General features: G+C 41.1%; 1 protein-coding gene and 1 long non-coding RNA gene across 2 annotated transcripts; both read right to left on the reverse strand.

Moving 5' to 3' along the window:
- Positions 1 to 45,744: 45,744 nt before the first annotated feature.
- On the reverse strand, positions 45,745 to 51,160 carry LOC132874649 (uncharacterized). The gene is made up of 3 exons (XR_009651690.1): positions 51,095 to 51,160; positions 50,696 to 50,844; positions 45,745 to 45,962 (listed from the first exon to the last, which is right to left on the reverse strand). It is a non-coding gene; the product is annotated as an uncharacterized LOC132874649 (long non-coding RNA).
- Positions 51,161 to 54,063: 2,903 nt separating this feature from the next.
- On the reverse strand, positions 54,064 to 58,566 carry LOC132874402 (acidic mammalian chitinase-like). The gene is made up of 11 exons (XM_060910561.1): positions 58,542 to 58,566; positions 58,414 to 58,443; positions 56,396 to 56,600; positions 56,170 to 56,226; positions 55,652 to 55,817; positions 55,396 to 55,520; positions 55,180 to 55,303; positions 54,908 to 55,090; positions 54,658 to 54,774; positions 54,432 to 54,558; positions 54,064 to 54,272 (listed from the first exon to the last, which is right to left on the reverse strand). The coding sequence occupies exons 1-11, from the start codon at positions 58,564 to 58,566 to the stop codon at positions 54,064 to 54,066; spliced, it is 1,368 nt and encodes a 455-aa protein (XP_060766544.1).
- Positions 58,567 to 72,089: the final 13,523 nt, after the last annotated feature.

Here is a 72,089-nt window from a genome sequence, read left to right on the forward strand (position 1 = left end):
GTTGGATTGCCATTTTTATTTTCTGAGCAAGCTGCATTTACAGCTATTCCACTGTCTTCCTGATTAACATACACATGCAGAGCTGGGTCAGAACCCTACCATGCTGCTTTGTGGGGGTGGGGAGGAGTGTTACAATAAAAAAAAGAAAGTGACAATGGTTCTTTTTCAGTTCAAATGTTTCATTTTGTAGCATTCTACTAGGCATTTATTCTACAGGTTCTGCAAGTTAGTCAGTAAATCCAGTCAGTTGCTTCAGAGGCATTAGGTTTTGTAAGCGTTGTGGCAATAATACAACAATGCATTGACAGAAAATTTAGTTTTACAACCCCGATTCCAAAAAAGTTGGGACAAAGTACAAATTGTAAATAAAAACGGAATGCAATGATGTGGAAGTTTCAAAATTCAATATTTTATTCAGAATAGAACATAGATGACATATCAAATGTTTAAACTGAGAAAATGTATCATTTAAAGAGAAAAATTAGGTGATTTTAAATTTAATGACAACAACACATCTCCAAAAAGTTGGGACAAGGCCATGTTTACCACTGTGAGACATCCCCTTTTCTCTTTACAACAGTCTGTAAACATCAGGGGACTGAGGAGACAAGTTGCTCAAGTTTAGGGATAGGAATATTAATCCATTCTTGTCTAATGTAGGATTCTAGTTGCTCAACTGTCTTAGGTCTTTTTTGTCGTATCTTCTGTTTTATGATGCACCAAATGTTTTCTATGGGTGAAAGATCTGGACTGCAGACTGGCCAGTTCAGTACGGACCCTTCTTCTACGTAGCCATGATGCTGTAATTGATGCAGTATGTGGTTTGGCATTGTCATGTTGGAAAATGCAAGGTCTTCCCTGAAAGAAACGTCATCTGGATGGGAGCATATGTTGCTCTAGAACCTGGATATACCTTTCAGCATTGATGGTGTCTTTCCAGATGTGTAAGCTACCCATGCCATATGCACTAATGCAACCCTATACCATCAGAGATGCAGGCTTCTGAACCGAGTGCTGATAACAACTTGGGTTGTCCTTCTTCTCTTTAGTCCAAATGACACGGCATCCCTGATTTCCATAAAGAACTTCAAATTTTGATTCGTCTGACCACAGAACAGTTTTCCACTTTGCCACAGTCCATTTTAAATGAGCCTTGGCCCAGAGAAGACGTCTGCGCTTCTGGATCATGCTTAGATATGGCTTCTTCTTTCAACTATAGAGTTTTAGCTGGCAACGGCGGATGGCACGGTGAATTGTGTTCACAGATAATGTTCTCTGGAAATATTCCTGAGCCCATTTTATGATTTCCAATACAGAAGCATGCCTGTATGTGATGCACTGCCATCTAAGGGCCCAAAGATCATGGGCACCCAGTATGGTTTTCCGGCCTTGACCCTTACGCACAGAGATTCTTCCAGATTCTCTGAAACTTTTGATGATATTATGCACTGTAGATGATATGTTCAAACTCTTTGCAATTTTACACTGTCGAACTCCTTTCTGATATTCTCATTCTCATTATCTCTAGCCGCTTTATCCTGTTCTACACGGTCGCAGGCAAGCTGGAGCCTATCCCAGCTGACTACGGGTGAAAGGCGGGGTACACCCTAGACAAGTCGCCAGGTCATCACAGGGCTGACACATAGACACAGACAACCATTCGCATTCACATTCCTTTCTGATATTGCTCCACTATTTGTCGGGGCAGAATTAGGGGGATTGGTGATCCTCTTCCCATCTTTACTTCTGATAGCTGCTGCCACTCCAAGATGCTCTTTTTATACCCAGTCATGTTAATGACCTATTGCCAATTGACCTAATGAGTTGCAATTTGGTCCTCCAGCTGTTCCTTTTTTGTACCTTTAACTTTTCCAGCCTCTTATTGCCCCGTCCCAACTTTTTTGAGATGTGTTGCTGTCATGAAATTTCAAATGAGCCAATATTTGGCATGAAATTTCAAAATGTCTCACTTTTGACATTTGATATGTTGTCTATGTTCTATTGATTCAGATTCAGATTCAGAAAACTTTATTTGTCCCATCAATGGGCAATTTAGTTTGTCAGTCCTAGTCTCCATCAATCAACAAAACAATAAATAGCATGAATAAAAAGTAAAGAAATAAGAATACAATAAATAGGAAAAAGGTAAGACATACATCCAATACACACACATTCAGCCAAACATCACATCCTGTCCTGTCAGTGCTAAACAACCCTTAGTAGAACCAGTGGTGTGCTCTCTGGTGTACTCTACACCTACCATCTTATTTAATAATCTAATGGTTGCAGGGATAAAAGAATTAGAGTACCTCTTTGTTTTTGTCATGACAGAATAATAGCGCCTCCCTGAGGGCATTAAGGAAAACTCTCCACCTAAGCCATGATCAGGCTGACTGATAATACTTCTGGCTTTATGGACCGCCTGTTTGTTAAACAGACCACTCAGACTGTTTAGTTGGATTCCAGTAATCTTTGAGCAAGTGTTAACAATGCTACTGAGACTGTTCTTGTCTTTGACTGATAGACTGTTGAACCAACATAAAAAAGAAAAAGTTAAAAGACTTTCAATAAAAGACTGATAAAAGTTACGCAAAATAGTTTTAGAAACACTGAAAGAGTTTAGCATTCTCAGTAGATGAATTCCCTGTTGTCCCTTTTTAACAATTGTCTCTGTGTTTATGTGAAATTTCAGCTCACTGTCAAATATTGTACCTAGGTATTTGTATGTGTCGACGATTTCCACATCCTCCCCATGTATGACACTTGCCTTTGGCTCTGCCTTAGCCCTCCTAAAATCTATTATGAGCTCTTTTGTTTTATCAACATTTAGATCTAAAAAGTTGTTGTCACACCACTCTACAAATGATGTCAATGCTAGCCCATGACTGGAATGCGGACCTTGGAACAATGATAGCAGCGCAGTGTCATCTGAAAACTTAACCAAGTAGCTTCCTTGTTGGAAAGACCTGCAGCTGTCTGTATACAAAATAAATAACAAAGGAGAGAGTACACATCCTTGTGGCGAGCCAGTATTTGAAGTAATAGCTTGGGACAGGTGACCATTTACTAAGACTCTCTGTGTTCTATCTGTTAAAAAATTTAAAAGCAGCAACAGTAGTTGATTTGGTAATTGAAAAACATGAGCTAGTCTTTCAATCAAGATATGCAGCTGCATTTTGTTAAAAGCAGAAGAAAAATCTGCAAATAAAAGTCTAACATGGGAGCCAGGCTTCTCCAGGTGTTTATGTATTGTATCTAAAATAAAAAGTTTCGCATCATCTACACTTCTACCAGTTTGATAAGCAAACTGTAATGGATCCAGCCTACCAGTGACCAAAGACATAATTTCAGCCTTAAGGATTTTTTTCAAAATTCTTCATCACTAGAGATGTAAGAGCTACCAGTCTAAAATCTTTTAGCTCCTTGGGCTTATTTAATTTAGCTAATGGTATTATGGTGGAGCTCATCCATATTTGGGGAACCTGGCCTTGTTTTGCACACATATTGAAGAGGGAGGTGAATACTCCACTTAGCTGGTCTGCACAATAGCGTAGTGTGCGGCCACAAACAGCATCAGGGCCAGCGGCTTTCCTAATATTGACCTTCTTAAACAGAGATGTTACTTGCTCCTGAGATATCATTAGGTCATTATTAGGAACCAGAGTGTTTCTCCACATAGAAATATTGTTAAGAAGGTCAGAGGATTCAAAACGTGAATAAAATAAATTAAAAGCATTTGGAAGATCACATGACTCAACACCATTAACAGTAATAGGCATTCTACGTTCAGTATGTTGATTTAAAGATGCCATTGATTTTATTCCCCGCCAGGCTGCTCTAAGATCCCCTCCACTGTATTGTTCTTCCACTTTCCTTCTATATTTCATTTTAGCCTTCCTAATCTCATTTTTTACTTCTTTGGACACAGCTGTAATCTCCCAAATATCCCCAGTGTAAAAAGTCCTCTTTTTCTTGTTAATCACAGACTTAAGTTCCTTCGCCACCCATGGTTTATTGTTTGGAAAAGTGACAATCTTCTTAGTTGGGATGACCATGTCCACACAGAATGTGATATATGATGATACAGTGTCTGCTAGTTCATCAATGTTCTCAGACCTCTCCTGAAAGCACTCCCAGTCAGTACACTCGAAAAATGCTTGCAGAGAAGAGATACTATCCTCTGACCACAGTTTCACAATTCTCTCCTCATATTCTCAGCGTCTGAAAGAGGGTTTATACACTGGCATAAGGTAAACACTGTTGTGGTAGGAAGCTCCCAAGGAAGGCATGGGTATGGATCTGTAAGCTCCACCTACTGACCCATAGCAAAGATCAATAGAGGTCTTTTTCTGTGTTGTAGTGCAAGTTACATATTGTTCATAAGTTCTCATAGTCCTCCTCACGTTACAGTGATTAAAATCTCCCATGATGAATTTAGGTGCATCGGGGCAAATTTCGTCCAGTTTGTGTGTAGTGTCTGCAATCAGCTGAGCAGCAGCTGCCGCATTTGCTCGTGGGTGAATATATACCAGTGTATAAAAAAGTTGTTGGAACTCACGCGGAAGGTAGACGGGACGGAGTGAGATGGAAAGTAGTTCTATGTCGGCGGTACAGATTTTTTCTCTGACCGTTACGATGTTGTAATACCGCTCATTGATATAGAAACACACCCCTCCTCCTCTGTTCTTCCCCGTCGCCTCCGGTGACCTGTCAAGCCGAATTGGGCTTCCGAACCCAGTTATTGACAGATCCTCGTCTCGATCTAGGTCGGTGAGCCATGATTCTGGTCTTAGTCCATAGTTCCAGTTCGTCAGTCTTGTTACGGATGGATTGCACATTTGATAGCAGTATTGTGGGGAGCGGTGGTAACTTGTAGCGATTATCCAACCAAATGTTTTTAAGTCTCCGGCGTAGGCCACCTCTCCTTCCCCTTTTCCGAGGCTTCCAGGCCGGTTTGTACAGCGTCCTCGGGATGGTAGCAGGGATAACCCCGGCTGTTGAAGTCCGTAGCGAGAGGAGAAACTCTCTGCTGTATATAGCTCTCCCGGTAACTCCGTGTCCACCTGCTTCCCAACAGGTAGGAGAGCCCAGTAACAACGTTACCAAGAGAAAGATCACTAAAAGTTCCAAGAGAGCTCCCATAATTTGCATGGCTGAAAATCACTGACAGTACACATTCACACACGAGGTAAGGTTTAAAATAGTCCTTTTTAAAAGGTAGAAAGTTACAAAGATAGAGACGCTAGGCTGCTGGGTCGCACGCTATGGAGCGCCCCGGAAGTACTCGGTGTGACATATGATATTGTGAATACAATATCAGTTTTTGAGATTTGTAAATTATTGCATTCCATTTTTATTTACAATTTGTACTTTGTCCCAACTTTTTTGGAATCGGGGTTGTAATACTTAAGTATTTTTAAAAGCAAGTACTTCAGTACTTAAGTAAAAATTTGACTGTACAACTTTCATTTGTATCAGAGTAACATTTGATCAGTGGGATCTGTACTTTGACTTAAAGGAGATACGCAGAACATTTATTTTTCAATAAATTTCTGAGTGGATAGTATCTCTATTCTTGACTCTTGTATGTGTGATGCCACAATTGTGGAGTCACAATTATAATAATATATTTTGTCGTGATAAGTAGCATCGCCATGATTTTAATGTGTCTACAGTAGGCATAGTATTTATTTTGGTGTGGGAAATTACCATGTTATTCCTGTTTTTAGCCAGCAGAAAGCAGCAAGGCACTTTATTGTCTGTGTTTACAACCATAGACATCCTATTATTACGTAGACGGAGCATCCAACGTAAATTCTAAAAGCGCTGACGAGACGCGGGGCCGCCATCTTGGAGTGGTGTGTAGGTATCATGCCGCCATTTTGCCTCTTTAAGAAACTACATTTCCCATCAGCCTACTTCCGCATTGACCTACGTCATGCCGGGGCGGGATCATCTACGTCATCATACAGGGAAGCATAAAACAATGGGACAACGCTTCAATCTTTGTCTCTCGCGTCCGGACTTCAATGAGTCTAGATGCACAAAAGGGATGCTCTCCATCAAAAAGACGTCTTCTTTCTTGCAAGATCCATCACTCAGCGCGATTTTCTTTCTTACCCTTGGCAAAGGTAAACTCTAGAGTCGCGCGATCTTTAAACTCAACCTGAGTTACAACCGGTTTACTTGTATTAGAAGTGACGTCACAACTGCAGCCCAGGCAGTTAAAAGTTAAGAAGCGATTGAATCCTTTTTAACTCAAAAGCGCTGTGCATCTTATTCTGATCAGAGACTTTTCCTCACGAACGCTGAGGTTCAGACCAAGAATCCTCTGCTTTCCACGGGAACCACCCAGGTGCTCCGCTGGACCCGAAAGTTTTCTACGCCTCCATCACGAGCGGCTCACGTGCTCCCACGGCGAGGCCCGAAACTACACCGGCAAATAGTTCTTCATATCTTGCTAAAGGCAGGATTAAGTAAGATTTTGGCATTTGGGCATAATTAGGATAGTCTTAGGAATTTGCTTTTATTGAAATAGTGTGAATTTAAACCCAGGTTTATTGTTACACTGTTAAAACACGCAGCGTGTTGATTTATTTTGGTTCTATGTTCTCTCAATTGTTTAATAGATAGGCTGGCATGCTCCTTCTCCCTCTCTTATTCTGACTAACACCAATTTCCTTATCATACATTTTGACCTTATCAAGGTTTCAGTGAGTTTGGTAATGTTATGAGTGTGGAATCTTTTTGTTACTGAGAAAACACGTGCTCAACAGGCCTGACCAGGCCTGATACACTTTAGATAGCTTCCCTTTGTCTTTAGCAACACGTGCTCAGTAGGCCTCACCAGGCCTAACAAACACACTTTAGCTAGGCCATAGGGCCTTTCACAAACACACTAGCAACACAAGGCTAATCTAGGCCTCCACCACGTGTAGTTAGCTACACGAGGCTAAACACATGGTCAAGTCCTACACACACACACAAGCACACATTAGCCATAGAGCTAATCATTTGTTCTATTTAGATAACATTCCTTTGTTTTAGCTAGCAACAAGCTAGGCCATACACACACACCACACATGTATATACACACCTCACTGCTTGTATATATTGATTATCCATTTTTGTCTTTGTTATAATAAATCCATTTATTATCAAAGCTGTGTGTATTCATCTTGTTGGTGAGCGATATATGAAGTCCCCAATCTTCTCAAAGAATTCAAAAGGTGCATATAAGTTATGTAACATGGTAAGTGATCGTAATAATTTGGAAATATACCATAATTTAGCTGTTTGGTAATTTATTATTAAGCACCAGGATTAATGGTATGATTCACTAAATGATTCATTGAACAATTCACTAAATGATTCACTAAACGATTCATTGAACGATTCACTGAATGAGACTGATTCTATGGTATGATTCAATTCAAACGAGTCAAAGTAAATGATTCAATGGGATTGATTCATTTTAATTATTAACCTTCAAATTTAATGAGACTGATTTAATGAGATTGATCACTTAATTTCAATAATTAACTGATTGCACCCACAGGTGATATGCTGCACTCAGTGTAATTCGCTGGCTCGCATTTTTTTGTCATACATGTAGCTATGATAAAGGATAGCGGCGGGGTTATTATTCATAGTTGGCTTCATGTTAATAGAATATCCTGATATTAAGTGAACAGACGTCGGAAATTGTTGAAGTTGAGGAAACGGTGATTAATATCCTACAAAAAATGTGTGAATACTAAATACATTAGATACAAACAGCTTAACGTTTTTCTATCGGCTACAACCACCAATCTGTTGCAATGGATAGGGTAAATTCAGTTAAAGTGGGACACTTTTTTAAATAAAATGCGGTTTTAACAATCTAAATCCATTATAATGATTCAAATGTGTGTATGTTTTCTTTAAATAGATTGTTAAGAACATATCAAAGGGGAAATTAATCTAGTCAGTGAATTTATAAGAGCCTTTTACATCCTTCAACACAATCTTTGTATCTTTTTAACTGTCAAACAATAACCGTTTATTGCAACACGCCTCATCTGTTATAAATAGTTGTGTATGAGGAACAATTTGTTCGCTCACTTCTCTCAAAAAGATCATGGAATGAGATGGCGAAGTGTAATCTTGTAGCATTTCCTCTACTGTTATTTACAGGTTACTTTAACCGACAAACTTTTTTTTTGAAACCAAGAAAAATTTGACAGGTTAATGTAGGTTAACAGCCCTACCCCTAACACAATCTAGACTGTACATTTATACCCGTTGGCGTTCACAATCATCATAATTTCTTCATCATTTATTTTGACTTTATCATATTTAATTTCATTCATGTCTATTATTGTCATACTCTTATGTATTAGACTAGTGCTACCTGATGACGATTTAAGTCTCTTAGCTCCTTCTCAGCTCTGGTAATATACTATTTAAAAAAAACAACAAATAGTACGGTAATGTTAAATCTTACTTGTGAAAAGTAATCCCCCTGCTTCTGTTTGAAATGGTTCGCTCGTTTGAGCAGGAGTACGCTGAGCACCAGCCTGGGATCTTGTCTCTTGTCTTCTTCAGTCGTGTAGTATGGTGCAGTAATAGACGTTACCTTGATATATATGAGTATCTTGTGCTTATCTCACCACTCCAAGATGGCGACCGTATTTCTCGAGTCAGAACAGCTAACGCTCCGTCTACGTAATAATAGAATGTCTATGTTTACAACAGTCGCTTTATGGCTTTTTTGGCAACACGTCTGTTTCCCTCTTTCGGCTGAGTGAGACTGAATGGAGCAGAAGCAAAGTTGCCCTGTCTCATTCATTTCTTCTGTTCACAGGTTTGTGGAGTTGTGATCTACTGGTGTTTACTTTATGAACATCAGACCTGCCGACCCTTACGATTTCTGCGTAAAAATTGCGTTTTCACCATCTGAAATACGCCAATATGAGTTGACCTAAATATATACACAAACACGGAATATATGATGTAACCAACCTGAAAATATTTTGAGTCAATGAGAAAAAAATTCTGATACGTAAATAATCATTATCATCAACTGCCACCAATTGTCTGCAGAAAACATCCAAATAATTTTTTTTAAGATACTTGTTCACGTCTTCTTTTCATTTGGATATCGGGAAGTGACGAGTTTATCAGAATGTCAACTTCCGGTAAAAGCGAAGCAAACTTGAATGCGCATGAACCCGGATGTTTTAGAAAAAAAATGGCGCCGAAACGAAAGCCACATCGTGCCAGTTCAGAATCTGAAGTATGTAGTGAAAAGAAAGTCAAGCATTGTCAGAAATATCGTAAAGAATATAGCAACGTGCCTGGAATTCAACCTTCGATACGTGGGGAAGGGTATACCTTTTGCTGATACTGTAAGAAAGATTTTATGATCTCAGCAGTGAGACACAGGCACATGCTAAGCATTATACACCTGATCAGCTCAGAAGGCTCAAGAGTGCCTATTATCAATCTCTGAAGAAGTATGACTAAATAAGGAACTGTGGTGATGTAAATATGTTGACAGTTTGCTTTTTATTTAGACAGTTTGTTGTTTGTTTGTGGTTAAACAAGAGACAGAATGAGAAGAAAACATTGAATATATCAAATACAAGATGTGCTACATTTTCCAAAACTACTGTGGTGTTAACATTGACAGTAAAGTATGTGTGAAGTATATGAAAGAATGTATACCTATGGGATACACACATTGCAAGAAGACTGAATTGACTTCATTAAAGGTAAGAGTTATTGTTTTTTATGTAAAATAATCAAAATTAGAAATATTCATAGTATAAACATTAAGTAGTTATTGCTATGATCACATACACTTGTATACTATGTATTGTATTATGTAGTGACTGCAACACTTGGTCATAATAATGAGTTCTGATTACACACAAACAGTTGGAAATTACACAAAGTGATTGAGTTAGACCCACAATGGTGCATTTAGGGGTAGGCAGGTCTGGAACATGTTGAACAATATTTGAGTTGTTTGTAAAAAGAGTGGTGACAGAATGTGAATATATAAAGTGATAAATAGGGTTGCTGGCGTGCCGTGGTTATCACAACACGGCGCCGAGGTAAACTTTCAGCCTGCATCGCGACATTCAAGTCTCCAGTACATTTGATTTGGTGTATAATAAATATTCTTAAAACATTTCATGGTACTGTTTAAATATGTAAAAAGTGTTAAAAACTGTTTAAAAAGTTTTTGTATTTCAAAGTATTAAAACCGTAAGATCCTGTACCGCGAGGCCATATGACTACTAGTAGTAGCCAATCAAGAGCTGTTGAATGCTTATAAAGAGACCTGTGACTGGAACAGAAATTGTCATTTTTTTTAAGGTTAGAATACAACCTGCAAGGGTACAAACAGTGTTATTGTTTTATGAAGGTTTAGTGATCTAAAGCACAAATTGTAACTCCGTAGGAGTGCTGAAGACAATATGTGATTGAGTTTTAGTTGTGATGGCTGATTTGTGGATGGACATTTTTGAGTCATTTTGAGTTATTGAGAAAGGGAATGCTTTTATTGTTTTAATTTGTGAATTTTCACAATTTGTGAATAAATGCATTCAGCTGAGCGAGACTGAATGGAGCGGAAGCAAAGTTGCCCTGTCTCATTAATTTCTTCTGTTTACAGAACATATATCTGTTTACTTGGTGTCAGCCGGTACCTGTAACATATGCTGCATAAATGGGAATAAAAAATATATATTTTTGAGAGTTAAAATTGACCGCAAATTTGGCATTCGAGCTGCCCCGCTGAGCCAGCCAGCCCTGGGTGCGTGACGTCACAGTAATAACCAGTTTTAAGGCCAAGGCCTTTGACAGCTATAGACCAAAGTCATATAAATAAAAATTTATGGTGAAAATAAGAAATACCGTTACAGACTTGCTCAACTTAGACTGATTTGACTTCATTGATTGTGGGTTGACTGTAATTAAAGCAGGATAGATGTTATAACTTATGCAACATACATGTACATGCATGCATTTTCTCTGATAAAACGTAAAAGGCTAATCAAATGATCAGATGAACTGAGATGATCACATTCTGAAGCAAATTAAATAATCATATACTGGTAACTTAAATACACAATACAAGTTCTACGTTTTTGTTGCTGTTATTGTACTGTATTGTGGTGTTTATAGTTGGTGTCTTGTACTCCTGTTGTTTTATGTGCTGCAGAACAGGAACCTGCTGAAAACCAGCTGAAGCTGAGCCAGGCCCTTTAAACTGTAACTGTCTGTTACTTTTAAAAATTCCTGTATAATAAATGAAATGAATGAATGAATGAAAAGTTACAATGTCACGCTCCGCCCCGGACATCTGCTCCTGAGCTTGCGAATCTTCCACGTCAGCTCCAATCTGGATCCGGGACAGGAATTCCATCCTGCCCACTTCCCCTTTTAGCGAGCACTCAACTGCATTCACTTCCTGATCATCACCGCTGCCTTTTTAAATGCTGTTCTCAGCCACAGACAGTGCTAGATTGTCTAGTATGTAGACTCTAGCCGTTTTTTGCCTCGAGAGTGGTTTTTCATGTGTTTTTCCTCTCAAGTGTTTATGTCCTTGCCTGCCTCGTTTTTTAAGTCAAGTTTCACGTTTTCTTTTTATACCTGGACTATTTTCATTATTGTTTCTTAATCAAGTTTTGTTTTACATTTTTGCCATGCCCTTTTCTGGATTAAACCCACTACACTTCTTGGATTACTGTCTGTGTGTGTTCTGCTTTTGGGTCCTAATTCACCACACCTCCAGCAACCCTAACAGTATGTTCAGGCCAGCATGGATCCAGCAGAATTCACCCATCTGAGAACGGCCATCCAACAACAAGGGACTCTCCTCGGGACCCATCAACAAGACCTACGACAAGTCAATCAGAACCTCGCCACCTTGTCTGACTCATTCAACCTCCTCACTACACAGATGCAGCATTACCAAGCTGTGCCTACCCCTGCCCAGCCGTCTCCGACTCCAGCTCCTGCCACCGCCTTTCTCCGCGAGCCAAGACTCCCAGTGCCTCAACCCTATGATGGAGAACCAGGTACTTACAGATCTTTCTTGTCTCAATGCTCATTAATCCTAGAGCAGCAGCCTCTGGCCTTCCACATAGAACGCTCCCGGGTAGCATATACCATCACGCTCCTCACCGGCAAGGCCAGGGAGTGGGGAACAGCAGTCTGGGATGCCGATGCACATTTCTGCTCCAACTTCAAAGATTTCTCCAAGGAGATGAGGCGAACTTTCGACTGCTCTTTGTCCGGCTGGGAGGCGGCTAGAGAACTCATGGAGCTGCTAGACGTTGGCGGCATTGTGCGGTTGGAACGAGACTGCCCAGATCGACATGTTCCTGCACGGCTTGTCCGATGCCATTAAGGACGAGTTGGTATTGTGGGAACTGCCGTTGGACCTCTCCAGCCTCATGGACCTTGCCAACCATATCAATGCCCATATCCAGCAACGGAGGAGAGAGAAGATTCACCCCAGCTTCACCTCCTTTCCATCTCCTGCCTCATCCGTCAAACCCATGCAGGTAGACCGGGTTCGGATGTCAGCTGAAGAACAACAGTGCCGGCGGAGCACAGGGGCCTGCTTCTACTGCGGTCAGCTGGGACACATCTACTGAGCCTGCCTGTTAAAAGGATGAGCCCACCAGTGAATAGAGGGGCCCTGGTGGGCAACGCTCGAAACCAGCCCCCTGCTGATCGACCGTTACTTCCTGTCATCATCATCCTTGACAACCAGCATCTCCACTTCCAGGCCCTCATCGACTCAGGGGCAGACAGGAACCTGATCTGCTACGCCACTGCCAAGCATCTGGGAATCCTGCTACTTGCTCTCGACGTTCCTCTCACCATCCTGACACTCAGTGGCACTGGCTTGACCACCATCACCCACCTCATCACCCACCTCACCACCCCGCTTACCCTGAGGATTTCCGGTAATCATTCTGAAACCATTCAACTTCACGTCATGAACGACCCCCACATACCCATCATTCTAGGATTACCTTGGTTAATGCAGCATAACCCCCACCTAAACTGGGCTGACAACTCCATCTTAGGCTGGAGCTAGTCCTGCCTAGCTTCCTGCCTGAACTCCACTCTGCCTCCTGCCAAGCCACTGCAGCCTTCAGCCAGCGAGTTTCCCAACCTCTCTCACGTGCCTCCAGAATACTTGGACCTAAAGCTTGTCTTCAGTCAGACCCGAGCAGTGTCCCTCCCTCCTCACAGACCCTATGACTGTGGAATCGACCTCCTGCCCGGGATGGCACCACCCAAAGGACGACTCTACTCTCTCTCTCCCATCAAAAGGCAAGTCATGGAGAAGTACATTTCTGAATCCTTGGCAACTGGGATCATCCACCCTTCCTTGTCCCCAGCAGAGGCAGGATTCTTCTTCATGGAGAAAAAAGACAAGTCGCTCTGCCCCTGCAATGATTATCGAGGTCTCAATGCCATCACGGTCAAGAACCGCTACTCACTACCGCTCATGACCATGGCCTTTGAACTACTTCAGGGAGCCAAGGTATTTACCAAGCTGGATCTACATAATCTGACAATGCTTACCATCTTGTCAGGATCAGGGAGGGAGATGAGTGGAAGATGGCCTTTAACATCACCACAGGTACCTGTAGTACTACAAGTACCTCATAGTCCCCTTCGGCCTGACCAATGCTCGCGCAGTCTTCCAGGCACTTGTGAATGACGTCTTCAGGTACTATCTCAGCATCTTCATTTTCGTGTACCTGGATGACATCCTGATCTTCTCCCGTTCCCTGGAAGAACATCGGGGTCACGTCCGGCAGGTCCTCCAGCACCCGTTAGAGAATAAGCTGTTTGTCAAGGCAGAAAAAAGTGAGTTCCACCAGATGTCTGTCTCCTTTCTGGGGTTCATCATCTCCCCAGCGAAGATCCAGATGGACCCCCTCAAGCTTGAGGCAGTCGCTGACTGGCCCACCCCATCCTTGCGGTGAGAGCTCCAGCATTTCCTGGGATTCGCTAATTTCTACAGGCACTTCATCCGCGACTTCAGCATGGTGGCCGGACCTCTCACGGTGTTGACCTCGATCAAGAGCCCATTCAAGTGGGGGGAGGAAGCAGAGAAAGTCTTCTCCATGTTCAAATGCAAGTTCACCACAGCACCCATCCTCACCATACCCGACCCGGCCAAGCAGTTCATTGTGGAGGTCGACGCTTCTGAGTCCTGGGTTGGAGCCTTTCTCTCCCAGAGGGCCAATGACAACAAGGCCCACCCCTGCTCCTTCTCTTGCCAGCTGTCCCCTGCCGAGTGGAACTACGACATTGGCGACAGAGAGCTGTTGGCCATCAAGCTGGCCTTGTAGGAGTGGAGACACTGGCTCGAGGGGTCAGATCTCCCCTTCATTGTCTGGACCAACCACAAAAATCTAGAATACCTTAAGTCCGCCAAACATCTCAACTCTCATCAAGCCCGATGGTCTCTCTTCTTCTCCTGATTCCGGTTCATGCTCTCCTACTGCCCAGGCTCCAAGAACGGCAAACTGGACACCCTGTCCAGGATATTCTCTTCCCGCCAGGAGGAGTCTAGAATGCCTGAAACCATCCTCCCTCCATGCTGTCTGGTGGGGGCCATCCTACTTGAGGTTGAGAAGTTAGTGCAGAAGGCTCTGGAGCAGGACCCTGGGGCTGGTAACTCTAGCAATATATCATGTAACTATCTGTTTGTTCCCTGTTCTGTGCAAACCCAGGTGCTGCAGTGGGGTCATGGCTCCAAATTGGCTTGTCACCTGGGAGCTGCTCGAACCCTGGCACTCATTCAACAATGCTTTTGGTGGCCACCAATCAAGGAAGATGTCCAGAAGTTCGTGGCAGCCTGCGACACGTGTGCCCGGAACAAGACAGCCAATCAACCCCCGCCGGCTTGCTGAGACCCCTCCCAACTCCTCATCGACCCTGGTAACACATCGCCCTGGACTTCGTCACAGGACTCCCCAACTCAGGTGGCAACACATGCATTCTCACAATCATTGACCGATTCTCTAAGTCAGTCCACTTCATCCCTCTGCCCAAGCTTCCCACAGCTAAAGAAACTGCCAAACCACTCATCCTCCACAACTTCTGCATACACGGACTCTCCTCTGACATTGTCTCCGACTGGGGTCCTCAATTCACTGCGCAGTTTGGAGGGCCTTCTACAAACTCATTGGGGTCACCTGTAGTCTCTCGTCAGGATTCCACCCTCAAACCAATGGCCAGGTGGAACGGGCAAATCAAGACTTGGAAGTGGCACTCAGGTGCATGGCGTCCAAGGATGCCGGCTCTTGGAGTAAGTACCTACCTTGGGTTGAATATGCTCACAACACTGTCTTCATCTGCCACAGGTCTCTCACCCTTCCAGTGCTACCAACCACCACTCTTCCCCAACCAAGAGGAGGTCACTGTACCCTCATCCCAGACCTTCATACGCAGCTGCAGGAGGACGTGATTGATTGATTTGCTTTATTCTGAACAGTAAAGAAGATATAAAACAAACAAAAAATAAAAATAAAAAATGTAATCATCAAAACATCGTCATAAACAGAATAGCATAGCCACAAGGCAGTAACACATACCTGTCAACTTTGAGGTTTGAAAAAAAGGGATGTTTCCCAGATTTTTAACTCAAAATAAGGGAAAATTTCGGAAAGTCATACCCTTCACCAAAAGTGGGTGTGTAGTTGAATGGGGAGCAATTTTCTATCTAGTATTTGTGATTTCCTGTACTCTGGTGCATGTTGGTGATAGCCAAGACCCAAACTCAATATGCTTATGGTTTATAGAGTGCATTTGTGAATAAACTATACATTTATTTTTATTTGCTTTCAGTGGTACCAGTTATTTCCCAAATTAAGGGCTAAAATACATATCTTATGTTAAAATAAGAAAGGTCATTATATAACCAGTCAATAAATTCAATTCCATTGCAATTTATTATGGTTTTAGCATAGTCATGGCCTTGGAACACTAGATAGATAGATAGATAGATAGATAGATAGATAGATAGATAGATAGATAGATAGATAGATAGATAGATAGATAGATAGATAGAGCAATAAAGAGATAAAGAGTAATACAAGATATTAAACCAAGAGTGATTTAAAATGGGTAAGTTTCAGATAGAAAATAAAATAGACAATGAGTGGATAAAACAGTTAATACACCAATTAGTTTACACTAGGCTATTTATGAGGTCTTAGCCAGGACATACTTAATGTAAACATGTGTAGCTTACCTTTGATTATTTGGGAGGCTTTCGTTTTCCCCATGGAAAATTTCTTTGCGATGGAAGAGTCTGGGAACATTCCAGCCATGCACTTGTTGAAATCATCAAAGAAAGAGAGGCTAATGTTTTTCTTAGCTATTAGCATCACCATCTTCACCTCAGACCTAATCAGTGTTGCCAGATACTGCTGACGTTTTCCAGCCCAAAATATGTTCAAAACCCACAAAAATGCACTTGAAACCGCCCAACTTGGGCGGGAAACCGCCCAATCTGGCAACACTGGACCTAATCACTTGTTCAGCCTCGCCTCCGGACGGAGTTCTGTAATTACTGATGCCTGAGAGGGCGGGGACGTGAATTCATGGCCCAACTTCCTTCTGTAAACTCCTGTCAGAGGCGCGTCATGAATTCTGGACCTACCGACTTTTTTATATTGTAAAAATACGGGACTTTTATAGAATGTGAAAATACGGGATATCTCATCTCATCTCATCTCATTATCTCTAGCCGCTTTATCCTTCTACAGGGTCGCAGGCAAGCTGGAGCCTATCCCAGCTGACTACGGGCGAAAGGCGGGGTACACCCTGGACAAGTCGCCAGGTCATCACAGGGCAAAATACGGGATATTTTCGGGAAAATAAAAAAATGGGAAGACAGCGGGAAATAAGTCAAAATAAGGGATTTCCCGGGAAAAACGGGAGGGCTGACAGGTATGCAGTAAAATAATAATGTTCGGAAAGGATTAGGAAGAAGTAAATAACTTATCAAATCCTAACCCTCTATACCACCGTTAATCAAACGTCATTTTCCACCATAATAAACTATATATACAAAAGAAAGCAAAATCAACAACAACACAAACAACAAAAAACATACCAAGACATACCAACATGGTATAATATCGCCCAAATCAAATCATATATATATATATATATATATATATATTATACACACACACATACACACAAATACTTATGCTAGGCATATATACACACATACAATACATATATACAGTACATACATATACACATACCTATAACTATACACATCCATATGTCCACAGACACCCATATCATATATAAGCATAATTATTATTTACAGTTATGCACTATACACACACACACACACACACACACACATATATATACACAGTGGTGCTTGAAAGTTTGTGAACCCTTTAGAATTTTCGATATTTCTGCATAAGTATGACCTAAAACATCAGATTTTCACACAAGTTCTAAAAGTAGGTGAAGAGAACCCAGTTAAACAAATGAGACAAAAATATTATAATTGGTCATTTACTTAGTGAGGAAAATGATCCGATGTTACTTATCTGTGAGTGGCAAAAGTATGTGAACCTCTCGGATTAGCAGTTAATTTGAAGGTGAAATTAGAGTCAGGTGTTTTCAATCAATAGGATGACAGTCAGGTGTGAGTGGGCACCCTGTTTTATTTAAAGAACAGGGATCTATCAAAGTCTGATCTTCACAACACATGTTTGTGGAAGTGTATCATGGCATGAACAAAGGAGATTTCTGAGGACCTCAGAAAAAGCATTGTTGATGCTCATCAGGCTGGAAAAGGTTACAAAACCATCTCTAAAGAGTTTGGACTCCACCAATCCACAGTCAGTCAGATTGTGTACAAATGGAGGAAATTCAAGACCATTGTTACCCTCCCCAGGAGTGGTCGACCAACAAAGACCACTCCAAGAGCAAGGTTTGTAATAGTCAGCAAGGTTGCAAAGGACCCCAGGGTAACTTGTAAGCAACCGAAGGCCTCTCTCACATTGGCTAATGTTAATGTTCATGAGTCTACCATAAGAACACTGAACAACAATGGTGTGCATGGCAGGGTTGCAAGGAGAAAGCCACTGCTGTCCAAAAAGAACATTGCTGTTCATCTGTAGTTTGCTAAAGATCGCGTGGACAAGCCAGAAGGCTATTGGAAAAATGTTTTGTGGATGAATGAGACCAAAATAGAACTTTTTGGTTTAAATGAGAAGCGTTATGTTTGGAGAAAGGAACACACTGCATTCCAGCATAAGAACCTTATCCCATCTGTGAAACATGGTGGTGGTAGTATCATGGTTTGGGCCTGTTTTGCTGCATCTGGGCCAGGACAGCTTGCCATCATTGATGGAACAATGAATTCTGAATTATACCTGCAAATTCTAAAGGAAAATGTCAGGACATCTGTCCATGAACTGAATCTCAAGAGAAGATGGGTAATGCAGCAAGACAACGACCCTAAGCACACAAGTCGTTCTACCAAAGAATGGTTAAAGAAGAATAAAGTTAATGTTTTGGAATGAGAAAAAGTCAAAGCCGTGACCTTAATTCAATCGAAATGTTGTGGAAGGACCTGAAGTGAGCAGTTCATGTGAGGAAACCCACCAACATCCCAGAGTTTAAGCTGTTCTGTACAGAGGAATGGGCTAAAATTCCTCCACACCAGTGTGCAGGACTGATCAACAGTTACTAGAAATGTTTAGTTGCAGTTATTGCTGCACAAGGGGGTCACACCAGATACTGAAAGCAAAGGTTCACATACTTTTGCCACTCACAGATATGAAATATTGGATCATTTTCCTCAATAAATAAATGACCAAGTACAATATTTTTGTTTCATTTGTTTAACTGGGTTCTCTTTATCTACTTTTAGGACTTGTGTGAAAATCTGATGATGTTTTAGGTCATATTTATGCAGAAATATAGAAAATTCTAAAGGCTTCACAAACTTTCAAGCACCACTGTATGTATGTATGTGTGTGTGTATATATATATATATATATATATATATATATATATATATATATATATATATACACACACACACACACAAATACTCCCTTTTTACATAATATATCCATATGTACTCATACCCACATATATACACTTATTATCAATAGCATGTTATTGTAATTCCTCCTCCCTATACCTCGTAAAGATCTGTTCCTTATACCTTTTTTTGAACTGGTTTATAGTTGTACATTTCATGAGCTCCACATTCAAACTGTTCCATAGCTTTACTCCACAAATAGAGATACTGAACATTTTTAACGTTGTCCTAGCACTGCGAATTTTAAATTTCAATTTCCCCCTAAAATTATAGCTCCCCTCTCTATCCGAGAACATTATTTGGATATTCCTTGGTACTTTATAATTCCTTACTTTGTACATTACTAAGGCAGTTTTATATTCTATAATATCCCTGAATTTTAAACATTTTGAATTTAAGAATAGTGAATTAGTATGATCTCGGTAACCAGCACTATGAATTATTCTTATAGCTCTTTTTTGAAATATAGTTATTGCATGAAGTGAACATTTATACATATTTCCCCACACCACTGAGCAGTAATTTAAGTACGGTAAAACCAGGGAACAGTAAAGAATGCGGAGTGAATTATAGTCCAGGACATGCTTAGCTTTACTCAACACAGATATGCTTCTTGATAGTTTCATTAGTATGTATTTTATATGTGATTTCCAATTAATTCTATCATCTATTATTACCCCAAGAAATTTATTATTAGAAACTCTTTCAATATCAACCCCATCTACCTGTACATTTATTGCCCTATTTATTTTATAATTATTAAATAACATGATTTTTGTTTTAGACAGATTTAATGATAATTTATTTCGATCAAACCAACTTTTTAACCTGCACAATTCTGAAGAGATTGTTTTCTAACTCATGTAAATTTGTTCCAGAACAAAACATATGTGTCATCTGCAAATAATACCATCTTAAATAGCTTTGATACATTGCACATATCATTTATATAAAGAATAAACAGTTTAGGACCCAATACTGACCCCTGAGGGACATTACAATCAATATTCAAACAAGTTGAGACAGAGTCACCCAACTTCACAAATTGAATCCTGTTGCTCAAATAACTTTTTACCCAATTTAATACAACTCCCCTTATCCCATATTGTTCCATCTTATTAATATATCATGGTTAATAGTATCAAAAGCTTTTTAAAGATCAATAAATATCCCAGCGACATGTTTCTTATCATCTATAGAGTTACTGATTTCTTCAATTGAGTCCATTAGTGCCATCTCTGTTGATCTATTTGCTCTAAATCCATATTCACTATCACTGAGTAATTTGTATTTCTCATCTCATTATCTCTAGCCGCTTTATCCTTCTACAGGGTCACAGGCAAGCTGGAGCCTATCCCAGCTGACTACAGGCGAAAGGCGGGGTACACCCTGGACAAGTCGCCAGGTCATCACAGGGCTGACACATAGACACAGACAACCATTCACACTCACATTCACACCTACGGTCAATTTAGAGAGTTACCAGTTAACCTAACCTGCATGTCTTTGGACTGTGGGGGAAACCGGAGCACCCGGAGGAAACCCACGCGGACACGGGGAGAACATGCAAACTCCACACAGAAAGGCCCTCGTCGGCCACTGAGCTCGAACCTGGACCTTCTTGCTGTGAGGCGACAGCACTAACCACTACACCACCGTACCGCCCTAATTTGTATTTTTCAATGAATTTATCTAATCTGTTATTGAATAGTTTTTCAAGAATTTTGGAGAATTGAAGAAGTAAAGAAACGGGTCTGTAATTTGTGAAGTTGTGTTTGTCCCCAGATTTATACAATGGAGTTACTTTTGCTATTTTCATATTGCTTGGAAATGTACCGGTTTGAAATGACAAGTTACAGACGTATGTTAATGGTTTAGAAATCCCCTCAATAATAGATTTTACTAGTTTCATATCAATATCATTACAATCTGTGGATATTTTATTACTACATTTATTAACTATATCAGTAATTTCTTTCTCATCTACTGGTGTAAGAAACCTAGAACAAGAATTCTTCTTTATAATATTATCTATACAAATCATCATTTGTTACTGGATCAGAGATATTTTGAGCTAATCTTGGTCCAACATTAACAAAAAAATTATTAAAACTATTAGCAACTACATCCATGTTATAATTTTCGATACCTTTGTCATTAAAGTATTTAGAATAATGTATTTGTCCAGAACCATCTTTAATAATACTATTTAATATATTCCATATTCCTTTAATATTATTTTTGTTATTATATATTAATTTACCATAATAATCCAGTGTTTTCCACAGACCAGGTAGCAATTTGTGGTGCTCCACTGTGCTGATGAGGGAATCGTGTGCGGTGGTGTTGTGGCGGTCGGTGGAGTTGGTCACTGGGGTGTATGCAAAGTGTTTACAGCGGGCGGTGTTCAAACACACAGTATTTTTCTTCAGAGTCACCTGCTGGGACTATTTTAAAGCTACAAGAAGCATTTGAGATTATTCAGTTCAATCTAAATTCTTTTAAGTTCTTTAAGAGAAGACAGCTAAAACAATTTTTCCCAGAACCCTGCCTGGTTTCATTCCTTGACCCAACTTTACATTACAGGGCAGGCCATTAGTTTGCTGGGCTTGATGTTGGTGGAAAACCTGTCTTTTAAATTTATGAAAATTACTCACCAAAATTGAAGTTAAAGTTTAGTTTTTACTAGAGATGCACCGATTGCAATTTTTTGGGCTGATGCCGATTTCCCATGGAGTGTGACCTGCCGATACCGATTTTGGCTAATTCCGATTTCATTTTTTCAAACCACTTCACAGCACACACAAAGACTTTTCTTTTTATCTTTTCTTTAATAGAACATTCTGCCAGATTTTCAGTAATACATTTTCAACACCTCAAAGGTTGAAAACAAACAAGACATTGTTCTTTGTAAAATCTTTCTTCATGTTAGGTATTAACATATTAATTCCTGAAATAGGAAATTCACACAAACATTTTTTCTTTTCTCATCCAATATCTGGCACAAAAACAACTTCCCCCTCATATATTATTTGCCTACTGCTATGGAACACACTTTCATAAGCCTATTTAGATCTGAAAACTTATGCCTTATAGAACAACCCATTTCTTCATTCAGTATCAAAATACAAAAATAATTTCCAGTCATACTTATACCATAGCCATTCTATCATCTTTGTCAAATGTGTATTTGTAGAGTAATTGCCAATGGAATCAAGTGCAACCAAGGTTGTAAAACAAAAAGATATTTTTTCTCTCTCTCTCTCTCTCTCTTTGTACAAATCTCACTAGATGTTTGGTAATAGGCTAACATATTAATTCCTGTAATGGGAAATTCACACAACCACAAATATTTTCTTCTTTTCACATCCAATATCTGGCACAAAAAAATTTTTCACTATATTTGCATATCCAAATATCGTGAATTTTTTTTTTTGTTAACGGCGCGCGTGCCGGAGCTCGTTAGGCACGCAGGACTGACACTGTTCTGCGCAAGCGCAACACAATCGCACTAGAAAGCATGTTCAAGCTGCCAGTGTAGCTGCAGTCTTTTTAGTTGCGAATTACGAGTATTTCCACTTTCATCTCTGTGATACACAAGTTTTGATCGGCATAAAATCGGCATATTTTAATTTTGACCGGCCAGTCGCCGGTCATGGCCAATCTCGTGAAAATCGGCCAATTCCGATCGGCAGCCAGTCAATCGGTGCATCTCTGGTTTTTACCTTAGTTTTTTGCCTTTTTGGTGGCAATCTTTCAATCATTCTTTAGTTGACATTCAAGGAATAAATTGCAAAAAACAAGCTGGAGGTTTTTATTTTAAATATTGAACTCAACACTTACCTCAACCAATATTAAAATGAAATTAATAGTATAGTGTAACAACAAAATAATAAAATATCATAATTAGATGTAAGAAACCACTTAAGGTAACACCAAGGCAACTAACAATAATGAAAAAGCATTACCCTAATTGGTGCAAAGCCTGCATGCCCTATCAGAACATTTAATTCTGCATGGCTTCCTGAAAAAAAAACTCAAGTGCCCTATCGTAAGGGAAGTGATTGCTGAAGTGGGATAAACGGGATAATGCAATAAGGCCGGTTCCTTGAGTCAAGTTGCTACTGTATGCATCAAGATTGGTTTATAGCCTGACTCAGGGATGTCCGTTTCCTGTAAGCCAAGAAGGCTATGATAAAGCTCATCGCGAACACGACATAGGCTACCTTTTAAAATAAGGGGTCGGAGGCGAATCGGGAAGGCTGCGTTATTTTTAATTAGCCTAACAGGCCTACTTGCAGTCCGGGTATATGCGCAACGGCAGGCCTGTGGACATGCCTCTCCATCTCTCTCTCTTTGTGTGTGTGTGCGCGCGCAAATGAGAAGAAAGAGCACTATGAATGAATGGAACGATACGCAACGGATTTTTTTTTTTTCAAAAATCACGAGTCTGATTGTGTGGCGATAGGAATCCATTGTGTGGCGCTGCGCCACACAACGGTCTATGTATGGGAAACCCTGATAATCCTTCCTACCTCTCCTTATGGTACTTGTTAACTTGTTTTTATATTTTTTATATTTATTTTCTGCCTCTTTGGTTCTTAATTTAATAAATTCTCTATATAGAGTGTTTTTCTTCTTACAGGCATTTTGTAATCCCTTAGTAATCCAAGGTTGGTCATTTATAGTTTTGTTTTGTACTATATTGCTTCAATGGGCAATTTTTATCATATAATAATTTGAATATACTTAAAGTTATCATATGCTCCATCAATGCTATTCTCTATATAAACTGATTCCCAGTCTTGTATTAATAAATCATTATTTAATGCAAACATGGCTTCCTCAGTCTGAACTCTTCTATACTTAAGTTTATGGTCTGTCACATTTCTCTTATGATTACAGTCATAAATTGTAAAAACTGGTAGATGATCACTAATATCATTGATTAATATTCCACTTATGTTATTATCTATATCATTGGTAAATATTATCTATTAAGGTAGCACTATGGTCAGTAATTCTGGTGGGTCTGGTAATTTTTGGGTGGAGACTCATACTGTACATGGTATTAATAAATTCCTCAGTCATACTGTGCTTATTAGGGTTCAACAGATCAATATTTGTATCCCCACAAATGAAGATAACTTTATTATCTACTATAAATGTCTTTTCTACCCAGTCCTTAAACGCCTCTATACTAGTTTCTGGCGCTCTATAAATACAGCTAATTAATACATTTCTACTTTTTTCAATATTAATTTCGATTGTTAAACATTCTAATAAGTTATCGATCACTGTTGTCATGCCATCTATTAACTTATAATTCAAATTACAATCCACATACACCGCCACTCCTCCACCACCTTTATTTTTCCTGTTTATATAATTAAATTCATATCCAGCCAGTTCGAAATCCACTCCTTTCTCCAGGTCAATCCACGTCTCCGTTATGGCAATTTTGTTGAATGGATGAGTAAACTAACTTAAGTATTTCTTGATGTGTTTGAAGTTAGCGTACATGCTTCTGATGTTGAAGTGTATTATTGATAATTTTCCCACAGCCTGAGTGGACGGATTGTACTGTTCCTCTGTGTAATAGTGGCAATTGTCATTAATGGTTGAAAAAAAGTTATTGTCTGGGTCTATGTCATTTTCTGTATCCAATAGTTTATGATCTGTGAATTCATGTGATTTCAGTTCCAGGTTTTCATAATCAACAAGCATTTGCGTGAGCCGAGTAGTGTTCCGAGTAATGGATGAAGGAGTTATTTCGGTGTGTGTCATGGCTGGGTTTGGTGTAGTGTCCTGTCGGTATTGATTACTGTACAGTCTCGATAGCATCACTGGTATTTGTCCAAGTCCTCGATGTTCTGTATGACCAGAACTCTTGCCTCCTCTGGTGTCCCATTCAGCTTAATGAAAACTTTGCAGTTGGTGAGCCATGTGGACTGAATTTTGTTTTCCTTCTTCAGATGTCGTGCTTTTCTGGCGATGTCAGCATCGTGTTTTGTCAGGTGCTCGTTGATGTAGACGTTTGTCCCTTTCAGTTTCCTTCCTTGTTTCAGTAATGTACACTACCGTTCAAAAGTTTGGGGTCACTTTGAAATTTCCTTATTTTTGAAAGAAAAGCACTGTTCTTTTCAATGAAGATCACTTTAAACTAATCAGAAATACACTCTATACATTGCTAATGTGGTAAATGACTATTCTAGCTAAATTCTACTAAATGTCTGGTTTTTGGTGCAATATCGACATAGGTGTATAGAAGCCCATTTCCAGCAACTATCAGTCCAGTGTTCTAATGGTACAATGTGTTTGCTCATTGCCTCAGAAGGCTAATGGATGATTAGAAAACCCTTGTACAATCATGTTAGCACAGCTGAAAACAGTATAGCTCTTTAGAGAAGCTATAAAACTGACCTTCCTTTGAGCAGATTGAGTTTCTGGAGCATCACATTTGTGAGGTCGATTAAATGCTCAAAATGGCCAGAAAATGTCTGGACTATATTTTCTATTCATTTTACAACTTATGGTGGTAAATAAGTGTGACCTTTTCATGGAAAACACAAAATTGTCTGGGTGACCCCAAACTTTTGAACGGTAGTGTAGCTTTATGCTTCCGGCTGATGAATCTCATGATGATGGTCTGTTTGTCTCTGGTGTTCCTCCTTGGTAGCAGGTGGCAAGCCTCGATGTTATTGCAAGTCCAGATGAATTCCCCTGGACTGCAGGAAAGCAGCTACCTGCTGCTCCGTGGAGCTCTCATCCAGCTCCCCGGGCTCCTCCCCGCTGATGGCGGTCACCGCCCGAGCGTATGACCGAGGTTTTACCTGGAGCCCGGTGACGACAACGTCATTCGTTCTGGAGTATTGCTCCAGGGCGACCACTTGGCTTTCCAGGTCGGCGAGCCGCTTATCCTTCTCCACATTCTGGATCCGCAGCATTTTCACCTCTTCCACCAAGTCCAATATGCTCTTCTGCTGCAGCCTGACAACAGAAACTTCTTCCGTTATGAAGTCGAGTGACTTTTTTGTCATCGACTTCCTCAGCAGTGGGGATCTTCTTTGGGCCCATATAGCCCGGTAGCAAGTTGCTGGGACAACCGGCTTTCGCCGTCAGCTGTTAGCACAGCCAGCTGTTCACCTCACTGCCTTTCTGAATTTTCCTGCCAAAGGAAGAGGAAGACGGAAGTGACGCTCTGTGGACTTTGGCCCGGAGAAGACTCCTACACTCCATCTTAGCATCCAAGAGGCAGGCTGACAAACGCTGCTCTAAGGCACCCACCTACCAGGTGGGGCAGCGAGCCATGCTCTCCACGCACCATCTGCCACTCAGAACCGTCTCCCGCAAGCTGGCTCCCAGATACGTCGGACCCTTCCTCATCAGTAAGGTAATCAATCCATGTTCCATCAAACTGGCATTACCACTGACCATGCGACGCATTCACCCACATTTCACGTATCACAGTTGAAACCTCTGGTCTCCAGTTCTTCTTATTATTATTCCTGTCTACCTGTTTTTTTGAGCTGCTACTCCTCCTATAGCTTTTGAGATAGCAACACCATTCCAACATCCATCCTGAACCAGTGTAGTGTGCTTGCATACAGCTTTTGGATCGATGCAGCTGTTCTCTCGTTCTTGTTGTTTTTCTGTTGTTTTTTTTCCCTTAGAGCAGGGGTGTCCAAACTGATCCATAAAGGGCCGTATGGCTGCAGGTTTTCATTCCAGCCATGCAGCAGCACACCTGATTTGGCTTATTCAATCAACTGACACACCCACCCTTTAATCAAGGGTGGGTGTGGCTGCAAGTATTTGACTGTGTGAAGACAGTTCAGTTGATTGAATGAGCCAAGTCAGGTGTGCTGCTGCATGGCTGGAATGAAAACCTGCAGCCACATGGCCCTTTATGGATCAGTTTGGACACCCCTGCCTTAGAGAATGAATGGGGCTCATGAATCAAATCGCCCTGCTTGGACATGCTTCATCAGAGATGCACCAAATCTCATGTGGTACCTCAGGCCAACTCCCCCGACACATACATGCAATCGGTTCTGACCCGCACTCATCTTTTCCTTTCTTTTCGCTCATCCATTTTCCCCCATTTGCTTCCATTCATTTTTGGCCCCATTGAAAATTAATTGAGTTTCAGGATTAAAACTTTCATTCTCTGTCAATTTTTTGAACTGAGTGATCCCCTCATCTGAGACCTGTACTTGTCTTTTCCTTGGTTTTCATGCATCCCTTTTCCCCTCCATATGCTTCCATTAATTTTTGGCCCCATTCAAATGAATGGGTCTTGCTCAGTAACACTTCACCACACATCCACCAAACTTCATATGGCACCTCAGGCCAACTCACCCATCACACACATGATTTCAGGTCTGACCCACACTCGTCTTTGTCTTGCCTTTCATCTATCCATTTTTTCTCCCCATTGTTGCCAATTATTTGAGGCTTGCCTGAGTCATTCCCCCTCAGGTGATGATGCATTTGGCAAGGATCTGCTCATTTGAGACTCTGACAACAAATCAACTTCAACTCAGTGGCCACTTTATTAGGAATACTTGCATGCACACAAACACCACATGCTATCCATTAACATGTTAGCATGTTTGCTGTTAGCATGTTAGCATTTTAGCTCTAAACAGGCTAACTGTTATGTTAGCTGTTAGCATATTAGCATGTTATCAGTTAGCATGTTAGCTTTTGACATGTTCACAGTTCAGGGGCGCAGATAGGATTTTTGAACTGGGGGGACTGAGCTGTCAGCAAATGATTCCATTTTGTGTGTGTGTGTGTGTGTGTGTGTATATATATATATAAATATATTTATTACACACACACACACACACACACTACCGTTCAAAAGTTTGGGGTCACTTTGAAATGTCCTTATTTTTGAAAGAAAAGCACTGTTCTTTTCAATGAAGATCATTTTAAACTAATCAGAAATACATTCTATACATTGCTAATATGGTAAATGACTATTCTAACTGCAAATGTCTGGTTTTTGGTGCAATATCTACATAGGTGTATAGAGGCCCATTTCCAGCAACCATCACTCCAGTGTTCTAATGGTACAATGTGTTTGCTCATTGCCTCAGAAGGCTAATGGATGATTAGAAAACCCTTGTACAATCATGTTAGCACAGCTGAAAACAGTTTAGCTCTTTAGAGAAGCTATAAAACTGACCTTCCTTTGAGCAGATTGAGTTTCTGGAGCATCACATTTGTGGGGTCGATTAAATGCTCAAAATGGCCAGAAAAATGTCTTGACTATATTTTCTATTCATTTTACAACTTATGGTGGTAAATAAAAGTGTGACTTTTCATGGAAAGCACAAAATTGTCTGGGTGACCCCAAACTTTTGAACGGTAGTGTGTATACATGTTATTTCACCTCCCTCACTGCCATCACCAGGAACTACCTGCAGGCCAGGACAATGATAACATTTTAACATAGCCTATGGAAATCCAAAGTTTACACATTATCATCACGCACAGAAATTGCAAAACTGCAAAGCTAGTTTTAAAACCACTAAGTTCCAACTGTTAAACATAGCGAGAGGCTGGGCTACGTGTGTGTGTGTGTGTGTGTGTGTGTGTGTAAAGTGTAAACCAGTGCATCCTGACTTTCTAACTATGCCTGTGTGTTGCGTGAGCGGCAGTCAGTCAACAACTCTTCGCAAAGTTTCCTTATGAAACAATATGCTCGCTGAAATTATGGCAGGGAACGCCAGATTAAACATTAAAACTGCCTTCTGAGGACTGTATCTACAGGCTATCACCGAAAGAAGGCGGCTACCAGAAAGGCATCTCTACTCCATACGATTTTACTTTCACTACGACATTACTTTGAACAGACTATCAAAAAATTGCAAGGTGATATGATAAAGTAAGGCACAGTTTACTTACAGTCTTTTTTTTTTTTGAAAAAATGCAATCGTTTTCTGCCTTTTGGCACCCTTCATCATGCCGTGTTGGGGTCCTGAACTAGGAGGAGCTGTCCCCGATACGCCTGTCAAACTTGTTGTGGGTAACCATAGCAACCGAGCTCGCAACCTGTGCAGTCTGCGCAGTTGCAACTATGTATGTACTGCTGTGCACCTCAATAAACTGTATGGTAATTAGTCTTTTGATTTTTCCGTGAGGTTTGCCTTATGCAAAGAAAGACAGCATAGACGTTTTTTCCTCCCTATAAGTGGGGGGGGACCGAACGAGGTGAATTTAAATCTGGGTGGGACGAATCCCCCGCGTCCCCCCCTCTATCTGCGCCCGTGTCACAGTTAACATGCTAGGCTTAGCATGTTAGCTTTAAAAAAAAGAGAAGAGAAAGCAAGAAAGAAAGCACAACTTTATTCATCACACACTTATGAAATTCCTCTCTGCATTTAACCCATCTGAAGCAGTGAACGCACACATACCCAGAGCAATGGGCAGCCATGCTAACAGCACCCGGGGAGCAGTTGGGCATTAGGTGCCTCGCTCAAGGGCACCTCAGCCCAAGGCCGTCCCATATTAACCTAACCGCATGTATTTGAACTGTGGGGGAAACCGGAGCACCCGGAGGAAACCCACACAGACACGGGGAAAAAATGCAAACTCCACACAGAAAGGCCCTCGCCAGCCGCTGGGTTCAAACCCAGAACATTCTTGCTGTGAGGCGACCGTGCTAACCACTACACCACCGTGCCGCCCATAGTTTAGCATGCTTGCTGTTAATATGCTAGCAGTTAGCATGTTCATCTTAATGAGGTTAGCATTTAGTTTATTAGCATGCTTTCAGTTTGCATGCTAGCCTTAGTGTGTTGGCATGCTTGCTGTTAGCATATTAGTATGTTAGCAGTTAGAATATTAGCATGCTAGCTTTTGACATGCTTGCAGTTGGCATGTTCGCCTTAGCATGTTCGGTTGAATATGTTAACATGCTTGCTGTTAGCATATTAGCCTTTGCCTTTTATCATGCTAACAATTAGCCTGTTAAGTTTTAGCATATTAGCATGCTAACAGTTCAAATGTTAGCATGTTAGCTTTTGGCATGCTTGCAGTTAGCACGTTATCCTTAGCATGTTAGGATGTTATATTTAGCATGTTAGCATGTGAGCCATTCATATCTTAGCATACTAGCTGTCAGCATATTTGCCTTAGCATGGTAGCATGCTAACTGATATGCTAGCTGTTAGCATGCTATCTGTTAACATGCTAGTACATTGGTTGTCTGAGTGCTTAGTGAAAGTGCAGCACCCATAACTCCAGAGCTCCCAGGCATTTGCTGAGGAACTCAAGTCTTGGTTCCAGACCTTCAAGAAGGAAGATCCCCATAATTTTTTTTTTTGGGGGGGGGCTAAGACTCCAGAGGCCAGTGCAGTGGAAGATGAGGAGGCCTTCACTCCAGAGCTTACTCTTGAGGTCGAAGCAGTAGCAGACAAGGAGGTCATCACAACAGAGCTCTCTCCAGAGGCCAACACAGTGGCAGATGAGGAGACCATTGCTCCAGAGTACATGGGACAAGGTCCAAGGTACATGGGACAGAGGAAACTAGCACTAGACAGCATAGCATAAAGACTCTGTGACTAGGGAACAAACAGAGGAGTATTTATACACAAAATAAATTGAACACAGGTGACGATAATGAAGACAAACAGGTAATCAACACAAACACAAAACACAGGAACAGTGGCGGCCTCTAGAGACGAAAACAAACATGACAAGAAAAGGAAATAACAGCGGCCTCTAGAGGCCAAAACAGTCCCAGTCCTAACAGGACCCCCCCCCTCTAGGAGCGTCTCCTGATGTTCCCAGGGCTATCCGGATGGGCCGAATGGAAGTCCCGACAAAGTTCCTTATCTAAAATGTCCCGGGCAGGGACCCAACAGCGTTCCTCAGGGCCATAGCCCTTCCAGTCCACCAGATATTGAAGCCCACCACGGACCCGGCGGGAGTCCAGTAGACGGCGCACAGTGAACACAGTCTGACCCTGGAAGATGCGGGGGGGCGGGGGATTTCTAGGGGCAGGGGCATACGTGGATGACAGTATGGGCCACAACAGGGGAACATGGAATGTAGGGTTGATCCTAAGAGTTCGTGGTAACTGGAGCCGGTAGGAGACAGGGTTCACCCTGTGCACAACTTTGAAGGGGCCAATGAAGCGAGGAGCAAGCTTGCGGTTCTCCACCCGCAGTGGAAGGTCCTTGGTGGACAGCCAAACCCGCTGCCCTGGGCGGAAAACGTGGGCAGGCCTTCTATGGCGGGTGGCCTGAATCTGGTTGGACCTGGAAGTCTGGATGAGGGTCCTCCTGACCTTGTTCCAGGTCTTGCGACACTGTCTCATGTACTGATTGACCGAGGGCACCCCAGCATCCTCCTCCTGGTCTGGAAACAGAGGTGGCTGGAACCCGAACTGGCACTGGATCAGTGATAACCTGGTGGCCGATGACTGCAGTGTGTTGTGAGCGTACTCTGCCCATGGCAGCCAGGTGATCCATGTAGTTGGGTTATCCATCGCCAGGCCTCGCAGGGTGGTTTCCAGGTCCTGGTTGAGCCTCTCTGTCTGGCCATTGGACTGGGGGTGGAACCCAGAGGAAAGGCTGGCAGTGGCTCCGATAAGCTTGCAGAACCCACGCCACACTTGGGAGGAGAACTGGGGCCCCCGGTCTGAGACGATGTCCTGCGGGAGACCAAAGACTCGGAAGACATGAGTGAAAATGAGTTTGGCTGTTTCAAGAACAGAAGGGAGTTTGTACAGTGGTATGAAGCGGCAGGCCTTAGAGAATCTGTCGACTATTACCAAAATGACAGTGTTACCTTGTGAGTCTGGAAGGCCCGTGATAAAAGTCGACCGCCACATGAGACCAGGGATGCCGGTGAATAGGCAGAGGGTGCAGGAGGCCCTGGGGATGCTGTCGTGGATTCTTGCTTCTGGTTCACACTTCGCAGGACAGGACGAATGACCTCACCTCCTTCTCCATGCTTGGCCACCAGAAGCATCTTTTCAAGAAGTCCAGGGTCCTCTGAGCTCCCGGGTGGGCGGTGAGAGGGGACGAATGACCCCACTGGAGAACCTTGGCCCAGGCTTGACGAGGGACATACAAGAGGCCCGGTGGCCCCGGCCCAGGGTCCTGGCGTTGAGCTCGTCGGACGATCTCCTCGACACCCCAGCGGACAGGGGCCACAATCCGGGACACAGGGATAATAGGCCCAACTTCACTCTCCCTGTTAGTGGCAGAGAACAGCCTGGACAGTGCGTCAGGTTTGGTGTTCTTGGAGCCGGGGCGGTACGATAGGGTGAAGTCAAAACGACTGAAAAACAGGGCCCACCTAGCCTGTCGTGGGTTCAGTCTCTTGGCTTGCTGGAGGTACTCCAGGTTCTTGTGGTCCGTCCAAACCAGGAATGGATGTTGCGCTCCCTCCAGCCAGTGCCTCCACTCCTCAAGGGCCAGTTTGACCGCTAGCAGTTCTCGATCCCCCACATCGTACTGGGACTCCGCAGGGCTCTGGCGGTGGGAGAAGTGTGCAACTTTCCTTCCGAATGCTGAGAGAGCACCGCGCCGACACCACTGTCCGAGGCGTCCACCTCCACGATGAATGGTTGGGAGGTGTCCGGGAGGACCAGAATGGGTGCCGTGCAGAAGTGGTGCTTGAGGTCTTTAAATGCCTTTTCTGCCTGAGGAGACCAGACATAAGATCCACCAGTCCCTTTGGTGAGATCTGACATGGGTGCTGCTACGGAACTGAAGTTCCTGACGAACTTGCGGTAAAAGTTAGTGAATCCTAAGAACCACTGCACCTCCTTGACGGACTTGGGAGTGGGCCAGTCCCGGATGGCCAGGGTCTTGGCTGGGTCCATTTAGAGTTGTCCCGTCCGAACAATAAATCCCAGGAAGGAGACCTCGGGGACATGAAACTCGCATTTCTGGGCCTTCACAAACAGATTGTTCCATAGCAGCCTCTGGAGAACCTGGCGGACATGGTGGCGGTGCTCCTGCAAGGTCTTGGAAAATACCAAGATGTCATTGAGGTAGACAAAAACGTACTGGTTAATCATGTCCCTCAAGACATCGTTGATTAGGGCCTGAAAAACAGCTGGTGCGTTGGTGAGTCAAAAGGGCATCATCTGGTATTCGTAGTGCCCTGACGGGGTGTTAAAGGCAGTCTTCCACTCGTCTCCCTGTCGGATACGGATGAGGTGGTATGCGTTCCGTAGGTCCAACTTGGTGAAGACGGTGGCGCCTTGGAGCAGGTCGAATGCTGTGGACATCAGCGGAAGGGGATAGCGGTTGCGCACAGTGATCTTGTTCAGGCCCCTGTAGTCAATACATGGTCGGAGCCCCCCATCCTTCTTGCCGACAAAGAAGCAGCCGGCACCAGCAGGTGAGGTGGAGGGTCGAATGAACCCAGAGACCAGGGCGTCCTTGAAGTATTCCTCCATGGCCTTGCGTTCTGGCTGAGAGAGGGAGAACAGTCTGCCCCGAGGAGGGGTAGTCCCAGGGAGCAAGTCGATGGCACAGTCGTAGGCACAGTGCGGAGGAAGAATGGTGGCCCTGCTTTTGCTAAAGTCTTCTTTGAGGTCCCAGTACTCTGTGGGAACTTGAGATAACTCGGTGAGATCAGGAGGCTTGGCAGGAGACACAGGAGAGCTAGAGAGCAGACAAGAGGCATGGCATGCAGGACCCCATTCCACAACCTGGCTTGTTACCCAGTCTATACGAGGGTTGTGGCGGGTAAGCCAAGGAAGGCCTAGAATCACCGGGAACTCTGGTGAGTGAATAAGGTGAGGGATATTTCTTCTTTGTGAGCTTGAGACTGGAGAAGTAACTTGGGTGACTCTTCCATTACCTAAAGCTTGGCCATCAAGGGCAGACACAGACAGCGGGATTTCAAGAGGAGCAGTCGGGACATTGATACTTTGGGCGAAGTGAACATCCATAAAGTTTCCAGCTGCCCCGGAGTCTAACAAGGCTTGACAAGAGTGGACGGACTCACCCCAGGAGATGGAGACCGGAATGTAGACTCCTTGGCCAGGGAGTTCGGGAGAGAGGGTAGGCCCCGTCACAACCCTCCCTCGGCTGGATGGGGCGGTCCTTTTCCCGAGAGCTCGGGACATGATGCTCGGAAATGACCAGGCTTGCCACAGTAGATGCAGCACTTGTCCCTCCTTCTGCGCTCCCTCTCAGATGCGGAGAGACGAGTACGACCCACTTGCATGGGCTCTGGACAGTCACTGGAGGGGGTAGACGGGCTCCATGTTGAGGCAGTGAGGCCGGGGAGGCTCAGGACTTGGCAGCATTCTCTAATCCTGTTGTCAAGACAAATAGCATGTGAGATCAGAGTTTCGAGGTCACTTGGGCATCCGATAGAGGCCAGGCCATCTTTGATGGGATCAGACAAACCATGGTGAAAGGCTGAAACCAGGGCAGCCTCGTTCCATCCGCTGACTGCTGCGAGCATCCGGAACGATATGGCGTAGTCTGCGACGCTTCCTCCTTGCCAGATGGACATGAGCTTTCTGGCTGCGTCTGTACTGATGTCCGCCTGATCGAAGACCTGAAGATCTCTTCTGTAAACAGTTCGAAATCAGAGCACTCGGGTCCCCGTCTCTGCCAGATAGCTGTTGCCCAAGCTCGTGCCTTACCAGCTAACAAGGTTATCACAAAGGCAATCTTGCGGCGATCTGTAGTGTAGGTGGTAGGCTGGAGCTCAAAGGTGAGTTGGCACTGGGTAAGGAACTCCCGGCACTCACGTGCTTGCTGTCATACCTCTGTGGTGCAGGAAGGCTGGGTTCGCGAGGTGAAGGAGACAGCGTGGCAGGAGGCACTGGAGCGGGAGCAGGAGCCGGATCAGGATGAGGAGATGTGGGCAGAGGAGTCAGCTGTGCCAGGGTTTTCCCAATTTGCTGAAGCAGTACCTCGTGGCGAGCAAGGGCCTCACGTTGGCTTGCGAGCATTCGTCCATGAGTGTCCATGGTCGCTCCGAAGCGTGTCAAAGCTGCCATAATTCCCTGAAGGTTGGCCAGGTAGACAGTTGAAGCAGCCTCTGCTGAGTCGGTCATGACGGAGTCTTTTTGTTAGGGTTTTGCTGGGAATCGAACCCGGGTCGCTCATGTAGTGATCCAGCAAACCCCCACTAGGCCATCAAGTGCAGAGGCGTGAGGCAAAAGTAGAGTATCAAAAAAAAAAGTTTATTTACACTATATACACTATATACAATCCAGGGCAAAAAAACAAAAAAAGTATAATCCAACGCTGAGAAGACAAAGGGAAAAATAAAAAATCCAACAATTCAAAGTCCAAAAAAAACCGAAAAGGCAAAAATGCAAAACGCTCAGAAGATCCAAAAGTACAAAGTTCAAAGAAAGCAAAAAATATCAAAAACACAAGGGCACAGGCAAGGTACATGGGACAGAGGAAACTAGCACTAGACAGCATAGCATAAAGACTCCGTGACTAGGGAACAAACAGAGGAGTATTTATACACACAATAAATTGAACACAGGTGATGATAATGAAGACAAACACGTAATCAACACAAACACAAAACACAGGAACAGTGGCGGCCTCTAGAGGCCAAAACAAACATGACAAGAAAAGGAAATAACAGCGGCCTCTAGAGGCCAAAACAGTCCCAGTCCTAACAGTCTGTTTCTGCCTCACTTGACCTTTACCTGTCCACTGTTGATGATTCTGCCTGCTGATTTGGATTATATGTCTGATTGTTGTTTTCATAATAAACTCTTCTGTGCTTATATCTATCTCCACCACCATACCTGAAAAAAATATTTGTCCTTTGTGGAATTAATTGTTTAGGGAAAGCTGGCCTCCACAAAATACATAAAGAACATGCTTGAATAATGTGTTTTAATGAAAAAATGTAAATAGCAAATTATGGAAATACTACCATTGAAATTACTGCATCCTCAGTTTATTATGTGAATTTCTTAAGTGTTTTGCATTTATTGATTTTTACATATTTAATGCGTTATGTTGTGCAATTTGAAGTTCAAATTTGCCTTAAAAAGCCTATCTTTAATGTCATCAACATTTTGTTCTGTGCTTTAAAAATATTAAGTATTGGTTCAGGCACTGTTTAGGCACTGGGACCTTTTTTAAAAGGATCATTTTAGCACCAGTATTGGAAAAAATCCAAATGATACCCAATGCTACTCACAAGCTATGAAGTGGCATTGATGTAATTCATTCATTGGTGCATGGTATCTATTGATCATTAACTATTTAATTGAAGAAAGGTAACTGATTTACTTTGGAAAGGAAGGAAATCTTTTGTGTACATTTAAGTAATCTGACATTTGGAGGAACATTTTCTATTCATGGTTCAATATTTTTCTCTGCAAGTTCATTGAAGTGTTGCCTTAGAGACCTTAGTCCTAAGGTATCATATGTATTGTCTTGTGTATTAACTACCTTGTACTAGCTGGTCAAGGGCAATTTTGCCCTCATACCTACACAAAATATCGAAACATACTGTACATCAGGGGTCTCCAAACTGATCCATAAAGGGCCGTGTGGCTGCAGGTTTTCATTCCAGCCATGCAGCAGCACACCTGATTTGGCTTATTCAATCAACTGAACTGTCTTCACACAGTCAAATACTTGCAGCCACACCCACCCTTGATTAAAGGGTGGGTGTGTCAGTTGATTGAATAAGCCAAATCAGGTGTGCTGCTGCATGGCTGGAATGAAAACCTGCAGCCACATGGCCCTTTATGGATCAGTTTGGACACCCCTGCTGTACATACACCTTTATTGATTAACAAATATCAGTTGTGCTTTGGAGCCAAAAAGGGTTCACATTTATTTGATATGTGTACACCCCTGTCCTTGCAGAATAGGGATCATAAGATTCACTGATTCACGTTGGTACCCCAATTTAAAAGTTCACAATGTGATTGCCCCGCTTAAAAAAAGTTTGCACCAGATCCAAATGGGGATGAAATCAAGATGCCTCATCTGTAACATCTTTGCATTGGTAAATAATAAACAATAATAGTAAATGAACAATTACAAATAAATAATAGACATCTAACAATATATCATGGCATACAATATACAAAAACAACAATATATCATAGCAGCCTAGGAGTCCACTGGAGCTGCACTGACCTCAGAGAGACCCTCTTGGCCAAATCAGTCCCAGAAAATCCTTGCTCAGCTGAACCAGATCAGGAAATGCCCTGCTTGGCGGAGAAAGATACAGTGGATCCTGGCGCAGTGCTGGAGCTACCTGCGCTGGCAGAGGCAGGTACAGAGGTGCAGAGCCATCACTCGGAAGCACCCATCACTACGCAAGTCGGGGGGGGGGATTTGGAGATGGAGTTTGAGCACATATTTAAAGTATCAAACAAAAGGAAAAAATGAGGTAAGGGACATGGGAACAAATCAGCTAAAAAGACATGAAGGTGAATGAAAGAGAGTCAGACAGCGATGAAATGTCAGATGCTGTTCTTAACTATGGCTCCCAAGATGAATGTTTACCAGTTGTTTACTCTGCTGAAGATACTAAAAAGTTTTTAAGGACCACTAAATGGCAGAAAAATGTTGTAGAGGAATATTTCCCTGACCTTAACCAGTTTATCCATGACATTAAGCATTTTAGAAGAGAAGAGGCTTTTATTGAGGTGGAAGTTTATTGTCTGAGGAAACTGATTACAAAAGTGAATAGAGAAATTTCTAATGATGTGTAAAGTGGTTGGTGTTTTTTTTTTTAATTCTAGAACAGTTTTCATTATCTGGTTGTTTTATCTACACATTTTTTAAATGAGTAGAATTCATATGGTACATTTAAATATCAATATGAGAAGGGACTTAAACTATATGAGCTAATAAAGTGGAAGCATTTGGATGTTATGATGTTACAAGATACACACAGTCTTGCTAGTAATGCTAGGACGAGTTGGTGATTTTAAGTCATAATACATCACTTAGTGGTGGGGTTGCTTTGCTGTTTGCTTGCAATTTTATCCCCAGCTCTTATACAGTAAAAGAGTATTTAAATGGGAGGCTTTTAAAAATAAAAGTTTATGAGAATGAGGTTTTTGTTTTTATCTGTGTGTACACCCACCAATGCAGAGGAGAGAATGTTGTTTTTAGACAAGCTCAGTAAGGTAACTGCTAACTGCAGCACCACTGACGTTTTAATTCTGGTTGGAGATTTTAACTGTGCAATTGACAATTTAGATATAAACCATACAGAACCTCACATGGCCTCCTGTAAGCGATTACTGGAAATGATACAGACCCATGGAGAAATTTAAATAAAAAACAGAGACAAGGGCCTATGCTATAGACAACACACTCTCCCTGGCAAGACTGGATCAGTTTTGTTTTCAAGATCAACTGACTTATTTTACAAAGTGTTTTACTGCTCCAATAGGCATCTCTGACCACAGCATTATTCACTTTTTCATTCATGAAAAGAATGTCAAACCTAGGAGTGCGTACTGGGAGGGTTCAGCCTCATTACTATGGGTCAGCAGCAAGGCTTCGAAGCATTGTTCTTGCTCCTTTTGGAGGGTGATCAGCGCTTGGTCCTGGCTCTGTTGGGTGGCAGCGAGGGCATGAATAAGTTCCTTGAGCAGGAAGGACTCCATGGGTGGTTTGCTTCAGTATCCCGGCTTTCAGCACCACTGTTGTGGTGCCTTGCCACCAAGGAACTTCTTGACTGCTTCAGTGCCCTCTGCCAGCGATATGGGTGAAGGTTCCCCTGAGTCCTCAGACTCCACCTCCTCCATGGAGGATGTGTAAGATGGGTTCAGGACTTCCTCAAAGTGCTCCTTCCACCACCCGTCAATATCCCCAGTTCAGGTCAGCAGTTTTCCTCCCTGGCTGTGCCCTGACTTTTGCGGTGTGTCTCCCTCATATGAATTGAATCTGCCAGAGATTTTTCTAGCATAAATTACTGTGTTGCAGACATCAAAAGCAAGTTTACATGTTTAGTTTTGTGTATGTGCAAGTTCAAATTTCACATGGTCATGCCCCGAGGAGCTGGTACATGCCCCTAATGCCTGAGTGGCCCGTGGATGGTGAAGTGTGAGTCCATGCAATGAGATGGTCTCTGTCAGCCTATGGCACTTGCTTTGGAGTGAAGGCTACCCTGTCAGCCTCTGGAGGGAGCTCCGGAGGGAAAGCCTCCCCACCTGCTGCTGTGTTGAACTATTGAGGGAGCTCAGGAGCAAAGGCCTTCCCTTTTGCCACTGTGTTAGCCTCTGGAGTATCAGCCCCATGAAAAAAAAAAAAAAAAATAGGTGAGCCTCCTTCCCAAGAGCCTGGTACAAGTACAACCCCAATTCCAAAAAAGTTGGGGCATCATGTAAACTGTAAATAAAAGCAGACTGTGATAATTTGCAAATCGTGCAAACCCTATATTTCATTAAAAATAGTAGAAAGACAACATACCAAAAGTTGAAACTGAGAAATTTTATTTATTTATGAAAATATATGCTCATTTTGAATTTGATGTCAGCAACACATTTCAGAAAAGTTGGGACAGGGCAACAAGAGACTGAAAAAGTTGTGTAATTCTTAAAAAAAACTAATTTGGTTCATTGGCAACAGGTCAGTAACATGATTTAGGTATAAAACAAAAGCATCCCAGGGAGGCTGAGTCTCTCAGAAGTAAAGATGGGGAGGGGTTCACCTCTCTGTGAAAGACTACTTGGGCAAACAGTGCAACAATTTAAGAATAACATTCCTCAATATAAAATTGCAAAGAATTTGGGGATCACATCTATTGTACATAATATCATTAAAACATTCAGAGACTCTGGATAAATCTCTGTATGCAAGAGACAAGGCTGAAAACTGACATTGGACGCTTGTGATCTTCAGACCCTTAGATGACACTGAATCAAAAGCTATGTGTCTGTAGTGCACTGTATGGGCTCAGGAACACTTCAGAAAACAATCATCTGTGAAAACAGTTCATTACTGCATCCAGAAATGCGAGTTAAAACCATATATAAACAATATCCAGAAACACCACCACCTTCTCTGGGCCCGAGCTCTTTGACAATGAACTGAGGCAAAGTGGAAAATTGTCCCAAGGTCTGATGAATCAAAAGTAGAAATGATTTTTAGAAATCATGGACACCACATCCTCCAGGCTAAAGAGGAGGGAGACCATCCGGCTTCTTATCAGTGCACAGTTCAAAAGCCAGCATCAGTGATGGTTTGAGGGTACATTAGTGCACATGACATGGGTAGATTATACATCTGGGAAGGCATCATTAATGCTGAATGATATATGCATGTTTCAGAGCAATATGCTGCCATCCAGACTTTTTTTTTTTCACAGAAGGCCTTCCTTCTTTCAGCAAGACAATGCCAAACTGTTTTCTGCAAATATTAAAACTGCATGGCTCTGTAGTAAAAGAGTCTGGGTACTAAACTGGCCTGCCTGCAGTCCAGACCTGTCTCCTGTTTAAAACATTTGGTGCATAATGAAGTGCAAAATATGACAAAAGAGACTACGAAATGTTGAGTAACTGAAATTGTGCATCAAACAAGAATGGGACGACATTTCTCTTTCAAAACTCCAGCAATTGGTCTGCTCAGTTCCTGAACATTTACAGTGTTGTTAAAAGTAGAGGTGATGCAACACAGTGGTAAACATGCCCCTGCCCCAACTTTTTTGAAACATGTTGCTGACATCAATTTCAAAATGAGCATATATTTTTCAAAAAACAATACAATTTCTCAGTTTCAACATTTGATGTTTTCTTTGTACTATTTTCAAGGAAATATAGGGTTTCCATGATTTGCAAATTAATGAATTGTTTTTATTTATAGTTTACATAGCATCCTAACTTTTTTTGGAATTGGGGTTGTACATCAACATGGTGCCAAATGACTTGGAGTTTTGGAGGCATGTACGGTGGCCAACAAGGGTCAAACGGACGGCAATGGCTCAATACGTCTCAGTTCGAGAAAACAGCTTCAAGTACAGAAATGATGCAAAATCACAAACTCAAGTCTAAACGAGGTCTAATTGAAAAACGTGCTGCAAAAAACAAAGACAAATGCATCATCATCAAACGCGATGCAAATAGAGAAACTATCTGCAAACAAAAAACGCTGCATTACCTGTCACTACAAACGGAGATGCTCCAAACCTGCAGAGGGCGCTCTCAGCGTAACAGCCCAATAGAGAGACAGAACAGCTGACTGAACCACAAAGGTACACGAAAATACAGGAGGGATAAGAGTTTTCCGCTTTTTGGCGGAATTCCGCTTTTTTTCAGTCAAAATGGACCTTTTTTATATTGTTGCAAATCCGTTGTGAAAATTTTAGGGGGGTGGGGTAGGGTAGGGTCTGCGTTGTGCTGTTTTGTCATTGCCACGGGGCAAGGGAGACCTCTAGTGGTCATATTTTTCCATAGCAACGCAGTTTTCTATTCTTTTGTGCCTTTGGTGTTGCCGTACTCAGATGTATTCAGTTATTTACGTTACTCAGCAGCTGAACGGCCAATGGTTTTGTGACCTGTGTTTATGGCCAGAAAGCATTTGCCTGGAAGTAATTTATGTTAATCTGCCTCAATAATAATAATAATAAGGAGAAATTATCTGACATGACTCTTCCTACATAAGCGAGAATATCTTTCTACAGTTAATGTATCAAATGGTAACCGTTAGCTTCTAAATGACGTTTCTTATAGATGTTAGCCTTAAGCTAATTGCTCATCTTTCATTTGTCCTGTACATATATAGCCTACTCTTTCTTGTGTTGTGTGATTATAATCCAAACATAGCTTAATCCAGATACACTTTGCATGTCTTGTATGTCAGTTTTACAGATAAATCTTCAGTAAATTCTTCATAAATCCACCAACGGACTCTGAAAGTTTATTGAAGAAGGTGTTAGCTATCTGCGTAGCTTGTTGCCACGCAACCAGGGAAGCACACGCACAAGCGGGGGCAGAATAATCGTACTTTCTCCTAAGACGTTAGTTTGCCGTTAGTTTGTATTTGGTGTATAACCAATGTCTCATGTGTTGTGATTGGCCCCTGTATCGGCATTTGCTGAATGACAACCAATCCGTATTCACCTTCTTTTCAACCTTTATATGCTCCCACTTGGGCAAATTATCAATAAAAATTCAATTTTGTATCACTGCTATGCAGATGATACCCAAATTTATTTTGCTCTATCACCAAATGATTATGCCCCCCTTGAATGTCTCTACCAGTGTATCGATCAAATCAATAGCTGGATGTCACAAAATTTTTCTTCAGCTGAACACAGATAAAACAGAAGTAATTCTATTTGGAAAAAAAGATGAAAGACTCAGGATTACCACTATTCTTGACACAAAAGGGATTAAAACTAAAGAAATGGTTAAAAATCTTGGTGTTTTCATTGACAGCGAGCTAAACTTTGACAGTCACATGAAAGCAATCACTAAAACAGCATTTTATCACCTAAAAAACATTTCCAAACTAAGAGGACTTATGTCAAAACATGATCTGGAAAAACTAATACATGCCTTCATCTCTAGTAGGGTTGATTACTGCAATGGCCTTTTCACAGGCCTGCCAAAAAAGACCATCAAACGACTTCAGCTGGTTCAAAATGCAGCGGCTAGGGTTCTCACACGAACAAAAAGAACAGAGCACATTACTCCAATTCTAAGGTCCCTTCACTGGCTTCCAGTAAGCTACAGAATTGACTTTAAAGTATTGCTGCTGGTGTACAAATCTCTAAATGGTACAGGGCCCAATTACCTCTCTGATATGTTGCAGCGGCCTAACCCAATCAGATCTACCAGATCGCAACAGAAAAATTTACTATTAAAACCAGTTGTTAAAACAAAGTGTGGTGAAGCAGCTTTTAGCTACTATGCAGTACAGCTATGGAACCAACTGCCAGAGGACATTAAAAATGCTCCTGCTGTTGGCAGCTTCCAATCTAGGTTAAAGACCAAGCTGTTTTCAGATGCTTTCTGTTAAATAATTAATATTTTACATTTTTTATAATCTTTACTTTCTCTGCATGTTTTAAATTTACTTTAACTTTATTCTATTTTATTCTGCTAGTTTCTTTTTCTTTCTTTTTTCTCCTTTTTATTTTTGGCATTTTAATATTTTATTTCTACTATTGTTTAATTCTCATTATTTTCTTTTAATTCTTTTAATTAATTATTTTAGAATAAAGATACAATTATTTTATGTAATTTTATTTCTCTATTGTTTACTGTTTTTGTTTTTACTTCTGTAAAGCACATTGAACTGCCATTGTGTATGAAATGTGCTATATAAATAAACTTGCCTTGCCTTCTTAAACCACCTTCCCGCTACATGATTGGTTCTTTGCATGTGTGGAGTACTGCAGCAATACTCGTGTATGCAGTTTTGTATCAATCAAAATGCCGAATGTTATCGAGACTCGCGACGAAGCTAAAGTGCGTGAGATAGATGCGGATCTGAAAAACAAGTTTCGATGGAAGCATGCAAAGTAAGAGAAAGGCCAAGGAGGAGTTAGACAGGGAGCAAAAGAAAGCAAGGCTGGAGCATGTGAAAAATCAAGAGGAGTTGGCTAAAAAGAGGGAGAGGACCAACAAGCTTTTAGCTCTTGCTAAAAAGCTCAAAATAAAGAAATACATTTTCTGCACCATGAAACTGTAAATAGTTGTATATATTGTAAATAGACAAACACTTTATAGAACCAAAGGAAAAATGTATTCATAAATCATATAAACAGTTTGGGACTTGTACATGTATGAGGTAAGCATCTACAGCTACTATCAAATTTGCACATTTTATATAAATACTAGTGATAAACCATTATTTAATATAGCAGTGAATGTGTTACCTTAGTTTGGATTTAGAGCAGCAAATTTGAAGTATCATGTTGGTGCTCACCTGGAATGTATATATGCAAAATTTATCACAAAAGGCCTATGTCAATGTTTCCTTTACATAGGTGTAGTTGATCTTTATCAAATGAAAGTTTAAGTAATGTATGTACTTGAAAGAGAGTTCTACTTTTGTATAAGTGTCAATTTTGTAAGCAAACAGGGTATGGTATTTCAACAACATTTGTAAAATTATGATAAAATAAATGGTTTTTAGGGTAAAAAATCTCAAAAATCCATGAGCTCCCGGGGGCTCTTAATTTTTCAGATTTTTTCATCACAAGCCACTCTCATCCCTGATACAGTGGGAACGGTAATATGACATTTACTTGATTATTTATATCACTGTAAAACACTGCACATTATGTGACATTTATTTTATACCAGACGTTACAAGGCTGCACATTTGCATGTAGATTAGCCTGCTTAGTAAGACAAGATGATTAGAGATTGATTGATATAAAACACCCGTTTTAATACTACATTAAAAAGCCCTCTTATCACAGTCTCCCATACCATACAACGCTGCACATTACGTGTTACAGCGCATCACACCACATCTTTATGTAAAATGCATTATATTTGACTTTTAACAGCTTGTGTTGTGTATTAAAGTTACAGTGCAAGCTAACCAAATCTTGAGCTGCATGTCATTGAGGTGCAGATAGTGAGTTTCACTGCTATATGGGTAGAAAATTAGCGTTTATGCAGGTTCTGATGTTAAAGGACCTCCACCGTCCATCAGAGGCAAAGTGTTATAATTCTAATAAAATTCAATCTCTGCCTTTATCCCACTTTATGTTTGGCAGGATCAGCATCAGATATCCCCACAAAAGAGGATCTACTACAAGGATATTTTAATCACGGCTACAGCAATGCAGAAATTTTGGATTTTTTGGCTTCAAAACACAATGTTCATATGAGCCTTCGCTCCCTGAAGAGGAAGCTGAAAAGTTTGTCTTAATCCGGGCAAAAAGACTACTCTCCTCTTGCCACCGTTCATGCTGCCATACAGGAAGAGTTAAAGGGTCCAGGTCAACACTATGGCTACCGTTCAATGTGGCAGACACTGCACCTAAAGTACTCTCTGACTGTTAAGAGGGATGATGTTATGGCCCTGATGAGAGAACTTGATCCACAAGGAATTCAACTTCGTGCAAGCAGAAAATTTGTAAAGAGTTTATAGTTCTGATGGACCAAACCATGTCTGGCATGTGGACGGATATGATAAGTTAAAGCCGTACGGTTTTGGAATAAGTGGCTGCATAGATGAATACTCTCGAAAAGTACTGTGGTTGAGATGTGGAGCAAGCAACAATGACCCAGTGGTCATTGCCCAGAATTATCTGAACTGTCTGTCAGAATGTGGAATCATTCCAATGTGACTTCGCACTGATTGTGATACTGAAAATGGCAGAATGGCGGCAATTCATTGTACCTTAAGATCATCTCATGCTGACTACTATGCTGGGGCTGCCAGTCATTTGTATGGCTCTTCAACGGCAAACCAAAGAATTGAAAGCTGGTGGTCATATTTTCGCAAACAAAGGTGTCATTATATGTATTTTTTTTCGTAGTGTTTTACAAGCTAGAAAAGACATAAAATGGACTTTAAAACAGACAATAGAACATTGTGGTCCTTGCATGTTTATTGCTCTTTGATGAACAACAAATTACATTTATCATTAAATTATAACATTTTAGATTGAATCACAATCCAAAAACATTACATGAAATGCATTTAAACAAAAATTACAGTAATGTTTTGAGTAATTGGCAGAATGTATCTTGCACAGATAAGATATAAGTGGAAAGACTCTGAAAATCAAACCATGAATGAAATACGAAATGGAACACTTACAACTGGTTTCAAAATCCTCTGCTGTGCAAATGTATAGTGTTATCTTCTGGTAGGCCTTCCCTATTGCCTCCTTGTACTTCTGGACAGTGAAAGGGTCATCTGTTCCTGGGATGTTTATCACTTGTCTGCCATCAGGGTACAACAAAACATGGACAACATCCTGCATGTCCTGGTTAAAATCTATTTGTTTTTTAACAGCAGAAGAAGCCAATAGCTGCTCTGATGACCAGTGAGGCTGAATGTCAAGAGGGAGTGACTTCCCTCTTACAGGTTTTAGGGAGTCACCTGTCAACCTCATAATGCCAACATCTCATTCTCATCTCATTATCTCTAGCCGCTTTATCCTGTTCTACAGGGTCGCAGGCAAGCTGGAGCCTATCCCAGCTGACTACGGGCGAAAGGCGGGGTACACCCTGGACAAGTCGCCAGGTCATCACAGGGCTGACACATAGACACAGACAACCATTCACACTCACATTCACACCTATGGTCAATTTAGAGTCACCAGTTAACCTAACCTGAATGTCTTTGAATTGCTTATTGCTTATTGAATTGCTTATTATTTATTATTTGCTTATTATTTACAGGCCCCCGGGGCCATATTCTGAGTTTCTTTCTGAATTTGCAGATTTTATCTCAGATTTGGTTATTTCCTTAGACAAAGCTTTAGTTGTCGGAGATTTTAATATTCACTTTGATAACCCAGAAGACCCTTTAAAAACAGCGTTTGTGTCCATCTTAGATTCAGTCGGGATTAAGCAGAATGTCATAGGACCGACCCATAATGGTGGTCACACCCTTGATCTAATACTAACATTCAGATTAAACGTAGACAATATAGTCATACTTCCACAGTCTGAAGTTATCTCAGATCATTGTCTCATCTCATTCAAAATATGTCTGAGTAATAATATATGCACCTCACCACGCTACTGTATTAAACGTACTTTCACGTCAACTACTGCACAGAGCTTTATAAATGATCTCCCAGAGTTATCAACTTTGATTGGGTCATTGTCAGCCCCTGCAGAACTCGATCAGGCAACTGAATGCTTAGAGTCAACATTCCGCCATACTTTAGATAATGTAGCTCCTCTAAAAAGGAAAATGGTCAGAGACAAAAAATTAGCACCCTGGTATAATGATGACACTCGCACATTAAAACAGACCACTCAAAAATTGGAACGTAAATGGCGTCAAACAAAATTGGTAGTGTTCAAATTGGCGTGGAAGGAGAGCTTCCTGAAGTATAAAAAAGCTCTTAGTGCTGCGAGATCAACATATCTCTCCTCCCTAATAGAAGATAACAAAAATAATCCTAGATTCCTATTTAATACTGTAGCAAAATTAACCAGGAATAAGTCCACTATCAACACATGCACACCTGCAGTATGTAGTAGCAACGACTTCATGAATTTTTTTAATGACAAAATTGAGAATATCCGACAAAAAATTCAAACTACTAATTTAAGGTTAGACAATGAAAGCGACCTTGTAGTTAACAATATAACTCTATCAGATCATCAGTTAGAATGTTTTACTCCCCTAAAAGAAACTGAATTACTCTCATTAATCTCTACATCAAAAGCCTCAACTTGCGTACTAGATCCCTTACCGACACATCTATTCAAACAGATAATGCCTGGAGTAATTGAACCGCTTCTAAAAATAATAAATTCTTCTCTTATGATTGGCTATGTACCCAAATCCTTTAAACTAGCAGTTATCAAACCCCTGATTAAAAAACCTGACCTTGATCCCTGTCAGCTGTCCAATTATCGGCCAATATCAAACCTCCCCTTTATCTCCAAGATCCTTGAAAAAGCTGTGGCACAGCAGTTATGCTCATATTTACATAGGAATAACATCCATGAAATGTATCAGTCAGGATTTAGACCTCATCATAGCACAGAGACAGCTCTGGTTAAAGTAGTAAACGACCTACTGTTGGCGTCTGATCAGGGCTGTGTCTCGCTACTTGTGTTGCTTGACCTTAGTGCAGCATTTGATACCATTGATCATTCCATTCTTCTGGATAGACTAGAAAATGTTGTGGGAGTTAAGGGAATGGCCCTCTCCTGGCTCAGGTCTTATCTAACTGATCGTTATCAGTATGTCGATATAAATGGTGATATTTCTAGACGTACCGAGGTAAAGTTTGGTGTTCCACAAGGTTCTGTCTTGGGTCCACTGCTTTTTTCTCTATATATGTTACCTTTGGGCGATATTATTCGTAAACATTGTATTAGTTTCCACTGTTATGCTGATGACACACAGTTGTATGTCTCTGCAAAACCTGATGAGAGACACCAGCTTAATAAAATTGAGGAATGTGTTAAGGACATTAGACACTGGATGCTTATAAATTTCCTTCTGCTTAACTCTGACAAGACTGAAGTACTTGTGCTAGGACCACATAAAGCTAGAAGTAAGTTTTCTGATTACACAGTAACTCTGGATGGCCTTTCTGTTTCTTCACGTGCAGCAGTAAAAGACCTCGGAGTGATTATTGACCCCAGTCTTTCATTCGAAACTCACATTGATAACATCACCCGGATAGCTTTCTTTCATCTCAGAAATATTGCAAAGATAAGAAATTTAATGTCATTGCATGATGCAGAAAAACTAGTCCATGCTTTCGTTACCTCCAGGTTGGATTATTGTAATGCCTTACTGTCTGGATGTTCCAATAAGTGCATAAACAAGCTCCAGTTAGTTCAAAATGCCGCAGCAAGAGTCCTTACTAGAACTAGAAAATATGACCACATCACGCCTGTCTTATCCACACTGCATTGGCTCCCAATCAAATTTCGTATTGATTATAAAATACTACTATTGACCTTTAAAGCACTAAATGGTCTCGCACCACAGTACCTGAGTGAACTTCTGCTCCTCTATGACCCGCCACGCCTACTTAGATCAAAAGGTGCAGGCTATCTGCTGGTACCTCGTATAGTGAAGGCTACATCAGGGGGCAGAGCCTTTTCTTACAAAGCCCCACTGTTATGGAACAGCCTTCCAAGTAATGTTCGGGAATCAGACACAGTCTCAGCATTTAAGTCTAGGCTGAAAACATATCTGTTTAGTCAAGCCTTTTGTTAATGGTGTTTATGAGGTAAAGGAGTAGATCTGGAGGGTCCTCAGACATAGAGTGTTTTGGTAAACTGGGATGTATGGATGCTGTCAGTCCCCACTCGCTTGCTCACTCGAGTTTGTTGACGGTGCAGTGGCTGGCTGCTTTATGTCCCGGGGCTCCCTCATGCCTGTGTTACCTTCTGGCTCTCTCCTTTTAGTTATGCTGTCATAGTTAGTTGCCGGAGTCCCTGCTTGTACTCGGTGCAATATGTATACTGTTCCTACTTATTCAGGTGACATTGGGCATACCTAACCACCTGTGTTTTCTTTCTCTTCCCCCCCCCCCCCCCCCCCCACCCCAAATCTGTCCCTCTGAGTTACATGGAGTCAACAGGAAATCTTTTGGTGGAGACGGTGGGGACCTCGACTGGCTATCGTAGCCTGCAGGGAATCGGCCGTCAGACGTTCTGTCGCATGTCCCAGACCCGGTGAAATGTAACTGAATTGTCTTGGCCAGGCCTAAGGGTCCCATCTGCATCTCATCATTGCTGAGGAGTGTGCTCCCATCACCCAATCAAGCATCCAGCCAGAGCAGGTCATGATATATTTTTTACCATATTAACATGCCATTGTGCGTCATGCCTGATGTAAAGACTCTCGTCTCTGTGAGCCTACCACACAGATTTAATACTTGTCATTTTTAGGGCATACCTAACAACGTGTTTTCTTTCTCTCTCCCCCCATCTGTCCCTCTGAGTTACATGTTGATCCTGGGATTGAGATGCTGGCCTCTTCTGCCCCTCGGACCTGCTTGATCCATCCTGGTGCCCTGTGTCTGGTCGGAGTTTTATCGCCCCACTCCTGTGAAGGACGGCCCCATGAGGACAGTTGAGGGTTATACCTGTTAAAACTGTTAATATTATAGTCAGGCTGTCTGTTGTTGCCCAAATGAGGATGGGTTCCCTTTTGAGTCTGGTTCCTCTCGAGGTTTCTTCCTCATGTCGTCTGAGGGAGTTTTTCCTTGCCACCGTCGCCACAGGCTTGCTCATTGGGGATAGATTAGGGATAAAAATTAGCTCATGTTTTAAGTCATTCAAATTCTGTAAAGCTGCTTTGCGACAATGTTTATTGTTAAAAGCGCTGTACAAATAAACTTGATTTGATTTGATCTTTGGACTGTGGGGGAAACCAGAGCACCCGGAGGAAACCCACGTGGACACAGGGAGAACATACAAACTCCGCACAGAAAGGCCCTTGCCGGCCACGGGGCTCGAACCTGTACCTTCTTGCTGTGAGGCGACAGAGCTAACCACTACACCACCGTGCCGCCCAACAAATAACATAGTAAATAAAATGGAAATTGATACAACATGACAAATCGATATGAGGTCTGCACTGACAGCTAAATCTCAACAAACTATGCAACAACCTATGTAATGTTAACAACAGTTCATACCTTCACTGGTTTCTGTCTCTTTTCACTCTGAGAGGTCTGACGTTTCTTTGAAAAGAGAGACTTTCTCTCCCTTTCTTTAACTGCCCTAAACTTAAAAAAATGTCTGTATGCTTGAGTTTCCCTCTGGGAAAAAGAAAAATTCAATGCTCTTATTGAGTTTACATTTAATTATGTTCACACAAAATTACTTTCTGCAGGACATTTTAGTACACCTTAAATGCCAGTTACTGAACTAGGATAGTGATAGAGAGAAGTGATTTTGTATATACAAGAACACAATCTGAACATTTCAAGCATTTTATGTTACAAAATCATGAATCTGTTTACCTGCACTGGTGGTAGGTTGTGCAACATCAATTTGTGCATGAGTGGCAGGCGTCTCTTCTTTGAAATGCTTTAAAAAAGTTGTTTTTGCCACATGCACAGCAAAAGGCAGGGGAACCTGTAAGCACAGATCCACAGAATGGACAGTACATCTGCAAAAGGAAAAAAAGACAGGGTTTAGGTATGGAAGATTGTGATAAGAGGGCTTTTTAATGTAGTATTAAAACGGGTGTTTTATATCAATCAATCTCTAATCATCTTGTCTTACTAAGCAGGCTAATCTACATGCAAATGCGCAGCCTTGTAATGTCTGGTAAAAAATACAATAAAATAAACGTCACGTAATGTACAGCGTTGTACAGTGATATAAATATATCTCTAATCAAGTAAAAGTCACATTACCGTTCCCGTTGTATTTTAATGCACCGTTGTGGTTGTCAGCTGTTCTGTCTCTCTCCATCCCGTGTGTCTCTCTATTGAGCTGTGACGCTGAGAGCGCCCCCTGCAGGTTTGGAGCATCTCCATTTGGAGTGACAGGTAATGCAGTGTTTTTCGTTTGCAGATCGTTTCTCTATTTGCATCGCGTTTGACGATGATGCATTTGTCTTTGTTTTTTGCAGCACGTTTTTTCACTTAGACCTCGTTTAGACTTGTATTTGAGTTTGTGATTTTTCATCGTTTCTGTACTTGAAGCTGTTTTCTCGAACTGAGACGTATTGGGCTGTTGCCGTCCGTTTGACCCTTGTCGGCCACCGTAGGCATGGGTGCTCAACCATGACCAGGTACTCAGCCCACTGGCATGTGGGCCCAACCCAGATGTGCTCTAAAGGTTTGTGCTGCACCAGTTCTGAATAAGAGAGAGCATATTGTAGCAGGAACCCAGTTGGGGGAAAGTCCACTTCATCATAGAGTGCCAGTACACCCAACCCTAGCTGCTGGAGAAACCATATCAATCCAGGCTGAGGGATGGAAACCTGGGCATGGCGTTGTGCAGCCTGCCTGCTTTCTTCCACTACATCCATTATATGCCAAAGTAATCTGTCAGTAAGCTTGGCGGGAGATGGTTGTAATCAATAGAAGTGCGTTTATTATAAAAACAAGAAGGAGGTATACAATCTAAAACATGAGACAGAATCAACAACAGAAGACAGGCACAAACAGACTAGCTGTGGCAGAGACAAAAGGCAGAATCCAAAATATAAACGTGAGTTGAAAACCAGAATAACAATATCAACAAAAGGCTCAGTAAGGTCAGGCACTAGCCACTGAGCGTATTACTTCACAAGGTATGTATGAGTTTTGAGTCCTTATATGCCCGCGCCATGTTGCCCTCTGATCAGGAACATGTACATTATAATTAGTCCTTGAGGTACATGCTGCTCGCTCAGAGCACAAATGCATGTGGATGCAAGTGACTGTTCGAGGTGCACCAAGTGTAAACACACACAGATGTGACATCTGTGGTCTGGTATAACAAAAATGGAGCTTTTTGGCAATAAACACTCAAGGTGGGTTTGGTGTAGAACGAAAGATGACTATAATGAAAAGAATCTTATCCCAGCTCTAAAATATGGTGGAAGTTCCATGATGTTTTGGGGCCGTTTTTTCCTCCAAAGGCCCTGAAAACCTTGTTAAGGTACATGGTACCATGGACTCTACGAAATACTAGGACATTTTAAATCAAAATCTGTCTGCCTCTGCCAGGAAACTAAAACTGGGACATCATTGGATCTTTTAGCAGGATAATGATCTGAGGCATACGTCCAAATCAACACAAAAATGGTTAGCTGGCCACAGAATCAAGCTTCAGCCATGACCATCTCGGTCCCCTGACCTGAACCCCTTCGAAAACCTGTGGGGTGATCTGAAGAAGAGAGTGCACAAGAGAGGGCCTAGGACCCTGGACAATCTGGAGAGATTCTGTAAAGAGCAGGGCCGTGCAAAGACCTTTGGAGGAGCAGGGGCTCAACATTCAAAAAAGGGCACTTGGAACAAATTTTTCACACAAGTTAACTTTATTCAAAACTAAATTTCAATTGCAACTGAACATTCTGTGTGTCTTGATAGAATATGCTGTGGACATCGTCATTCAGCCTTAAGTTTTCAAAGCTGCTAGAATAGGTTATTAACGCCGTCGTTCAAACTAAAGTTTCCGAATCTGCCACATTAATGAAATGGATGGAGCAAACGGTTTAAATATAGCCTAGGCGGCTTCATTAAATGATAAACAACCCTACGCATTTACTGTTGTGTTCTAAGCTGCACAATATTGCATGTTCAGATAAGAAATGAAAGGAGACTTTCAGTGTGACCTTACCATGCCGTTCCTCGCACCGTCTCCCACTGTCAACCGCCTGCATGCGCTTTTGCACGGAGGTTCACTGAATGCATGACGTCACGGATTGATGCCCGCATTTACATAGAAAAACGTTATTTTATAAATCTATAATTTCATATATTATTGTCAAATTGTAGAGAAAATTTATGTTGGAGCTAACTTATCTTTTACAAATATTAAAACCAAAACAACAAAACAGTCCCGATGAAAAGGGCACTTTGGACAGCAAACAGAAAAGGGGCAGGGGCTAGAGCACCTGTAGCACCGGTTCATTGCACGTGGGTGGTAAAGAGTCTCAGATGCATTGGTCTGTATTCTCCAACCTTGTAAAATCTTATAGGAGAAGACTCTGTGCTGTTTTACTGGCAAAGGGAAATTGTACAAAGTACCTTTCCTGATGAGGGATTTTGCTTTTCTCTGAATAAATTTATTTGAATTAAAGGTTGGATTTTTTTCTGTTTCTTCAGTGTGAGATGAAGCTACTTCACCAAAAGGTGGCTTTAAAAAAATCATACATTTGTACATGCTTTTTTTCTTTTCTGTTTTCTGATGTCATTCATACTGCTATTACTTTTTTTTAATTATTTTAGTATGATGCTGTTTTAAGCTGTGAAAAACATCTACTGTGCATAAAAGAAAGTTGCTTTAAAAATAACATTTTATTTAGGAAGTAATGTCACAAAAGGTCATACCTTACAAATTGAATTCAAATAACCTTTCAGTTATTTTTTTTTAAAGTTTAATTATTTCTTTATGTATTTTGTAAAATGTACAACTTGCTTGTGAAATTAAACAAATGCAGTTAAAGTGAGGTCTTTTTGTCTCTAGCACTTGATATCAAACCAGAAACAGGAAAACGAGTTCTGTAGTTTGTATTTGTGACTGCCCACACAAAGTTTTCATCTTAACAGTGATATGCAAGTGGTAAAAAATTGATCAAATGTACAGTATATATACTGAAAGACATGATGCATATTGTGTGGAGGATCATGGCTTTGATTCTAGTGAATGTTTTGACATGTCTTCTGTCTTCTTATGGCCAGTTGCAGCATTTGCAGGCATCAACATATACCAGGCCTGGTTGGCACCTGTGCAAGTAAGTGTTTCCACGGAAGCACTGGAAGTAGGTGGTGGCATCAGCAGGGTTTGGGTATAAACCATCAGGTTTTCCAGAGCAAAAGCCATGAATAGGGTCTGGGGTAGTAGTTGGGGGACGAGTGGTGGTTGGTTTTGGAGGGAAACCTGTAAGAGTTTTACGCTGTTATATAATAGCTTAAGAGTTGAAAAACCACCTCTTCAACTGATTTCAATTTTGCCCTTTTGACTTTAGGCCATAAACTAAAAACATAGTCAAATTAAATTTAGGTATGAAACCTGCATATTGAGCAAGCATTTATTTACCCAGCGACTTGCGTAGGTGGTTAACAAGAGGGTAATCTCCCTCTGAGCAGAAATGTCCTCCAAAGTCATCCAAGTCAAGGGCCCATACTGATGCCCCACCTAGGTTCATGGATGTGAGCCACTGCACCTAAAAGAAAATGATTAAACAAAGATTTTATAACATAAATGTATGTGTTGACATGGAAAGTAATTTATGGAAAAATTTGGTTCAAATAGCCTTATTTACCTTGGCAGCAAAACTTTCTTGATTGTCATAGCCCACCCAAGCTCTTCCATGAGTGGCATATGGAACACTCTGCTCAGATATCCATACTACCTTGGCCGCTGATACAAAGGTACAGATCTGTGAATTTAAAAAAGCATAACTATTTTTATAATTTCCTCACTATGTTTATATATGGCTTATAGATTTATTATCATTGAATTACTTTAAAAAAACAGAGTTAGTCTTAAATAAAGAACCTAAACTCAATTGCCTCATAATAGGACCAGTAGCCAGGATCACGTGTGTAAGGGCCAGCATCAGCTGGGCCATTGGTTGGTGCACCGAGGCCTGTTGAGGAGGTGGTAAGTCGGAAAGTGCGTCCATATGTGGAGAAACCCAGAAGCAGCTTTTCAGCTGGAGCCCCTTTGCTCAGCCAGTAATGCACAGTAGCATCCTGAACAAAGTGAGAGAATTCAGTCCCAAAACAAGAAGGTATATTTTAAGTTGATCATGTTTAAGTGGATCATAAGAATTTTCTCTTACAATATTGTGTTGGGTGTGAGTTCCTTGATCTAGAGAACTCTTGAAAAGAGGACTGTTGTGGCCTGTAACCTTTTCCCATGAACCGTGGTAGTCATAAGTCATAAGATTGAGAAAGTCTACTTCACTGCAACAGCAAAAAATGTAATGACAAACCTTTTATAATAACCAACCTATATTTTCCTCAGTGACTGAAGGTCTCTGATATCTCTGGAATACCTTGTTATTTCAGGGACCTCATAAGCTGCATCAATGGTGGGCCTAAGGGCTCCTGCTTTGATTGAAAGCAGAAGCTGGGTCTTTTTGGTGTCTATGGCTTCCTGTATAATGGCTTGCTTCAGCTCCTGCAGAATGAAAGGTTTAACAATACATATGGCATCAAATCACTGGCAAGCACAGGAAACTGACAATTCCATGTACTATATATTAGCGCCATATAGCAATAATCATTCAGCTCCATATATAATCTACTCACTTTTATCAGTGCAGCAAACCTCTGCTTGTCCTCAGCAGGACTACCATTCTGTCCAGGGAACTCCCAGGCTAGATCTAAGCCATCAAAATCATGAGCCCGGAGGAAAAGAAGAGCAGAACGGATGAAGGTTCGACGATTTTCTGGAGTGGCCACCATATTACTGTACCTACGACAGAAAAGGTGATCTCTGTTTAATGTGACTCTCCAAAGAAAGACTCTTCTATTTGTAAACTTTATGCCATGTCTCATACTCCGAGAGCACAGGCCCAGACACTGATGTCTGTGGCATAATCAGGATTTGAACTTGCAATTGCTTGACAATAGAGTGAACCCTTTTCTCTTGTTCTCTTCAGGAGCCCCAACAGTTTGATTTTTAAATGAGACTAATAGATCAAGTTTGCTAAGCCCTTGCTTTCAAAAGCTTCAGCTTGACAAAATAACATGTTCAGTTTCATCATTACAACATAGATGAAAAATTGTGAGTGATGGCTGGTTGTCATTTCACTGGGGGTACCTACGGGCTGATGCCATTGTACAAGCCTCCAACTGACAGCAGCGTCTTCAAAGAAGGGTTTCTGCAAAAGAAAGAAATAGCAAATAAAAGTATTACATTGATAATATATCCCATATATTATTGCATTTCATTGTTCTCTATTGCATAAAACATACTATATGATTAATTTCAATTATGAATAGCCTATTAAAGGAATATTAAATTATTTTAGAATGTTTAGTCTCACTTACACAGTTTTCAGGTTGTTCAGTTTCTTGTACATTTCTTCATCAGTCCATTCAATAGAAGTAAGCTGATTGTCTGGGTTGATGGTTGCCAATGCATAGATGACATGTGTGCAGAGGAAGGGATCAACATTCTCAGGAGTGAAACGGCCATTGCTAGGCCTGTACTGGGACCAGTTAGTGAAATAGCACACCAGCTTTGTAGAATTGGCTGTGAGAGGAACAGTTATTTTCTGTAACAGTCTTTGTCACCTTAAATCATATCCAGAACACATTAAGCAAAACAAAATCTTATTCACAAATGAACACACAAATGTAATGGCCCATATTCATTAAAGTTCCATATGAATAAATCTGATCATGAAAGGACTGTATGCAAGTTCTAATGTCAATTTCCTTACTCATCGAGTTCATCTCTGGCCTATCGATGTGACCAAAGTCACATCCAGTTGGAGTGTGTGTAAATTTTAATGTACAGGTTTAATAACCTGAAAAATGATTGATTTGCAGTTCTTCTTTCAGCTGCTCCCATTAGGGGTCACCACAGTGGATCTTTTCCACACATTTTAATCTGGCATAACTTTTACACCAGATGCCCTTCCTGACACAACCCTCCCCAATCTATCTGGGCTTGGGACCGGCTATAAGTATGCACTCGCTTGTGCAACCCCAGTGGCTGGGTATTTTACCTAATCTTCATGTCTTTGAACTGTGGGGGAAACCAGAGCACCTGGAGGAAACCCATACAGATGCGGGGAGAACATGCAACCACCACACAAAAAGGCCCCTTGTTGGCTGTGAAGTTCAAACCCAGAACCTTCTTACTGTGACACGGCAGTGCTAACCACTGCACCACCCATGACTTGCAGTTATATAATCAAAAATTGTATAATAAATTATAATACCAAGTATAGTAAGTAGAGCAGCATTATTATTAATAAGCAAATCATGTGGATAATTGCAGGAACATGCAGGAACCTCAAACTGAAATACAGGAAATGGGCTTGAGAATTTGGCCTGTTGTTTCATTCATGCTTAAACACTTTAATGTTTAATGTTTTAAAACATAGCAGATGAGCAAAAAATGGGAGTGAAAATGTCAAGCCAAGATCAAAGTGAAAATTTAAGGAGGAAAAAGTATGTTACTTGTTTTTTTCATCTCATCTCATTATATCTAGCTGCTTTATCCTGTTCTACAGGGTTGCAGGCAAGCTGGAGCCCATCCCAGCTGACTACGGGCTAAAGGCGAGGTACACCCTGGACAAGTCGCCAGGTCATCACAGGGCTGACACATAGACACAGACGACCATTCACACTCACACCGACGGTCAATTTAGAGTCACCAGTTAACCTAACCTGCATGTCTTTGTACTGTAGGGGAAACCAGAGGAAACCCACACGGATACAACATGCAAACTCCACACAGAAAGGCCCTCGCCGGCCACAGGACTCGAACCCGGACCTTCTTGCTGTGAGGCGACAGCGCTAACCACTACACCACTGTGCCGCCACTTGGTTTTTTGTTGTTTGTTTATTTATTAAATTTACATTCAATTTCAATAACTGAAGTAAAGTTACAAACACAAATAGCAGTAGGCCTGCATAGAGTAATGAGTACAAATTTGTGCTTGGACAAAAGCACCCATAACTCAGATTAATTGAAATCTATATTCCCTTCTCCTTTTTGGAAGACTTTCCACAGCTTAGCTAACCTGCCAAATGCTTTCTGTTTATTGGCTGTCACCCCACTTTATAAATTAGGGTGTATTTCAGGCATTAGATATATCTGCATGTGAACTGGGGTGCGTCATATGAATGTGACCTACAAATTAGGGATTTGCGAGAGGGGGCTTGATTCCAAACAGATGAGGCGGAGTCATTATTTGACAGTCTCATGTATCAGACATAGATCTGTTCATACCTTAAATGTGTGCTTGTTTCAACACAAATTTGATTAATAAATGACAAGGTTTTATTAACCCAAGACCAGAACTTCATTTGAATTGAAATTTGAACATAATTACCAAGCTGAAGAGAAAGCAGGAGTCCCAGTCCTGTGTACAAGAAGAATGTTAACATGTTAACATATGTGTAAAATATGGCAAGACTGAACAGCTAGTTGAAAAAATATTTTGGTGTCATGATTTTATACCTGCTATGAGAGTTAATTTGACCATGGTGGTGCTGAATAAATTCAGATTGTTTTACAAATCCACCTAGAGACATAATTAGTGAAGTCAGTGTGTATGTATAATAATACAAATATTTTAGATATAAAAATAAATGAGTTTTATCAGAGTATTAACAAAATAAAAATTTATATGAGTAAAACATGTCTCAGGATAAAATCAACATTTAATATCAGCATTTTCTTTTTAAGTATGCAGGTGCAGATAAATAAACTTAAGACAAATCTACTGATATGTTTATCCACTTTTATATGGTATATGTTTAACCAGTAATATTCATTAGTTGCATTCCTAGCCACAGCCATTTAACCCGGCAAATACACATGCATGTTTGTCAACAACTAATGCAAAATCCTTCTTTAAATCTAAAACATGCAATTAATATTAATATATTTACCTGTCACGTTCCAACAGAATCATCTGAAGTAAGTTGAACATGTTCAAGCTCATTTATACTTAGGTCTTATTAATGGGTACCAAAGTGCAGGTGATACGTGTTTAAAAGTCTAATCAGGAAGAAGGAAATACAATGATCACTGAATGATTTATGGTACACTACTTTACACGTTTATGGTAAGTTTGCTTAAATGATCATTTCTGCATTTATTTATAACCACTGAGTCACCTGAATGCCTGTAGATAGCATAAGCTCTTATCATTGTCCTATCATTCATTTTTGTAGATAATTTACTGACCTGTGTGATTTTCAGCCTGCACAGTAATCTCATCAAATAATTTACAATAGGAGAGTAATAATCAATTTTGAAATGTGTGAGAATTAGTGAAAATAACTGAGTAATTACTAGTGATGTAATGGAGAACCTGAAGTGCTGAAGCTTGCTTTGAAAACTATGAAGGAGTGCTTCCAAAGGCATTGATTCAAAGCTTGAATCGAAGTGTCAGTCATGATTGAGTGACAACCGAAGCTACATTCTGTGCACACTCATGTGACTGTGTCGTCAGTGATTCAGAAGCAGTTAAAACCAGTTCAAAACACTTTGTGATGTTTTTGTGCGCAAAGTTTTTCAAAGGTTTTATCGAGACAAATGAAACAAACTAACTTCCTTTGTTCTATGTGAACATAGTTTTTCAAAGGCAGGATTGTTTGTGGGCGGCATGGTGGTGTAGTGGTTAGCGCTGTTGCCTCACAGCAAGAAGGTCCGGGTTCGAGCCCCGTGGCCGGTGAAGGTCTTTCTGTGCGGAGTTTGCATGTTCTCCCCGTGTCCACGTGGGTTTCCTCCGGGTACTCCGGTTTCCCCCACAGTCCAAAGACATGCAGGTTAGGTTAACTGGTGACTCTAAATTGACCGTAGGTGTGAATGTGAGTGTGAATGGTTGTCTGTGTCTATGTGCCAGCCCTGTGATGAACTGGCGACTTGTCCAGGGTGTACCCCGCCTTTCGCCCGTAGTCAGCTGGGATAGGCTCCAGCTTGCCTGCGACCCTGTAGAACAGGATAAAGCAGCTAGAGATAATGAGATGAGATGTGAATAGACTAGAATGAATATTCATTCATTCTAGTCTATTCACATAATATGGAAAAACAGAATATAATTTGTTTATGTGACTGATGGATAGTAGGAGATGGGGAGTTTGAGTAAAACATGGGGAGTTTAAAGACTTATTTAAGAAAAGTATTTTTTCAACAGTCTTGGGGCTCAATCTGTTCCTTTCCTTATTCACAATCAATCCATCTGTAGCTGCTTATTCTGTTCTACAGGAATGAATGAATGAATAAATAACTATGTATTGGCCTCTGCTGTTAATTTCCTTACCATTAGCAGCCACCAATGGAACAAATCTTTGAGTAATTAACCTTTTTTTCAACTCATTTGGATTCAAAGCTTCATTGTTTCAGAAACCTTCATTGCCCCATCACTAGTGATTACTGCAAATTAATGCAATATAAAATTTGGAACAGAAAGAGCAGCAAATGCCATTTATTTAAAACATCAAATTGTAGTTATTCATCCATTCATTGTCCATAACCATTTATTCATTTGAAGGTCACAGTGATTCTAGAAAAAAGTACAAATGGGACAGGCAGTCAATTTTCCATAAGGCATCATACACATGCACACGTGTACGCACATACAGAGAGAGAGAGAGAGAGAGAGACATATGCATGCACATGCACACCTGGAGGCAATTCAGAAGAGGCATTAAAAATAGACATGCACACATGGAGAACATGGAAAATTCCACAAAGTAACTCTGACATAAGTAAGGATTCTGCAGCTGTGAGGCATCAAAAGCTGAATGCTGCCATTTTCTACCATAATACATATCTACATATTCTCCCAGCCATTCTAGTATGTAATACTACTACTACTACTACTACTACTAATAATAATAATAATAATAATAATAATAATAATAATACTTTTGAATGATCTTTAACTGAGGAAAAAATCAATTAACTATTAGCTCTTTATCTAAGGAAAATAATCAATGTAAGGGTGGTGTAATGACAATGTGCAGGACCAACACCAAACCCAAGGTGAATAATTTTCTAGAACAGTTCAACCCCAAATATTTTATTCCTCTTATACCACAGCAATTTGCCAACATTTTTATTAATTAAAGAATAAAAAGTCAGACTTTGTAGCAGTTTACCATTACATTAAATGTTGTGCAACATCTGTGAAACAAGTTCCTGTTATCACATATTATTGTTGCTATAAACAGTCACTCTCTCATCAGCCTCACTTTTCTTTGTCGAGTTCAACAGAAAAAAAGGGCAGCTCGACTATCTTGCAGCCTTTTATCTTTTATTTAAGCCAGTCCAAAAATGTTTTTCTTATCTAGTTTCTTGCTCAGTCACTCTCTCTTTTTTTCCTGGCTTTGTCTGACAGTGTCTTCTTTGGCCTCTTCACCGCTGCCATAATATCCATGCTGAGAATACCGATTTAGCTTACATTACAGGCATTTAACAGATGCTTTTATCCAGAGCGACATACAACATACCCAGGGCAGCCTGGGGAGCAGCTGGAGGTTAGGTGCCTTGCTCAAGGGCACTTCAGCCATTCCTGCTGGTCCTGACACACCAACACTACCGATTTGTGCGTTAAACTACCGGTTTTTAACTTCTGTCAATGCCTACTGCTTTTGTACATAATGTCAACATTTTTTAGATTTCTCAGAAAAAAAAAATCCCACACTAAGTTCTGAACATGCTTTGCCGGTGGTTCGTGCGTTATTTTGGCATCACGAATACCGGAAATGCGCAAGACCAACCATTTATTCATTCGGTGCCGTCACAGACATCCTAATACATAGATGGAGAATTGGCTGTTCTGACGCGGGAAATACGGTCGCCATCTTGGAGTGGTGAGAAAGCGTGAGATATCAAGGTACCGTCTATTAGTCTAGGGGGATTCAGTTTGCCCCTTTATCCATTAAAGAAATTAAATTTGGAGTGTTTTTAAATAATAACAAAATTGAATATGGTATTAATAATTTACTACTTTTAGGTAAACACTTTATTCACAAATGTCTTTTTTTTTTAAAACTAAACCTTATGTTACATACTGGAAGAATGACCTCAAGCTTTTTGCCAAATCTCTAAAGTTAGTTGAAAATAAGGATGTTGGTTATTTTATATCTTTTTTGGATGACTTTGATTTACTCGATTAACATATGTAAAGATAGTTAAGTAACCCCTTTCTTGTTCATATTTTTTTACTTTATTGCTATGTGTGTGTGTTTTACTATTTTGATGTTTTTGGATCTGTATATATATGGTGCTCTATTTGTTTGTATTTTGAATGTTTTGGGAAATAATAAAAAAAAAAGTACCGTCTATTACTGCACGACTGAAGAAGACGACAAGATGCCAGGCTGGTGCTCAGCGTACTCCTGCTCAAACGAGCGAACCGTTTCAAACAGAAGCAGGGGGATTACTTTTCACAAGTAAGATTTAACATTACCGTACTATTTGTTGTTTTTTTTAAATAGTATATTACCAGAGCTGAGAAGGAGCTAAGAGACTTAAATCGTCATCAGGTAGCACTAGTCTAATACATAAGAGTATGACAATAATAGACATGAATGAAATTAAATATGATAAAGTCGAAATAAATGATGAAGAAATTATGATGATTGTGAACGCCAACGGGTATAAATGTACAGTCTAGATTGTGTTAGAGGTAGGGCTGTTAACCTACGTTAACCTGTCAAATTTTTCTTGGTTTCAAAAAAAAAAGTTTGTCGGTTAAAGTAACCTGTAAATAACAGAGGAAATGCTACAAGATTACACTTCGCCATCTCATTCCATGATCTTTTCAAGTAGAAGTGAGCGAACAAATTGTTCCTCATACATGGGAGATTGAGTTTACTACCACATAACACCACAACTTTATTTTTACTAAACCACAGCACAATGAACTAGCACTTACATCGTCATCAATCTCTTGACACTTTTGAAGGTTTCCCAAGGACAAAGACTTGAGGAAGAAGTGGGAAGTGGCTTTGAGGAGAGAAGGATTTACTGCAAGTGACCATTCAGTAGTCTGCAGTCAACATTTTAAGCAGGCTGATTTTGATCGGACGGGTCAGATTGTCCGACTACGTCATGGAGCTATTCCATCCCTTTTCAGCTTCCCGGTTCACCTCCAAAAAGTAGATGTATCACCATAAGGCTCTTAGCATTCATACATGTAAACATTATATTGTCAAACAAACCTATCCTTTTATATATTGTATTATTCATGATGTTTCTCCAATTCAGTTGGTGAAGGGCAGGGCTACATCTACCGCCAGAAGAGCTGAAGAAAGCCTGTATGTGGCCTCTGAAGATTCCCCAGAAATGGCAACCTCACACCCACAACCTCAGCCTAATGATGTGAGTATTTCTAATTTAAATGTCATATCTTAATGTTTCTGGACATATTAAAATATCACTTGTTTTGCTGCAACTCATTTGGCACACTCAAAAATAACTTGTTTTTATATGTGATGACTACTAGAAAGAATGTGGATGTGAGCCATAAACTAGTGGTGTCAAGGTGATATTTGTGAAGTGAAAAATTACTCATACCATGTTCATCCCTCTTTCTTCTAGGACCATAGCTATTCCTTGCCTGTGTCTCCTTCTGCTCTTAAGACCAAACTCAATGAAGCCTTGGCAAGAGTAGAAAGTCTGGAGCGAGAGCGAAAGAATGCCATCTCCAGAGAAAAGAGGGCAAAGATGACAGTGAAGAGTCTTTTGGGGGATTTGAGGGAAAAGAACCTCATTAATGAAGAGCTCAGTGAGAAGCTTTCATTCTACTCGGGTAAGAAAAGATGAGCACTTAGAAAATCATGCACATTTTTAAACTAGAATATACTTGGTTTATATCTGAAGGGGACTAATTCTACTTTGCTCAAAACATTTCAGATCTTAAGTTGGACTTCGTTCCAAAGCAGGGCCATGAGTATACACAGGTCTGCAGAGAGTTTGCTCTGACACTCCATCTTCATGGTCCAAAAGCATACCGATATCTCAGAGAGATTCGACATTTTCCCCTCCCACATCCAAAAACATTGCAAAGGTAGGTACAAACTCGAATATGAATTAATTTTTAGATATTTGAATGGTGTGTCCATTATCCCTTGCATACTGATATAACACGTTAAAGCTTTTTATCATTATTTTAACAGGTGGTTGCGCTCAGTGGATGCCAAGCCTGGCCTGAACAAACTGATGATGGATATGCTGGAGAGCCGATGCCAGGAAGACCTGGCTACATATGGATGCGTTTCTCTCATGTTGGATGCCATGTCCATCAAAAAACATGTGCAGTATAATCCACATACGAAGTCAATGTCTGGTTTTGTAGACATGGGTGATGGAAACAGTGAGACTGATGTTGCTACGGAGGCCCTTGTGTTCATGGTGGTTGGCCTACAAGGATATTGGAAGGCTCCCATTGCATACTTCCTGACCAAGTCTCTCTCTCCAGAACCACAAGGGGTGCTTCTCAGTCAGGCTTTGGAGGAGTTGCATGCACGTGGTATTCGGGTGGTATGCGTTACAATGGATGGGCATGCCTCGAATGTCAGCATGTGCAACCAACTTGGGTGTGACCTGAAGGGGGACCCACGAGAGCCACTTCAAACCAGTTTCCCACACCCGGTGACTGGCGAGAAAGTATTTGTAATCATGGATGCTTGCCACATGCTCAAGTTGACACGTAATATGTTGCAGGTAAATGAGGATTGTTGTAGACCTATTTGCACAAGTTATGCCTCTGCTGCTAAAAGTTATCAAGATATTGCGGTCTGTCCATAACTGTGAAATGGACAGACCGCAATATCTTGATAACTTTAAAAAGATAAAGTTTTTATTTTGCAGTTTGTACAGTGCAGTCCAGTGACCGATTCTTATTCTACAGGCATACAGTCCAATTGGCAGATCCACCGGGAAGATCCATTGGAGGTACATCAATCATCTCCATGAATTGCAAAAAAAGGATGGACTGCATGCTGCCAATAAGCTTACAGACAAGCATGTCTACTTTGAAAATAGCAAAATGAGGGTGAACCTGGCTGCACAAGCACTGAGTCACTCTGTGTCAGTGGCTCTCTGCACAATGAGGGATCTTGGCTACCCTCATATTAAAGACTGTGAGGCAACAGCAGAATTCATTGAGGTAATACAATTACTAATACTAGAACCAAGTACCTTTTTGTTTGTTTGTTTGTTTGTTTGTTTGTTTTTTAATTAGTGCATGCCCATCCATCCGGTGTAACTGTAGTACAGGAAAGAAGAAAGTCAAGCAAATACTACATTAAAGGCCAAAAGCTATGTGTGTGTGCGAGTGTAGAGGAGTGAATGTGTGTAAAGTCAGTATAGTGTGTGTTTAAACAATGTACCTGATACCTTATGGTTACCGATATGTTTTTGTAGATTATTGACAGGCTCTTTGACACATTGAATGGACGTAATCCTCGTGCCAAAGGATACAAAGCTCCTTTGAGTGCTGTTAATTGGACGGAGTGGAAAGCATTTTTGTCAAGAGCTAGGGAGTACTTGCTCACTTTGGTGACAAAAGATGGAGTTCCTCTTCACCGGTCTAAGAGGTCAATTAAGTAGTGTGTGTTAAGTTCACTGCACAGTTCGCATATGCATCGAGTTCCTAGGATGCTCCGTTGTTTCCTTATGCATCAAGTTCCTCAGATGCTCTGTTCCCGTATGCATCGAGTTCGTAAGATGCTCCATTGTTCTATTATGCATCGTGTTCGTAAGATGCTCCTTTGTATGAACAAAATCACATGGTGCTTCCAAGGAGCGTCTTGTTTCACTATTGTCAGAGTAATGCAACTATATTCACTTGCAGGTACTTGTCAGTCATAGGATTCGTCATCAATATTGACACTCTCATGCAGATGATTCCGGAACTGCTCCAGGTTCAGCGCTACGTGCTTACGTACAGGTTTAGCCAGGACCACTTGGAGCTACTATTTAATTCCATCAGAGCGTCGGGTAGGGTTGATCTTTTTCAGATATGCCAAATGAATATCTTTATGTTTTATGAATAATGTATGTATGTTGTGATTGTTTTCCTTACAAGGTGGATGTAACAACAATCCCACTGCACGCCAGTTCCAGGCCATCTTCCGTCGCCTCATGGTTCGGTGTGGAATCTCACACTGGAAATGTTGCAGCCCTTGACGAGACCGTGTCCCTGTCTGCTGTGGAGATGTCCACTGTGGAAAGTGTTGAAGAGTTTCCATCTCCATTTGCTAACATTTCAGCCCTTGTTTCTGACCATAGCTCTCTTCCCACTCGTTTTGGTGGACTGGTGGAAAATGCTGTGGTGTATGTAGCAGGATTTGTTGTAAGGAAGGTTCTTCACAGGCTGTCCTGTAATGTGTGCCGATGGAGCTTGGTTAGAGATGCTGTGCCAGCTTCGTTTGACAAGAACTTCCATCTTCTAACACTGAAGAACAACGGCGGACTAGTGATTCCGTCATTAGGCACAGTGAAGGTTTGATTTTATCTTGTTTTTTTGTACCTGTTAGTCTTTGAATACTAAAATTATTATGTTCTCTGTTCTGTAAAATGTCTTTAAGCATTATGATAATTACTATTTTAATTATTATAAGGTGCTAAGAGCTGCAGAGAGGGTGATCCGAGCTACTTCAACTCAAGTTCGGGCTCCTAAGGTGGAAGGAGTCCTTCACATCGTCAGAGGGGAAATTGGGTCAGAGGATGTCTTCATGCTGGGGTCACACATTGACGAGACACAGTTTGGCATAGACAACCACCACTATGATTTGATAGCCCTGGTAGTGTCTGCATTTTTAAAGATAAGGCTGCACCACATCGCTAAGCTCGCCTCTATCGAGCTTCAGAAAGAAAGCACGAGGAAGAGGCTGTGCAAAACAGTGCTCTTTCAGGGCTTTTAGTCCACCACTCTGTCTGACCACCACCACAGCTCCTCTACCACCACTCTGTGTGACCACTACCACAGACAGCATGCCCCTCTGCCACCACTCTGTCAAGCAAGAAAAAAAAAATCACAGCTTGTCATTTGACCATGAAGCAAGAAATTTATTTACTGTCATAAAGCACTGACACCAGAAACTTTTCCAAGAATGTTGTCAAATTACAGAAAGCTTAACCATATCAAAGATTATGCATTCTTTCTTTGTGAACTATTTTTTAATCTGTTTATTATTAGGCTTAGGTTATGTGGAGTGGCCACTATGCAGTTCCCTGTGCATTATAAGGGACTATAAGATAGCAAAAATGTAAATTATTAAATGGGACCATTAATATAAACTTGTGATTTGCTTTGTATTTGGCACTACTCTCAGAGCTGCTTTTATATATATATATATATATATATATATATATATATATATATATATATATATATATATATATATTTTTTTTTTTTTAAATTAACATCTTCTGATCAATGAGATTTGAGAATTCAGCAGTGCTGTACAAACAAAGTGATCACATAAAATAGTACAGAAATTCTCCAGTACCTGCTTCTCTGTCTAGATCTTAAGCTGCTCCATAAATGGACTATAGCCCTCTCCTTTCTATGCTTTAATACCTTACATTTTAGAGAGGTCAGGCAGAAATCGGTTAGAAAGATCACCATTTTTATGAGGCCATATAAATGTAACATCAATCAGACTCAAACAGAACATTTCAAACAATTTTGCAACAGTTTAGAGTCACTGAACATTTTTGCAGTTACTAACCTTTGATTCCTCCAGCTCTCTTGGGGTTATAAAATATGACCCTGCATGTGAACTGTACTTACAGTATGTACTGTACACAAATTATTTACTGTAAATGGCCATCAAAGACTTTAGTGGTAGACTTCAATGAATATAGAATATTACATTACATGGCATTTAGCAGATGCTCTTATTTAGAGAGACACATGGTGAAATACCAGACACATTTGCATTAAATACAATCAGAGAATGTTTATTGAATATTTACAAGCTCTTTTGTTGAAATGCTCATTCAACTCACATTGAACAGGATCAAAAAGACATTTACAATATATCATAGTTTAAAAAGCTAACCCAATCTAACCTCAAGTGACACTAAATGGAAGTTGCCTCCTTTAATCCAGCTGTAACCAGTGTTTTATGTCATGGATGCTTTTTATGTTTTGTACAACCCCGATTCCAAAAAAGTTGGGACAAAGTACAAATTGTAAATAAAAACAGAATGCAATAATTTACAAAAATCTCAAAAACTGATATTGTATTCACAATAGAACACAGACAACATATCAAATGTCGAAAGTGAGACGTTTTGAAATTTCATGCCAAATATTGGCTCATTTGAAATTTCATGACGGCAACACATCTCAAAAAAGTTGGGACAGGGGCAATAAGAGGCTGGAAAAGTTAAAGGTACAAAAAAGGAACAGCTGGAGGACCAAATTGTAACTCATTAGGTCAATTGGCAATACCTATTAACATGACTGGGTATAAAAAGAGCATCTTGGAGTGGCAGTGGCTTTCAGAAGTAGAGATAGAAAGTGGATCACCAATCCCCCTAATTCTGTGCCGACAAATAGTGGAGCAATATCAGAAAGGAGTTTGACAGTGTAAAATTGCAAAGAGTTTGAACATATCATCATCTACAGTGCATAATATTAAAAGATTCAGAGAATCTGGAAGAATCTCTGTGCGTAAGGGTCAAGGCCGGAAAACCATACTGGGTGCCCGTGATCTTCGGGCCCTTAGACGGCACTGCATCACATACAGGCATGCTTCTGTATTGGAAATCACAAAATACAGTCCCTTCCAAAAGTATTGGAACAGCAAGGTCAATTCCTTTGTTTTTTTTTGTACACTGAAGATATTTGGGTTTCAGATCAAAAGATGAATATGAGACAAAAGTTCAGAATTCCAGCTTTATTTAATGGTATTTACATCTAGATGTGTTCAACAACTCAGGACAGAGCACCTTTTCTTTGAACCCACCCACTTTTCAAGTGAGCAAAAGTATTGGAACAGACATTATTAAATTAACTTAAAGTGAATAACATTTAATATTTGGTGGCATAACCCTTACTTGCAATAACTGCATTGAGCCTGCGACCCATTGACTTCACCAGGCTGTTGCATTCTTCATTTGAAATGCTGTTCCAGGCCTTTACTGCAGCCTCTTTCAGTTGTTGTTTGTTTCTGGGGGTTTCTCCCTTCAGTCTCCTCTTCAGGAGGTAAAATGCATGCTCTATTGGGTTAAGGTCCGGTGATTGACTTGGCCAGTCCAAGACCTTCCACTTTTTCCCCCTGATGAAGTCCTTTGTTGTGTTGGCAGTGTGTTTTGGGTCACTGTCTTGTTGCATGATGAAGCTTCTCCCAATTAGTTTGGATGAATTTTTCTGTGAATTGCCAGACAAAATGGTTTTGTAGACTTCAGAATTCATTCTGCTGCTACCATCATGAGTTACATCATCAATAAAGACTAGTGAGCCCGTTCCAGAAGCAGCCATGCAAGCCCAAGCCATGACATTACCTCCACCATGCTTCACAGATGAGCTTGTATGTTTTGGATCATAAGCAGATCCTTTCTTTCTCCATACTTTGGCCTTTCCATCACTTTGGTAGAGGTTAATCTTGGTCTCATCAGTCCATAAAACTTTGTCCCAAAACTTTTGTGGCTGATCTCTGTACTTCTTTGCAAAATCCAATCTAGCCTTCTGATTCTTTTTGCTGATGAGTGGTTTGCATCTTGTGGTATGGCCTCTATATTTCTTCTCTCGAAGTCTTCTTTGAACAGTGGATTGTGATACCTTCACCTCTGCCCTGTGGAGTTTGGCAGTGATGCCACTGACTGTTGTCTTTGGGTGTTTCTTCACAGCTCTCAAAATGTTTCTGTCATCAACTGCTGTTGTTACCCTTGGCCGACCTGTTCGATGTTTGTTGCTCAGTACACCAGTAGTTTCTTTCTTTTTCAGTACATTCCAAATTGTTGTACTAGCTATGCGCAATGTTTGTGCAATAGCTCTGATCAATTTTCCCTCTTCTCTCAGCTTCAAAATGGTTTGCTTTTCTCCCATTGACAGCTCTCTGGCCTTCATGTTTGCTTAGCAGCAAATACAGTTTTCACAGGTGAAACCCAAAGCCAAAAACAAGAACTATTTAAAGTTTCAGCAATCAATCTAAAAGGCAACACCTGAGCAACTAGAAACACCCATCAGTCACATGTTCCAATATTTTTGCTCACTTGAAAAGAGGGTGGGTTCAAAGAAAAGGTGCGATGTCCTGAGTTGTTTAACACATCTAGATGTAAATACCATGAAATAAAAGCTGGAATTCTGAACTTTTGTCTCATATTCATCTTTTGATCTGAAACCCAAATGTCTTCAGTGTACAAAAAAAAACAAAACAAAGGAATTGACCTTGCCGTTCCAATACTTTTGGAGGGGACTGTAGGCTCAGGAATATTTCCAAAGAACATTATCTGTGAACACAATTCACCGTGCTCATTTAAAATGGACTGTGGCAAAGTGGAAAACTGTTCTGTGGTCAGACGAATCAAAATGTGAAGTTCTTTATGGAAATCAGGGACGCCGTGTCATTTGGACTAAAGAGGAGAAGGACAACCCAAGTTGTCATCAGCGCTCAGTTCAGAAGCCTGCATCTCTGATGGTATGGGGTTGTATTAGTGCGTGTGGCATGGGCAGCTTCCACATCTGGAAAGACACCATCAATGCTGAAAGGTATATCCAGGTTCTAGAGCAGGGGTCACCAAACTATGGCCCGCGGGCCAGATCCGGCCCGCCACCCCCCTTTGACCGGCCCCTCAGCCCCTCTGCCCCCCACCACTTGAACCGGCCCTATGAGGCAATCCCCAAAAGTGGTCATGGCCTATTTTTTTAAATTGCTTTTTGGCAAATAATAACATGTCTGCATCTTGTATTTTGTTGATTTTATCAATTAAAATTGATATTTAGTTATAAAATGAACTATTCATATTTTCAGAATTTTCGTCATATGCTCGCGATCAAGCAGTGACAGGCAACGCATGCGCAAAGAACTGTCAGTGTTCAGGACAGCAAAATGGCTAGCGGTCAGCGAAAAGGTGACAGAGAGTGCAGAGTTTTTAAAGAACAGTGGACCACCGATTATTTTTTCGTTCAGTGTAAGGACCGTGCAGTTTGTCTTGTATGTAAAGAAAGTGTGCCGGTTTTCAAAGAATATAATCTGCGTCATCACTACGAAACCCGCCACAAAGCAGGGTTCGAATTATAAATTTGACCCTATGGGGGTCTCTATTTAAAAAAAAAAAAAAGCAATGCATACTCGCTCTCCTGGACCAGCGCACTGCAGTGCACAGCTTTCACACACAGGCGCGCGCATGCACACACACACGCGATGTTGCACATATATATATATATATATAGTTAAACAAATTATATATATATAATATAGTTAAACAAAGTAAGATCGTTGTGAGATAGAGGACAAGTCTTCTTCGGACTTAACTTCACATTGATTTCGCAGGCTGCAGATTTCAGTTTGCGCGCATAGTGGTGTGGTGGTGAAGTACAGCCGTACATGTTGCGGTTTAATAACACGTTCAATACAAAGTTATGGCTGCATGGTGATCGGAAATGAAATGAGTTTTATTTATATTTATATGGTGATATAGGCTATTCAAGCTTATTATGGTGATATATGACGTATTTGAGAGACTTCCACAGAAAATTAAGTTTGCTTCTTTCATGGGAGCCTGAGGGAATGGGAGCTCAGCTCCCATTGGCTCCCACGTAATTCGAACTATGCCACAAAGAGTATGCTAGTTTGCGAGGGCAAACAAGAGAAGACAGGATTCGGAGGATGAAATGCGGACTGGCTGCACAACAGAATGTATTCCTTCGCCAAACCCAGATCAACCAGGCTGCTCTCCGAGCTAGCTATAAGGTAGCTCACCTACTAGCCATGGAAAGCTGTTTACTGATGGGGACTTTGTTAAAGTATGCATGCTTGCTGTGGCCGAGGAGGTGTGTCCCGACAAGAAGGATGCGCTCAACGCGGTGAG

The sequence above is a fragment of the Neoarius graeffei genome, chromosome 26 (genome assembly GCF_027579695.1).
Source record: "Neoarius graeffei isolate fNeoGra1 chromosome 26, fNeoGra1.pri, whole genome shotgun sequence".
In the NCBI taxonomy this organism is placed as follows: Eukaryota; Metazoa; Chordata; class Actinopteri; order Siluriformes; family Ariidae; genus Neoarius; species Neoarius graeffei.

Bases quoted from the DNA above. Each gene is read 5' to 3' on its own strand.
- LOC132874402 (XM_060910561.1), bottom strand. From the start codon at position 58,566: ATGGTCAAATTAACTCTCATAGCAG. The intron at 55,091-55,179 runs GTAAGAGAAAAT...CACTTTGTTCAG, and splicing joins CTCACACCCAACACAATATT to GATGCTACTGTGCATTACTG. The intron at 54,559-54,657 runs GTAAATAAGGCT...ATTTTCTTTTAG, and splicing joins AAGAAAGTTTTGCTGCCAAG to GTGCAGTGGCTCACATCCAT.